The 72,089-nt window shown below is 42.3% G+C and overlaps 1 non-coding gene across 1 annotated transcript; it reads right to left on the bottom strand.

Moving 5' to 3' along the window:
* Positions 1 to 34,396: 34,396 nt before the first annotated feature.
* Positions 34,397 to 34,534, bottom strand: LOC119920655. Its single transcript, XR_005448386.1, has one exon. It is a non-coding gene; the product is annotated as a small nucleolar RNA SNORA7 (small nucleolar RNA).
* Positions 34,535 to 72,089: the final 37,555 nt, after the last annotated feature.

The following is a 72,089-nucleotide window of genomic DNA, read 5'->3' as shown; positions in this document are numbered from 1 at the left end:
AAGCGTGGCTGGCTCATTATATACTGTGTGAAAATAATGTAAAATTCCAGGGGTGAGAGGCAGAAGAAATAACTGAATGGAAGATAACACTATCTGGAAAGGGAATTTATTACATTAGGCAGACTGTGATTTTACAATGTACTAAGGTTTTATCATCTGTGGTGAGATTGCCACCTCTGAACGAAACTTCCCATTGAATACTGCATTCTCATTTTGTAAGAAAAATTTTATTAAAGTAATGATGCTAAATGATTTGGTAGAGTTCTTTTTCCATCCCCAAATTAAAAAAAAAAACCATGAAAGATTTTTCAAAACTTCATGCAGTGTTTACATTTCATTGATATTCAATGCCTTTGAACTTTGTCTTGAAATGATAGGCAAGCAGGGGGCATGTTCCTACCAGAGTACTTGGAATGTCCTTTATACTTTGGTACCAGGAAGCAGTATGGCTCTGTAGAAAGATCTTGGTCCTGGGAATCAGAGGAACTGGGTTGTAATCCCACTCTGCCATCTGCCTGCTGTGAGACCTAGGACAAGTCACATGATTTTTCTGTGCCTCAGTTTCCTCGTCTCTAAAATGGGAATTCAATACCTGTTCTCCCTCCTACTTAGACTGTGGAACAAGGGTGAGTGTCGGACCTGAAAAACATGTATCTACCCCAGCACTTAGAAGAGAGCTTGACACATAGTAAGCACTTCATTGTTATTATTACCATAATTAATCATTTCATAGATAAATAAATTGAGACTGTAACCATCATTTAAAACAATACATTATTTCATGGAGAAGATGAAAGTGTCCTATCATTTTTTCAGTATGATGGCACATCATTTTAACCATGCCTCTCTCCTTACCACATTTTTAGTGGTTTTCAGTCCTACTAAAACAGGAATAACTGAAAACTTAAATCTTCATATTATCTTAATACTTTCAAAACCCTGACAGACCTACCCTTTGGAAGATAGTAAAATAATCTGAATAGAATATGTGACCAACTAAAATGAATATGATTTCATTATTCATGACTACTTTAACCTGAATGCTTTAATGCCTGCTTATCTTTATTACATTAAATTATGGTGAAATATAAAACTGTCAGAGTAGGGCTCGTAGATTGATATTCCCAAAGGAGTTCCCTTATGTTTTCCTTTTCATTTTTCACTCTAGTGCTAATAAATCTAATTTCCCTTCATATCTTTTCTTCCTGTTTTTCTACTGCCTAGCTCTAATCACTTTCTACTCTAATATGAAGGTTAGGCACCTTTAGCTTACTTGGAATTAACACAAAATCTCATGCCTCTACATATAAAATAATTAGGTATGTTTCCCATAGTTCTTCATATATCATGACACTCAATGATTTTTATATAACCTCGACATTCACAGATAATGACGAAGAAAAGGACTATTCATATAAGGATCTGGGTACACTCGTTGCAGTGATATCAAAAGCGGACAAGCTGATCATCATTTCAATTGCATGGGTGAGTTGCAATCTCAAAATGAAGGGGGAAAAAAAATCATCAGAACACGTGAAATTGGAAAGCAAAACTGCACAGGCCCACTTCCCCTGTTCAGCAAGTGTGCCAAAACAAAAAATACACCCTACAATTACCAATTCTCGTCTGCCTTCCAAACAAGACCAGTGGAATTGACACATCTCTGAAACACCAACAATCAGCCATCAAAGCTATGGGCATGGCTAGGGAACACTTTCAAGAGCAGTTTGATAGAGACAAGCACCTCTGAGCTTCAAAGTGATTACTTTCATTAAATGAAGAAATGCATCCTCAGTGTCTTGCAGTTCTTCATTTAGAGAATTAAAGGAGAGTCTGCAGGTCAAGCTGGGAAACTGGCATGACCAGGGCTGGAATGTCAAGGCCAAGGCCAGAGAGATCCACAACTATGCTGACATCCATCAAACCATAGCTGTTCAATGTAAGGAAAGTATTTCGCCCCTTACATAGTGTCTATCAGTTTGTAAAGTCCTCAAGAACAGGGACCATGTGTTTCCAAGTATGTGGTACAGTGATCTGCACACTGTGCTCAATAAATATGACTGTTAATGACTACCACAGAGAGAAGAGACTCCATGTTTGCCACTGACGAGGATGAAGTGATATAGAGATGGTAACAGCACTCCATGATTTTCTAGGCAGACCTTCTACCACTGAGGAGGCAGTCTTCTGGAACATAGAAGCTTTCTAAAATATAAAGAATGGCTTTACCTCCAACTTCTGGTGAAGTTATTACCACAGTCTAATCAATCAATCAATTATATTTATTGAGCGCTTACTATGTGCAGATCACTGTACTAAGCGCTTGGGAAGTACAAGTTGGCAACATATAGAGATGGTCCCTACCCAACAGTGGTCTCACAGTCTAGAAGGGGGAGACAGAGAACAAAACCAAACATATTAACAAAATAAAATAAATAGAATAGATATGTACAAGTAAAATAGAGTAATAACTATGTACAAACATATATACATATATACAGGTGCTGTGGGGAAGGGAAGGAGGTAAGATGGGGGGATGGAGAGGAGGATCTGTCTAGATCTGTAAACATCATCATCATCCTCAGAATTTACTGAGAACTTACTGTGGGCGAAGAACTGTACTAGTTGAGTAGAATCATACAGTGAAAGCAGAAGATTGTGAGATATGCACTCAGTATAAAAGGCAGTTTAGGGAACCCCATCACCAAGGCAGCACTGAAAGCACTGGATAAAATCCAGATAAATCAAACTTTACAGTAAGTCACAGTACACAACTCTACTGAAAAGATGAATGACAACAGGGTCCTCAGGGTCACTCAGAAGCATTGATGCCAACTTGACATACCTGAAAAAAAGAAATCTTGCCTGATGTCTCAACAATAGGTGAAAGCATCATTTGCATTAGCTCATACCATGGGATTCTGTGATAAAACCTTCAAAATAATAATAATAATAATAAACACTTACAAGTGCCAAGTGCTGTTCTAAGCGCTGAAGTAGTTACAAGGTAACCAGGTTGCCCCACATGAGGCCCACAGCCTTAATCCCTATTTTACAGATGAGATAATTGAGGCACAGAGAAGTTACATGACTTGCCCAACGACACACGACAGACAAGGGGCAGAGCCGGGATTAGAACCCACCTCCTGTGACTCCCAAGCCCGTGCTCTTTCCACTAAGACACGCTGCTCTCTTCCCAAGAGGTCTAAATAAAAAAGAACTCAGAAACCAAGATCGAAGGGCCAATTTAGCAAGGAAATATTTGCTGGGGAGCTATGGACATTATGGAGAGCAGTAGCATAGCCAAGTGGATAGAACACAGATCAGGGAGTGAAAAGGACCTGGGTTATAAAACCAGCTCTGCCACTCATCTGCTGTGTAACACTGGCCACGTCACTTCACTTCTCTTGGTCTCAGTTACCTCAACAGTAAGGATTTAGACTGTGAGCCCCAGCAGGAAATGGACTGTGTCCAACCTGATAACTTTGTATCTACCCCAGCTCTTAGAACAGTGCCTGGTACCGAGTAAGCACTTAAAAAATACCATAAAAAAACTTCGAATAGAAAGTCTCCTGGGAACTTGACAATGATGATGCATTCCTTACACAATGACTTGTCAGCAAATAAGACAAAAGAGAAAACAATGCCAAAAAATCCATGAGGGATCGAGGAGGCGATGCTAAAAATGATAGTATGGAACTATGGCTATTCCATAATTTCCATATGGATTGGATATTAGCTAATTTAAGATGATGACACATACAGGACACTTTCCCAACACATAAGGAAGATTATTTTACAAGATGAGGAAGCATCTGGAGAGAAGATGTTGAGAGTGACTCCAGAGATTAAGGGGAACTTGAATAGAGTCAAGAGAAATATATGACTGAAATGAAACCCTGGTGGCCCTGAAAGATGAACATGGAGAGAAGACAACAAACAGAATCAAGATGGATGAAGTATGAAAAAATTCTGCTCCAAACTGGATCCATCTGAAGTCAGAGCAAATTGCACTCAGCGAAGAGAGAACTTGGAATCAGTCCCAGAAGCAATTTAGGAAGAAGTTGAATTCACTGTTCACGACGTGAAAAGACAAAAATGGCCGGGAAGGGATAACATCTCAAAGTAGGAGGTATGCCTTTATTTAAGGCACTGGCAGAATGGTTCAGCATACAAATCATGAGCCAGCACCTTCCAAAGATACTACTGTTGTTGAAGAATGAGAATATAAAAACCTTCAAACCTATCTCTCAATAACAAAGTCTTCACCAAAGCTACACTAAACTCTGTCAAGAATGACCTCAAGCTGCCTGCAGAGTAGAAATCAAATTCCACTCAGGATATTCAACTTCACAAACCTCTATCCACTAACCAAAGAAGATTGAGAGTATCAAATCCCAAATAGCTTTGTTTTTGATTACAAGAAAGGGAACTAAAGCTGTTTTCAATGTGCTTAAAAAAAAAGAAAACCTGGAGTCAGCTCAACAGCTATAGATATACTGGATGATTGAGTTGCAATTATAAAATGGATATCACAATATTTGCCAGCCTATGCTTCAAAATCTACACACATGACAAGGTGACAATATCATCTAGTAGTTTACATAACACTGGAGATCAGTATCTACATTAAGCACTGATATACCTTTTGCTCAATGGCCGTGTAATTGGCAAATAATATAGCAGAATTTGAAAGAAAAATGCAAAAATTGTAGATACCCTTGCAATGAGTTAGCTTACAAAGGAATCTCTCAAAGACCAAATGGATGCACAATGAATACTGTCCAAAAGGATTCATTCATGTAGGGGAAGAAATCAAAGTGGATGGAAAGCAACATCTATCTTGGCAGAAAAATGAATAAGTGGCAAAAATGGGCAAAATGTGGCAAAAATGGGAAAGCAATGTGAATCCATTTGAATAACATGAGATTACTGGATGATAAGGTGCACCCCCGGAGGAGATTCCACTGTGTTTCCATCAGTTATTTATAGATGAGAATGTTGGCTTGCACCATGTGTCGAAAAGAAAAATACGATGGCACTTCAAAAACCCATGGAGAGACACATGTGTATAGTTTTACTCTGAGAGCATGTTCCAAATGAGGAAATTAGGAAGATATCAGTGGTGTGGTACGAGGTTTAAGCAATGAAAAATGGAACCCACAGGCAGAAATGGAGATGGACTTCTAGTTTAAAACAGAATCTAGTGTAAAGGAGAAAATATCTATGTGGAAGAGCCGGAATGCTCTGGGCTGATCCAATGACAAGACATTTTGCCAAAGATGGATGTAGAGTACTAGAGATAGAAGAAAATGCTATATCAATGAATTGTGTTCCTGGAAGAATAAAAGAGGATGAGTCAAAAAAAAGATAAATGAATGACAGCTTATCATCTAGGTATAAATTGACAATTGAAGAATTCTTTGTAATTTGCTTTAGCAGTAGATTACCAGGTTGATGTCTACTGTAGAAGGATTACTCTTAAATTATAGAAATAAGAGAAACTAAAATGAAACCAACACCAAATCTGAACTGGAAATAAAGAAATGACAGTTCAACAAAAAATGAAATATTAAATTCAGTAAATGGTGTGGCTACATGAAGCTCCAAAGAGGAATTTTAAAGACAAGATGTCCGTTGCCGAAGTGAGTTGGATAATGATAATGTGGTGGCCTACAGTCCATTAGGGAGATATGCATTTTCATGCAGGTTACTGCACTTCATGTGGTATTTCTAGGAAATATAATTAGAACATGCAGATATTACACATATATAATCCATCATTTTATTCTGCTGCTTTTGTTGCCTTTTTATGTAATGTATGCTCCTGTTTAACTTTTTCAAGCATTATACGATAAGGTTGGATTGAACCATTAATGCAAAATACAACCAGATAGATATTTATGTCTCTGAATTTGACAAATGTTTTTGTTTACCGCTGTGCTCTCTAGCTGGAAAATAGAGAAAACTCCTAAAGTTGATTTAATAGTAATATATTGTTGTCTTAAGTCACAGACTGGGTTAGCATCCCGGAGCTAGCCAACCGGCTGATGCTGGTCCATATTGCCAATGATCATGGGAGTTTGAGTTCAAATTTCCTTGTCTAACCTCTTACCCCAATCCCAACTAGTTTCTACTTAGTTTTGTATCTCAGTGGCTACAGTAGCCATCAACCCAGTATTCACCACCTATCGCTCTCCTGAATCAACCATTGCTAATAGGTGGGGCTATTCACTGGAGCTTGTGGGTTAGGGATGGGGAAAGCCAAAGTGTCACCTACAGCCAACAGTGAGGGGCATTGCCCTTCTGTACTCAGGCTTACCCCTCAAAGCCGATCCTCTACTCTTTAGCGGGAACACTTTGAACAACAGCTCTGTCAGCTTCACATCTTTGGACAGGAGATGGACACCTCTACTTGGATGTACCGCTGAGACCTCAAAGGATGTCGAAAACGGAACTCCTTATCTTCCCACCCAAACCCTGTCCTCCCCCGACATTCTTGTCACTGTAGACAGCATCCTTCCTGTCTCACATGCCCTAACCTTGGCATTATCCTTGACTCATCCCTTTCATTCCACCCACGTATTCAATCTGTCACTAAATCCTGATGGTTCAACAGGGATGTCTCATCCCTCTTAAGCCAAATAAACAAGCCCAGAAAAAAGTTTGAGAAAGAATCCCCCGCTGCCTAGATCTGAGTCTGCTAACCGTTCCGCACTAGTGATTCTCCAATCTCTGACCCGCTGCTCACACCTTTCCCCCTGGACAGAACTCCCTTTCCCCTCAATTCAGGAAACCACATTCTTCCCCACCTTCAAAGTTCTCCTAACAATAACAACAATATTAATTGTGGTAATTAAGTAATGACAACCACAACTGCGGTATTTGTTAAGCACTAACTCTGTGCCAGTCACTGTACTAAGCTCTGGGATAGATAGAAGATCATCAGGTTAGACACAGTCACTGTTCCCCGTGGGATTCACATCCTCATAGTGGGCAGGGAATGTCAATTGTTATACTGTACTCTCCCAATCACTTAATATAGTGCTCTGCACACCGTAAGTGCTCAATAAATACGATTGACTGACTAAGGTGGAGAGGGAACAGATACTGAATCTCTATTTCAATATGAGGAAATTGGGTCACAAAAAAGTGAAGTGACTTGCTCAAGGTCACACAATAGACAAAGGTCAGAGCCACAATTAAAAACCAGGTCTCCTGACTTTCAGGTCTGAGCTCTTTCCACTAGGCAAGATTGAAAAGCAACAGCACGGCCCTGGGAGTCAGAAGGACCTGGGTTCTAATCCCGGCTCCACCACTTGTCTGCTCTCTGACCTTGGACAAGTCACTGTACTTCTCTATGCCTCAGTTACCTCATCTGTAAAACGAGGATTAAGACTCTGAGCTCCATATGGGACAAGGACTGTGTCCAATCTGCTTTAGCTTGTATCTACCCCAGTGTTTAGAACTGTGCCTGGACGTAGTAAGCACTTAAAGTCGACTTCCTTCCAGAGGCAATTCTTGATTACTTCATACTTTCCTGGTCATTCTATCCATCAGCCACTTGAACACTCTTGCAGATAGCTGTATGTGATTTTTTTTAGGGCCTCCTTTTTATCAGTTGCATTTATTGACAATTAGTGTCCACTGGGCTCCCCAATTAGATTGTAAACTGCTCAATAAATTAATGAAGAGGATTTATTGAGAGCTTACTTTATGCAGAGCACTGTGCTGAGTTCTTGGGAAAGTACAATATCACGAAGTTGTTAGATACGTCCCCTGCCCCAAATGAGCTTACAGTCTAGAGGGCGAGACAATAAATTACGAATATGAACATAAGTGCAGTAGGGCTGAGGGAGGGGTGAAAAAAGGTTTGAAAGAGAGGAGTGGGAGAAGAATAAATGAGGGTTTAGTCAGGGACGAGGGATTAGTCAGTCACCCCTCTTACCTCACCTCCCTTCTCTCTTTCTACATCCGAGGCCACACACTCCACTCTTCTGTAGCTAACCTCCTCACTGCCTTGTTCTCGCCAGTCCCGCCGTCGACCCCAGCCCATGTCCTACCTCTGGCCTGGAATGCCTTCCCTCCTTACATCCGTCAAATTAGCACACTTCCCCCCTTCAAAGCCCTAATGAAAGCTCACCTCCTCCAAGAGAACTTCCCAGTCTGCGCCCTCCTTTTTCTCTGCTCCTCCTCCCCTCCCCATTGTGCCTACTCCCTCTCTCTGCTCTATCCCCCGCCTCCACCCGCCCCACAGCACTTGTGTATATATGTACAGAGAAGCAGCGTGTCTCAGTGGAAAGAGCAGGGGCTTGGGAGTCAGAGGTCCTGGGTTCTAATCTCAGCTCTGTCACTTGTCAGCTGTGTGACTTTGGGCAAGTCACTTAGCTTCTCTCTGCCTCAGTTCCCTCATCTGGAAAATGGGGATTAAGACTGTGAGCCCCACGTGGGACAATCTGATCACCTTGTATTCCCCCCACCCCACCAGGGCTTAAGATAGTGCTTCGCACATAGTAAGTGCTTAACAAATATAATAAAAACCCCAAACATAAGTATTATCCTATTTATGTAATGATGTGTACATATCTATAACTCTATTTATATTGATGCTATTGATGCCTGTCTACCTGTTTTGTTTTGTTGTCTGTCTCCCCCCTTCTGGACTGTGATCCCATTGTTTGGCTGGGATTGTCTCTATTTTTTGCTGAATTGTACTTTCCAAGCACTTAGTACAGTGCTCTGCACACAGTAAGCGCTCAATAAATACAATTGGATGAATGGATGGATGGCCTCTTGGAGGAGATGTGCCTTCTATAAGGCTTTGAACGGGGGGAAAGTTACCATTTCTCTGGAGAAGCAGTGTGGCTCAGTGGAAAGAGCATGGGCTTGGGAGACAGAGGTCATGGGTTCTAATCCTGACTCCACCACATGTCTGCTGTGTGACCTTGGGCAAGTCACTTAACTTCTCTGAGCCTTAGTTACCCCATCTGTAAAATGGGGATTAAGACTGTGAGCCCCACGTGGGACAACCCGATTACCTTGTATCTCCCCCAGTGCTTAAAACAGTGCTTCACACATAGTAAGCACTTAAAAAATACCATCATCATCATTTGTCAGATATGAAGACGGAAGTGTTCTATGCCAGAGGCAGGGTGTGGGGGAGAGGCCGGGGGCAAGATTGACAAGATCAAGGTACAGTGCCATTTAAAGAGCAAAGTGTGTGGGCTGGGTTGTAGTAGCAGCAAGGTGAGGTAGGAGAGGACAGGTGATTGAGTGACAAAGCACATGATAAGGAGTTTCTGATTCATATGGAGGAGGTGGTACTTGGGGAGTGGGGAAACATGGACCGAACGTTTTTGTAAAAAAAAAAAAATTAATAATGATCCAGGCAGAAGAGTGATGTATGGACAGCTGTTTCCCTCCCTCTCACCCACCAAGACCGCTCCCCCTCAACCCCTACCAAGGATTCCTCTGTACCAGCGCAGGTCCTCTGCTTCTCCCTCCCGACCCCCCTCCTCCCCTTCTCCCCGCCCCCACCCCATCCCAGTTCTCCTTTCCCATCGCCACCCCGCTTCCCACTCTCCCCGCCCAGGCCCCCGCCAACTCATCCCAATCCAAACCCTCCCCACCCCTCGCACCCTTCCCCCTCCCTCCCCACCCTCGACAGCTGATGCCAAGTGTGGCCTCTGGAACCCCCGCTCCGTTTTAAGTAAGATTCCTTTCATCCTGGACCTTTTCCTTTCCAGTTCTCTACTCCTCCTCGCCCTAACTGAAACATGGCTGTCGTCGGACGACACGGTCTCTTCTGCTGCTCTCTGCAGTGCAGGCCTCTTCTTCTCCCACTCCCCCAGACTCACTGGAAAAGGAGGAGGTGTCGGTTTCCTTCTCGCCCCCCAATGTCGCTTTCGCACTATCCCTCCTCCCCCGTCCCTTTCCTTCCCCTCCTTTGAAGCCCACATTATTCGCCTCTACCACCCCCTCCAGATTCTTGTAGCCGTCATCTACCGCCCTCCGGGCCCCACTTCCAACTTCTTTAACGACTTTGACCCCTTCCTCACATTCCTTCTCTCCTTCTCCATGCCCACTCTGATCCTCGGAGACTTCAATATCCACATGGATATCCCTAACGACTCCTCTGCCGCCCGCCTTCTATCTCTCCTTGATGCTGCCAACCTCTTCCTCCACCCCACCTCACCCACTCACCAACTTGGTCATACCCTCGACCTCATCATCTCCTACCGCTGCACTGTGTCCACCCTCACCAACTCTGTGATCCCTCTCTCTGATCATAATCTTCTCACCTGCCTCCTCACTCACACTCCTTTCCCCTGTAAATCCGTATTACTCCCTCACAGAGATCTCCGCTCTCTGGACCCCACCCATCTTTCGGAACGCCTCACACCCCACCTCGCCGCCCTCTCTTCTCTACCCAGTCTTGATGATCAGATTACTGCTCTCAACTCTACCCTTTCTACTCAGCTAGACTCGCTCGCTCCCCTTTCCCTTCGCCGCTCTCGCACCACTAACCCACAGCCCTGGATCACTGCCACTGTCCGCCTCCTTCGCTCTTATGCTCGAGCTGCCGAACGCTGCTGGCGAAAGTCTAAACACCATGCCAACCTCGTTCACTTCAAGTTTATCCTTTCCTGCCTTAACTCAGCCCTCTCTTCTGCCAGACAAAACTATTTCTCCTCCCTTATTGACACCCATGCCCATCACCCCCGCCAGCTCTTCCGTACATTCAACTCCCTTCTCAAGCCCCCGGTTCCTCCCCCTCCTCCTTCCCTCACCCCCAACGATCTGGCCTCCTACTTCATTAACAAAATTAAATCCATCAGGTCCGACCTCCCCAAAGTCTCTTCCCCCCTTTCTCCAACCCCCCGGCTCTCAACATTCTCTGCTACTCTCCCATCCTTCCCAGTGGTATCCTCAGAGGAACTCTCCTCCCTCCTCTCAAGTGCTACTCCGGCCACCTGTGCTTCTGACCCCATTCCCTCTCATCTTATGAAATCTCTCGCTCCCTCCCTTCTCCCCTCCTTAACTTCCATCTTCAACCGCTCACTCTCCACTGGTTCCTTCCCCTCTGCCTTCAAACATGCCCATGTCTCTCCCATCCTAAAAAAACCCTCTCTTGACCCCACCTCACCTTCTAGTTATCGTCCCATATCCCTCCTACCATTCCTTTCCAAACTCCTTGAACGAGTTGTCTACACGCGCTGCCTAGAATTCCTCAACAACAACTCTCTCCTCGACCCCCTCCAGTCTGGCTTCCGTCCCCTTCATTCCACGGAAACTGCGCTCTCAAAGGTCACCAATGACCTCCTGCTTGCCAAATCCAACGGCTCATACTCTGTCCTAATCCTCCTCGACCTCTCAGCTGCCTTTGACACTGTGGACCACCCCCTTCTCCTCAACACGTTATCTGACCTTGGCTTCACAGACTCCGTCCTCTCCTGGTTCTCCTCTTATCTCTCCGGTCGTTCTTTCTCAGTCTCTTTTGCAGGCTCCTCCTCCCCCTCCCATCCTCTTACTGTGGGAGTTCCCCAAGGTTCAGTGCTTGGTCCCCTTCTGTTCTCAATCTACACTCACTCCCTTGGTGACCTCATTCGCTCCCACGGCTTCAACTATCACCTCTACGCTGATGACACCCAGATCTACATCTCTGCCCCTGCTCTCTCCCCCCTCCCTCCAGGCTCGCATCTCCTCCTGCCTTCAGGACATCTCCATCTGGATGTCCGCCCGCCACCTAAAGCTCAACATGTCGAAGACTGAGCTCCTTGTCTTCCCTCCCAAACCTTGTCCTCTCCCTGACTTTCCCATCTCTGTTGACGGCACTACCATCCTTCCCGTCTCACAAGCCCGCAACCTTGGTGTCATCCTCGACTCCGCTCTCTCATTCACCCCTCACATCCAAGCCGTCACCAAAACCTGCCGGTCTCAGCTCCGCAACATTGCCAAGATCCGCCCTTTCCTCTCTATCCAAACCGCTACCCTGCTAATTCAAGCTCTCATCCTATCCCGTCTGGACTACTGCACTAGCCTTCTCTCTGATCTCTCATCCTCGTGTCTCTCTCCACTTCAATCCATACTTCATGCTGCTGCCCGGATTATCTTTGTCCAGAAACGCTCTGGACATATCACTCCCCTCCTCAAAAACCTCCAATGGCTACCGATCAATCTGCGCATCAGGCAGAAACTCCTCACCCTGGGCTTCAAGGCTGTCCATCACCTCGCCCCCTCCTACCTCACCTCCCTTCTCTCCTTCTACTGCCCAGCCCGCACCCTCCGCTCCTCCACCGCTAATCTCCTCACTGTACCTCGCTCTCGCCTGTCCCGCCATCGACCCCCGGCCCACGTCATCCCCCGGGCCTGGAATGCCCTCCCTCTGACCATCCGCCAAGCTAGCTCTCTTCCTCCCTTCAAGGCCCTGCTGAGAGCTCACCTCCTCCAGGAGGCCTTCCCAGACTGAGCCCCTTCTTTCCTCTCCCCCTCGTCCCCCTCTCCATCCCCGTCTTACCTCCTTCCCTTCCCCACAGCACCTGTATATATGTATATATGGTTGTACATATTTATTACTCTGTTTATTTATTTATTTATTTTACTTGTACATTTCTATCCTACTTATTTTATTTTGTTGGTATGTTTGGTTCTGTTCTCCTCCAGGAGGCCTTCCCAGACTGAGCCCCTTCTTTCCTCTCCCCCTCGTCCCCCTCTCCATCCCCCCGTCTTACCTCCTTCCCTTCCCCACAGCACCTGTATATATGTATATATGGTTGTACATATTTATTACTCTATTTATTTATTTATTTATTTATTTATTTATTTTACTTGTACATTTCTATCCTACTTATTTTATTTTATTGGTATGTTTGGTTCTGTTGTCTGTCTCCCCCTTTTAGACTGTGAGCCCACTGTTGGGTAGGGAATGTCTCTATGTGATGCCAATTTGTACTTCCCAAGCGCTTAGTACAGTGCTCTGCACATAGTAAGCGCTCAATAAATACGATTGATTGATTGTTCTCTGTCTCCCCCTTTTAGACTGTGAGCCCACTATCGGGTAGGGACTGTCTCTATGTGATGCCAATTTGTACTTCCCAAGCGCTTAGTACAGTGCTCTGCACATAGTAAGCGCTCAATAAATACGATTGATTGATTGATTGATTGACTGGAGTGGGGGAAGACAGGAGGCAAGGAGGTCAGCAAGGAGGCTGATGCACTAATCAAGGAGGGATCGGATAAGAATTGGATTAACATGGCAGCAGTTTGGATGGAGAGGAAGGGGTGGATTTCAGCAATGTTGGGAAGGTTGAATCCTGGTGTTTCAGTGACAGATTGAATATGTGGGTTAAATGAGAGAGATGAGTCAAAGATAATGCCAAGGTTATGGGCTTTTGAGGCAGGAAGGATGGGGGTGCTGTCTACAGTGACAGGAATGTCAGGGGGAGGACAAGGTTTGGTTGGGAAGATACGTTCTGTTTTAGACATGTTAAATTTGAGGTGTCAGGGAATATCCAAATAGAGATGTTCAAAAGGCAGGAGGAAATGTAAGACTGCAGAGAAGAAGAGAGATCAGGGCTGCTGAATGGTGAGACCACATTTTTACTTCTTTATGGCAAATAATGGTGAGACCACATTTTTACTTCTTTATGGCAAATAAACATTTGGCGTGTCAAAGATCAGAGGGCTGACACAAAATCAAATTCACTAAGCCAAGTAGCATTTGACTTCCTATGCATCCATACTAGCTATTACTTTAGCCCAAACGATTTGCATTCAGACGCCCACTGGTCTGGGTTAAATGCTAATTTTAGCCAAAACATACTGTATCCCTTACATTTCCCATTGAGTTCAATTGCAGATTATGGATTCAAGCAAAATGGAGCAGCAAAATCATATTTTCAGCAAAGTAATGATGTGCATTTGAAAACTATTGCCTCACAGATAAAATGACCTAGGGGGTAATTTATATTTCAGGAAATCTGTATCTGTTACTTGAGCCTCAAAATGTCTCTCCATAAATACAGGATGATTAGTCAGGATATTTGGATTTTGTGCCATATAGAAACATTATCAGTTGCTTGGAGAATAATATGATTTTTCTGGCTTCATTTGTATGATTATTAGTTGTGAAATAAATATAAAAAGCTAATGAGTAATCCTTTTAGAAAATACTTTAAACTCTCAATTTCTCAATAAAATGGCTCTCTATTTTGATTGTTGCATTTCTGACATGCACGTAACAACAGAAATAGGGTGGGCTGCAACAACTGTGCAGTAATAAGATCTTTAGCTTAAAAGGAAGTTTTGGATACTTAATCTTACCCTCCAGGAAGGTTTCGGAGAAGAAATCCATAAAAGCAAACACTCCTTTATGTTATGATTCTGGGTTCACATCCCTTGGTTACCGTTCTATGCTAGTATGTTGGAACAAAAATAAAAACCCAGTGCTCCTGCAGCTGCAATATGATCATGGTATTGGGAAATTAAAACTTTTTAGGTCTCCCAGAACTGTTTTCTTACAGATGGCACTGGGGGTTGATTTTTGTTTGTGTGGCATATAATATGGTAGTTTTCTAGCCAGAAGAAAAAGCTCGTAATGCCAGATACATTCTCACTCAATTTTCTGAAGCAAAAATCAAATTAAGATAATGATATTAGTAGGCAACAGCAGTATTTTAAAGATATATTTTTGAATACAAGATTTTAAAGTGATTTTGGTGGGGTTTCTTAAACTTTATGTACACTAGATAAATCATGTAGGCAGTTATTACTGCTGTAAAATAGAGCTTGGGAATTCACTATATTTACTCATAACCTAGCAGTATACATTTGCCAAAATATATAGGCTGGTTTATAATGCAGTGTGTATAAAAATGACAAAAAGAATATAATTTTTAAAAATAATTTTGAAGAATCACATTTGGTATTATATCCTGCCAGTTCATCCACAGTAGGTTTTTTTATTTTATTTCTGTGGAGGGATTATAATATAATGCAGTAAAACACTCTACATACATCTCATTTTACTGAGATATATAGGCCTATAACATTAAAACAACTCCTCCAAAGAAGGTCCCTTTTGCAAATATTTTTATTCTGAGAAAAAAGATTTTAGGTCTCTTGTTTGCTTCACTGGAGAATAAGTAATGCTGGATTATGAAGCCTGTAAATATTTTCCTGCATGTGCCATTTTTAATTTGGTTTGGCCAACACTCTCTATCACATGGTGAACTACTAAAGAAACTTGAGAGCCAAGAATTGATTATGGAACAATGCTGAAAAGATATTGTTTCACAGGGCTGAGGCAAACATCTTTCTAAAATGTCTTTTATTCTGGTAACACACATCTTTGCATTTACACGGATTTGGGGTCTGTATTCCCAAAGCATGTTCCAAACATCTTTTAAACACTGAAATATCCTTTTGAAATTGAAAACAAGAATTGCCATTTTATAGACTGAAAATGAGAGACCTTAAGGGGTAAGTGTGCAGAACTAAAAATAGAATTCAATAGCATTCTTTAGGCTTCCATTTTCACCACTTGATCATACATACTTCCAGAATATCTATGAAACAAAATAATTACCTAGAATCATGGTATGATTTAATGGGATTAATAAACAGTTATTATGACCAAATGGTTTGAAAGAGAATGCTTTTAGCAGAAAAAGATTTCACAAATAGATAGGGTTTGATTAATTATCCTCTGTAAATGCCTGAGCCTTTTAAAACCACTTCACACATTTATACTCCTTTTAAAAAAAAATGCAAGGTCACATTCATGCAATTTCAGGAAATTCATACCACTTTAAAGGCCATATTGAAAGACACACCTTCATTTCCTTTCATATGATTTCCATGTAACATTATTTGAAAGAAAAAACAAGGTTTTTCTTAATATAACATAAAATTTATTTCGATGCTTTATTATTCAGTAACCTTGTCACTTAAATGTCCAAGCTTCACTAATTCTTTTCCATAAAGCATAGGAATGAAAATAAAAGAGATCAAAGATCTACATATCTAACATGAAGTCCAGATTCTATGCTCTGTTGGTTTGGGTCAACCCACTGTCTAGGGTAATGAGAATAAAGATCATTCTACAGCATACAACATATATTACGTATTTCATTCCACAAATGAATGTAGAAAGACTACTCATTCTTAAAAAAACTATAGCAATTTTTATAGCAAATTATAAAATTTGCAAAAATTGAATTCCAGAACCCAAACTGTGACAAAATTGATTTTCTTTTCCACTATTCAGGGAAACAGAGAAAAAGAAGCAAATATGTTCTCTAGCAGGAACAACTGTGTTTTTTATGGTATTTGTTAAGCACTTACTATGTGCCAGGCATTGTACTAAAGCACTGGGGTAGATACAGGATAACTGATTTGGACATAGTTCCTGTCCTATCTATAGTAAGTTCAAAGTCTTAATCCCCATTTTGGAGATGAGGCAACTGAGGCACAAAGAAGTTAAGGTTTCTTCCCCTCTAGACTAGAAGCTCGTTGTGTGGAGGGAACATGCTTACCAACTCTGTTGTGTTGTTCTCTCCCAAGTGCTTAGTACAGTGCTCTGCATAGAGTAAGCACTCAGTAAATACCACTGATTAAGTGACTTGCCTAAGGTCACACAGCAGACAAGTGGCAGAACCAGGAATGGAACCCGTGTTCTTTCCATTAGGCCACGCTACTTCTCAAATTGTACAGAAGTCCTCATCACAGAGCATATATACATATATATATATATATATATATACACATGTGTATGTGTGCGTGTGTGGTGATAAGAGCTCAATCCCTAGTTGTAAATTAGTTACTTGGAAAGGTTGCTAACTCTTTAGTCATTTGCCAGTTCATAGTAAATTAAATTCCTATTATGAAGTGCTTTAGCCACTGAAGAGACCAGTCATGGAAATAGTCAGTCATGTAACATACCCAGCAACCTAGCATCTCATGACAATTTGCCAGAGTATTGCAAGTTTTTTTTTGTTTTTTTTTTTTAAAGCTTGGAGACCTTATATTGCAGGTTTCAGATGGACTCCTGGAATAAACCTAGCTGGTTTAGACAAGATTTACCTGGAAATACTGTCTGCCTGTGTGGATTCAGGCATTTTATTATCAATCAATCAGTGGTATTTATTATTATTATTCATAATAATAATGTTATTTGTTTAGTGCTTACTATGTGCCAAGCACTGTTGAAACACTTGGGAGAGCACAATACAGCAGAATTAGCAGGCATGTTCCCTGCCTGTAATGAGTTTACAGTCTAGAGGGATTATTTGAATCGCGAAGTAGAGCATGGGCCTCGAAGTCGGAAGGTCATGGGTTCTAATATCGGCTCTGCCGCTTGTCTTCTGTGTGACCTTGGGCAAGTCACCTCAACTTTTTGTGCCTCAGTTACCTCATCTGCAAAATGGGAATTGATACAGTGAGCCCCACATGGGACAGAGACTCTATCCAACTCAATTTGCTTGTATTCACCCCAGTGCTTACTAAGCACACAGTAAGCGCTTAACAAATATCATCACCATTATTGTTATTTGAAGGTTTCGTAGTCAGTTTCTGCACCATTTTACCCTTCTCCGTTTTGACTCTAATTTCTCATGCCAGGTACTTGAGGCTTATTTTACACAGGGGCTGTGTCTTCTATTTTTGTTGTGCTCTCCCAAGTGCTTAGTACGGAACACAGTTAGTACGCTGGGGGATACAAGGTGATCAGGTTGTCCCACGTGGGGCTCACAGTCTTAATCACCATTTTACAGATGAGGGAACTGAGGCACAGAGAAGTTAAGTGACTTGCCCAAAGTCACACAGCTGACAAATGGCGGAGTCAGAATTTGAACTCATGACCTCTAACTCCAAAGCCCAGGCTCTTTCGACTGAGCCATGCTGCTTCTCTCTCTCTCTCTCTCTCTCTCTCTCTCTATATATATATATATATATGTGTGTGTGTGTGTGTGTGTGTGTATATATATAAATATATATAGTAGAGAGAGAGAGAGAGAGAGAGAGAGAGGTACTCATCTCTGTCATTCAACTTACATATTCAATCTGTCACCAAATCCTGCTGGTTTTACCTTTATAACATCATTAAAATCCACCGTTTCATCTCCATCCAAACTGCTACTATGCTGCTACAAACACTTGTCCTCTCCCACCTCGATTACTGAATTATAATCCTTGCTAAGCCCCCTGCGACCTGTCTCTCCCTTCTTCAGTCCATGTGTTTTTTTTTTTTAAATGATATTTGTTAATTACTGTCCTGCCTGGACCATTTTTCTACAAACTCATTCAGTCCATGTTTCCCCACTCCTCAAGAACCTTCAGTGGTTGCTCATCATCCACCTCCACATCACACAGAAACTGCTTACTATTGGCTTTAAAGGACTCAATGACTTAACCCCCTTCCTACTTTAGTATTCTGATTTCCAACTACAATCCAGCTGGCATACTTTGCTCCTCTAATGCCAACCTACTGACCGTACCTTGATCTCATCTCTCTTGCCACTGACCCTTTGACCTCATCCTGCCTCTGGCTTGCAACTTCCTCCCCATTCATATCCAACAGACCATCGTTCTTCCACCTTCAAAGCCTAGTTAAAATCAAGTCTTCACCAAGAGACCTTCCCTGACTAAGCCCTCATTTACTCTTCTCCCACTCCATTCTGTGTTTCCCTTGCTCTTGGTTATGTACCCTTTCTTCACCCTCAGCACTACAGCACATATGTACATATATGTAATTTATTTATATAAATATCTATCTTCCCTTCCAGAGTGTACACTCCTTTTGAGCAGAGAACATGTCTACTAGCTCTGTTATATTGTATTCTCCTAAGTGCTTAGTATGGTGCTCTGTACACAGTAAGCACTCATTAAATGCAACTGATTAACCGATATCCATAATTTATTTTAATGCATGTCTCCTCCTATAGACTGTAAGCTCCTTGTGGGCTGGGTACATGTCTACCAACTCTGTAATATCATACTGTCCCAAGTGTTTAGTACAGTGCTCTGTACACAATAAGTGCTCAATGAACATAATCGATTGATTGAGAGAAAATCAGAAATAAGGCAGAGTAAGAACAATGGATAGGGTGCATGCATTTCCTTACAAAGCCCCAAAGGACATGGAAATGATAGAAAAAGTGACTGTAGGCCCCATAGTACAATACGAATTGGCAGTTTGCGCTGGCAATCAAGGTTCCCCAATGCAAGTTTTAATGGTTATGGCATTATGCAAAGAACTAAGGCGATATCAGTCTCTCTTTCTCTGTCTCCCTCCTATATTCAACTCAAGTGTTGAACACTTTAGGAAAAAATAAAATTTGCTTGAGTTCACAAAGAATCTAGAAAAACAGAATCGTCATGCTTTAAGAAGATATATTCATTCATTCAATCGTATTTATTGAGCGCTTACTGTGTGCAGAACACTCCTGTGGGCAGGGAATGTGTCTACCAACTTGGTTGTATTGTACTCTTCCAAGAGCTTAGTACAGTGCTCTGCACACAGTAAGCGCTCAATCAACACCATCGATTGATTGATTAGCAAGGAAGGATGAGTCTACTCCTTTAACGGTAGATCAAGGAAAAACAGTAAAGGTTATATTCACAAATAGATGTATGGTAGAATAATGCTGAATACTGAAACCATCCCCTTTTCAGTGATAACTATTCCATATTTCAATGTGCTCCAGCTGGAGGTTTTGCATATGTCATCTTTCTGGATAGACTGATTGAAATAAGAAATAGAAAACTTATTTCTGTCCATTTATATGCTTTGTTCAAATGGGGGGACTGTGAACCAGTAGGGCAGAAGAAATATTTTAAAGACACAATGAAGCAGAACCTTAAACAATGCAATAGCCCTAAGGACTGCTAGGGAAAAAGAACAGCTGAAGAACTCTCTGGCTTGCAGCAATCAAGGAAAGATGCCTTCTGTAGAGCAGAGACTTTAAGGTGAATGTGATGCCAAGAAGCAAACTGGAAAAGACACTACAGGTAGAAAATGAAAAAGCAAAGAGAAGGTTAACCTTAATGTGGCTACATTATGAGCTGGATTGTCTGTGGCCTGATGAGATTTTCAGTCATACCCATCAATGGTATCAACTTTGAACTTGAATAACAGCTAAATCTACAAATGATTATGGATGGAATTGGCACTAAACTTCACTTTTATTGGGTTTTAATCTTTCATAAAAATGAAACTCCCTTTTATGTAAACATTTGGGAGCTCTGGCCATTATTCAGATGGTCACGGCCATGTGAATGTTCCCTGCCTCCAAGGAAATTGCACCCCAATAGGGAGGCAGGCACAATTACAAACTGTGGAATCAGAATAATCAAATATACAATTATACAATTGAATATACGTATGTAAGTGTGGGGGATTGGTATAAATACACTGTTATAAATAAATAGTAGAAGTGGCTGTTGGGTTGCTATGACTCCTAAGTGTTGAGAATTAATTAGAGAAGCCTTGTTGGAAAAGGTGGGCTTTTCAGAGTGCTTTGGAGATGGGGAGAGGTGTGGCTGGAGAATTTAGTGGAGGCGAGCAAGTCGCTGGCCTGGGAAGCAGCTTGAATATCACAAGAACATATTTTCTCTCAGGATATTGGCTCATCCAACCCTGGTGGTCCCAGATGGCACTGGGGAATGCATATTTGTTCAAAAATCAATAATTTCAGGTTTTCCATTTTTGACCTTGCTTTTTGAGTCAAGATTTGAATTAATTCATATATTACTTCAACCAAATTTTGCTTCTTTCTTAGATAGCAGCACGTATTTTGTTTTCCTTTTAGAGGTCTGTCCAGTTATATTTTAATAGCATCTACACCTTACATATGTTGGCTAAGAAAGTTCATTCCTTAAAAACCAAATTTTAGATTTGAAAAAAAAGGTCTTATTTGGAGAGGACTCTAGTGCTTCCTCGTCCGATTAAATCCTACTACATTTACAGCCATTTTCATGCTGATGAGCTTGCCTTGGTAGGCTTCGTTCTTTCCCCATTGCCATCTTGCTCATTTTCAATATTCAGTATTTGTGTAGTGTACTTAAACACAGCAGTGGCTCCTTCCCTCCCTGCCTTCCCCCTTCCTCTCCTACTGATAAATTATAACAGCATAGTTTATTTACTTCCATCGACCAGTGGTCTGTTCTTCCTTCTCTGCCTTTGGCAGTACATTTCCTTCCCTTTTTTTTTTCACTCACTCCTTCAGGGTAGTAGGACCAAGAGAGGTGGAAAAAAAATGAGATTCAAGTCCCCTTGGGTGTTGCTCCTTCCACAAAGGAAGACTGCTGATTTTAATGATGCTTCTCTTGTTCTCCTCTTCCTCCTGACTCCTGCTTTAATTTCCATTCCCTACTGCTCTACATGTTGAACAACAATGAATGTTTGCCATGTTCCGACTGTTCTCGCACCTATTCTTTCCCAACATTAAGAAAATATCTTTGGAAGCCAAATTGTTTTTGCGTTAAGTCCTGCCAAAGTTTACTCAATTGCATATGGATGTGCAGGGGTGTTTTCACAAATTCGGATGAAACCTAAAGGGTCATTTTTTACAATGTTGTAGAAGATTTTGTGAAAGTGGCTGGGTTAGTCTTGCTCAGTGCCAACCTGTTTGATGGAAAATTTTGACTTGAGTCCATTTTCATGCTTAGTTTGAATTCTTAATGGTTTACTCTTTGACAGTAGCATAAAGAAAATATCCCTAGAAGAGAAATGTCCTTTCTTCTCATTTTCTTGTACTGATTTATGTACACACTCATGCATGCAAACCCTTGGCCTTTTCAATCTTGGCTTTCTTCTTATTTTAATGAGGAAACTACTTTAAATTGCCCACCTTTGCGACTGGATATTATGCATGACGCTGGATTAATACAATCTCAATGGAATAACCCCGTCTTCCATTTTGCGATCCGCAAACGGTAGGAAGGGAGTACTTATACCTAATGCAACAACCAACAGAAATTCACTGGATTCATTACTCTCTTCCATTCCAACAACCTTTGGGTAGTGCTAATATTCACCTATAGATGGAACATAGTTTCCACAAGCTAAACTGTCACGAGTTGCTTTCCTTCCAACCATCTGGGTGCCATTCCAGAAATCTGGCAATGTTCTCCCATCCTGCTGTATGGAAGGAAAATGTACTTGCTTATTCATTCTCCCTCAAGCTTCAGGTCCTTTGCTGTTACCAAATATGATCAGAGGGGGGTGAAAAAAGAGATTTGTTTACCAGTGTTTGCAAAACCTTCCGAGGCTCCTGGTACTCTACGTTGTGTAATTACACTCAGGATATTTCTACTGGCTGCAGTTTTCACCAACAAACTTTTTCAGGGAGGCCTATTAATAGATTCTGGAAACATTTGAATATGTGGGGAGGCAGAAGTGAATTAGAGTTAATATCAACATGGTAGTAGGCTTCCAGTTCTACTCATTTTGGCAGCTCATTGCTTGGCAAGGGATGACAAAGTTAGAAAGGGTTGATGACGCTGCCCAAATCATTTGGTTTGAACCCAAACTTGCTGATACCTACCTGCATTACCGATGGAGTTTAAAGAGATGGTCTATTAACATCGTCCGTGAAGTATCCTAGAAGGATATGCTCTCTTTCCTCTCTGGGTTCGTTATCTCTTGCCTCTTCTCTCTTTTTCTAGTCCAGGTCTGAATCTGACAGTAGTCTCTGTGGCTCTTCGGCTGTTGTCTCTGGCTCTGGGAACATTTCTGGCTGTGCTTGTAGCTCTAGGTACCATCTCTGGGTATATCTCTCTGGGTTGACTGTGTTTCCTGCTTTATTTTTGAACCTGTGCATTCCTAGGCTCCAGGTGAAAAGTTGCCTTCTATGCCTCCACCTACAAATTCCAATTAGTAAATGATTTAGAAAGGAACAGAAGCAATTTCATCTGAAACATTTATGCCTTTTGTATGAAGATTGAATGGGGAAAAAATTCACATTTTTTATTCAATATTTTGAGTAGAAAGGAACCTATATTCCCTTTCAAACTAGGATCACCTTACCTGTTGAACTAAAACCCACCCCAGCTATGCCCACGTGTCAGAGTCAGCTCCATTCCACCCCACTCTGTCAAAATATGCCCCACTCCCTCTCCCTGTCCCAAAACAATCCAATGCTTGGGGTATGGCCTAGTGGAAAGAGCATGGGCCCAGGAGTCAGAGGACCTGATTTCCAATCCTGGCTCTGCCAACTGCCTGCTGTGTGACCTTGGGCAAGTCACTTAACATCTCTGTGCCTCAGTTTCCTCATCTTTAAAATGAAATTAAATCCCACTCCCTGCTATTTACACTGTGAGTCCCAGATTTTGAAAGGCACCAGAAGATCTCCTCTTGAGATACTTCTGGGAAAGATGGTAGAGTTGACGAAGGGGCAGGAGGAGAGAAGGACTGGAGAGGCCCAGGGAAGATTTTAGGGAGAGCACATCTGTTAATTTCAATTTTGTCAGTAAAATACAATAACCCATAATTTCATCATCAAATTCAAAGGACAGCTGGATGTAAATATGTTTATACAAAGAGGAGAGAAATGTAGTTTTGTCTTCAGAATTCTGTAATTCTGATTATCACTCCGCTACTACAATTCTAGGAGGAACATTCTTGCTAAACCAAGACATGCCCTTCAATATCTGTTCTTGATTGTTCCCTCTCGTTTAATTAACCTTTGCAACAAAAAGCCCATAGCTCCAATTTAACACATTTTGCATTTTATTTTAACCCTTTCATTCCTAGCATTTCCAGTCTTCTGTAACTAAGGAGTTTGATTTTCAAGTATCTCCATTTATTCTTTAACAAATTCCTGGAACTGAGCATAATCTTCAGTTTTTCTCCTGTCGCTTCACTGGCTGGGTGGTTACTATGGGTGGCTCTTTGGAGACAGTTATCCCGCTCTGTATCCCCAGCTCTTGAAGCTCCATTGTGCTATTTGGGGAAGAGGGAGACCCTCTGATTGTTCTGCTCATTATGGGCAGGGAATGTGTCTACCAACGCTGTTTTATTGTACTCTCCCAAGTGTTTAGTACAGTACTCTGCACACAGTACGCACTTAGTAAATAGCACTGATTGATTCATTGCTTGATTCTGATTCTCCAGTGCTGGGTTCTATGTTTCCTCATTTCTGCCATGTTAAGGAAAGGACACCTATTCTCTTCTGTACTTCTAGTTCTTCAGAAGAGCACCACTTTATCACTGGCTTTTTGTAGGTCTCCTGTTTCCCCGACATCTCTATTTATTCACTCTTTTCTTCCCACAACCTTATCTTCAAGCATGGAAGTCCCCATTATTTCTCTAATGTTTCACTGGAAGATACCCCAGGAATTTCTCCCTTTGGTTTGAGGCAGTCTTTCTGGCTCTTCTAAGAAATGAAACTTTCCTCTCATATCTCTTGGGAGGGCAGCCTTCCCCTCCAGGACATCTGATGATCGCTATCCATGATTCTTTGGGGAGAGATCTGAAGACTCCCTCCCCATGGATTTGACCATTGCCGCATCCAACGGCTTCTACTCTATCCTAATCCTTTTCAACCTCTCAGCTGCTTTCAGCCTTGTCAACCACCCCCTTCTCCTGGAAATATCATCCAACCTTAATTTCTAGACTGTGAGCCCGTTGTTGGGTAGGGACCGTCTCCATATGTTGCCAATTTGTACTTCCCAAGCGCTTAGTCCAGTGCTGTGCACTCAGTAAGCACTCAATAAATGTGACTGAATGAATTTCACTGACACTGTCCTCTCCTGGTTCTCCTCCCATCTCTCTGGCTGCTCATTCTCAGACTCTTTCACGGGCTACTCCTCTACCTCCCACTCCCTAACTGTGTGAGTTCCTCTAGGGTTCTGGATCTCCTTCTATTCTCCATTGAGACCCACACCTTTGGAGAACTCATTCACTCCCATGGCTTCAACTACTATATGTGGATGAACCCCAAATTTCCATCTCCAGCCCTTATCTCTCTCCATCTCTGCAGTCTCATATTTCCTCTTGCCTTCAAGATATCTCTAGTTGGGTATCCTGCTAAAACGTAACTCCTCATCTTCCCATGCAAACTCTGTCCCCCTCTGGCTTTTCCATCACTGTAGACAGTACCACCATCCTTCCTGTCTCACAAGCCTGTAACCTTGGCATCATCCTTGACTCCCCTCTTTCATTCAACCCACATATTAAATGTATCACTAAATCCTGTCAGTTCAACCTTCACAACATCGCTAAAATCCATCTTCTCCTCTCCATCCAAACTGCTACCACATTCATCCAAGCACTTAGCCTATCCCACCTTGATTACTGTATCAGCCTCCTTGCTGACCTCCCTGCCTCCTGTCTCTCCCCACTCCAGTCCATACTTCACTCTGCGCCCAGATAAGTTTTCTACAGAAACGTTCAGTCCATGTTTCCCCACTCCTCAAGAACTTCCAGTGGTTACCTGTCCACCTCTGCATCAAACAGAAGCTCCTCACCATTGCCTTTAAAGCACTCAATCACCTTCCCCCTTCCTACCTCACTTTGCTACTCTCCTACTACAACCCAGCCCACACGCTTCACTCCTCTAAGGCCAACCTACTCACTGTACCTCAATCACATCCTGCTTCTGGCCTGGAATGCCCTCCCTTTTCATATCCAAGTAACAATTATTCTCCCCACCTTCAGCACCTTAGTAAAAACATATTTCCAAGAGGGCTGACCTAAGACAGCCTTTCCTCTTCTCCCACTCCCTTCTGCATCACCCTGATTTGCTTCCTTTATTCACTCCTCCTCCCACCCCTACAGCACTTAGGTACGTATCTGTCATTTTATTTATTTGTATTACTGTCTCCTCCTCTAGACTGTAAGCTAATTGTGAGCAGGAAATGTGCTGGTTATTTTGTTATATTGTACTCTCACAAGCGCTTAATACAGTGCTCTGCACCCAGTAAGCGTTCAATAACTACGGCTGACTGACTGATAGACTTAATCTCTGCTTTCAAGGACCTTAACTCTCTCCCATCTTCCCAGTCCTCAAATTATCCCCAGTGACCCAAGCCCTCCCTGCCTGTGGCTCAGTGGAAAGAGCACGGCCTTGGGAGTCAGAGGACGTGGGTTCTAATTTCGGCTCCACCACTTGTCTGCTGTGTGACCTTGGGCAAGCCACTTAACTTCTCTGTGCCTCAGTTACCTCATCTGTAAAATGGGGATTAAGACTGTGAGTCCCATGTGGGACAACTGGATTATCCTGTATCTACATCAGCACTTAGAACAGTGCTCGGCACAAAGTAACCGCTCAACGAATACCATCATTATTATCATTATTATTTTAGACAACTCCACCGCTGCGGGGTTCCACCTGCAACCTCGCTGATGCGCCACTGCTGCCGCTCTGGCCATGGCTGCAGCATGCGGTCCCCACCTTTCGGGGGCTGCGGTGCGTGTCAGTGGAGCATGACAGAGGAGCGCCGTGTGACCCCGTGCTCCTGATGGGTCTCTCCTCCCCCTTCCCTCTCCACGCTGTGCCCTGTGGCTTATTCTTCTCAGAGAGAAGGTGTCTGCTGGGCAGCTGGGGAGGGGTGGGTTGTGAGGAAGAAGTGTGGCCTAGTGGCTAGAGCATGCGTCTGGGAGTCAGAAGGAGCTGGGTTCTAATCCTGGCTCCGCTACCTGTCTTCTGTGTGACCTTGGGAATCTGTCCAACCTGTTCAGCTTGTATTTACCCCAGTGCTTAATACAGTGCCTGGTACATAGTAAGTGCTTAAAAAAAACATAAAAAAGAGGGATTGCAGTTAGTCCCCCCTCCCCACCACCCAGCCATAGTGACACCCCTGGGAGGGGGGGGAGCAGCACAAAGATCAAGCAAACACACAAGGCCAAGCAAAGACACCAAAAGCATCATTTCTTAACCCCTAAATTTCAAACACCCTTTCCCCCCCTACACCTTTCATGGTATTTGTTAAGTGCTTACTCTGTGTCAAGCACTGCTCTAAACTCTGGAGTAGGTACAAGCAGTGTGGCTCAGTGGAAAGAGCCCGGGCTTTGGAGTCAGAGGTCATGGGTTCAAATCCTGGCTCCGCCAACTGCCAGCTGTGTGACTTTGGACAAGTCACTTAACTTCTCTGTGCCTCAGTTACCTCATCTGAAAAATGGGGATTGACTGTGAGCCCCCCGTGGGACAACCTGATCAGCCTGTATCCCCTCAGTGCTTAAAACAGTGCTTTGCACATAGTAAGCGCTTAATAAATATTATTATTATTATTACAAGCTAAATCAGGTTGGACACAGTCCCTGCACCACTTGGGGCTTACAGTCTAAGTAGGAGGTATTTAACAGTAGTAACAGGCATTTAATCCCTATTTTACAGTTGAGGAAACTGAGGCACAGAGAAGTTAAGTGACTTGCCCAAGGTCACACAGCAGGCAGGTGACAGAGAGGGATTAGTACCTGGGTCAGTCAGTCAATCATATTTATTGAGCGCTTACTGTGTGCAGAGCACTATACTAAGCTCTTTGGAAAAGTACAATTAAACAATACAACAGGTCCTCTTACACACAGGCCCATGCTCTTTCCACTAGGCCATGCTGCTTCTCTTTCTATTCAGGATCAGAATAATAATCTCTCTCAAACAAGCAATCAACAAGATTCTTCAGGGAAAAGAAAGGCTAGGGGTGGGGCAGTGATAAGCACTGGTGATTAATGTCTATTTTGTCAATCACTAACGCCAGGGGTGGGCTAATTTAGGCTGAGGAGGGAGATTTTGAAAGGAATTCCAGATAACAAGTGGGCTCCTCTTTCCTCAATCAATCACTAGTATTTGTTGGGCATTTACTGTGTGCAGAGCACTGTATTAAGCGCTCGGGAGAGTAAAATATAATACAGCAGATATTCCCTTGTCCTCAACAAGCTTACAGTCTAGAGGGGCTTGAGGGGGCTTACAGTCTCCTGCTGCCCTATTTCCCACAATTTAAAGTGTGGTGCCCTACCAAAGGCGAGACAAGATGGAACGGGCTGCCTTGTGGCTCAGGCTATTTAGAGGGAAAACAATACCTGCATAATGCTCCAAGCAGAGGTCACGGGTTCAAATCCCGGCTCTGCCAATTGTCAGCTGCTTGACTTTGGGCAAGTCACTTCACTTCTCTATGCCTCAGTTACCTCATCTGTAAAATGGGGATTAAGACTGTGAGCCCCCTGTGGGACGACCTGATCAGCTTGTAACCTCCCCAGTGCGTAGAACAGTGCTTTGCACATAGTAAGCACTTAATAAATGTCATCGTTATTATATTGAAAAAGTCCGAGAGGGTGCGATTTTGGGGGTGGAATGAGGCCACTGTAAATCCAAGTCCCTGGGTTTAAAGCCTTTCAGCCACTAACGAATCTGGTCCTGAAAGAATCTGGTCCTGCACACCAGGCATGTATGTAAACTGTCTTTTGCTTTTCCACTGTGTTTGTCCTTTGTAGCACCTAGCATTGTTTTTCCTTTTCCCCTTTGTTTCATGATCCTCTTGAAGCTTCTGCTTGAAAAGAATGACTCATTCTTTGAACAGACTAGTTCAGAGTCATATAACCTATGGTCATTCAAATGTTTGATGGTGATGACTACTGGTGTTTTTCAATACACAGGTTCATTAATGTACTGCTAAAAAAAATTCTGGGTTTGTTTCTTCCACTTGGCAAATTTCCATATTTTAAAGGGACATCTCATCATTACGATGCTCGATAAATTGAAATAGGCTGAGAATGCCAACTAAGGGAGCGCTTCTTAGTTGTTCATAATTAACTTGGAAAATCATAATTTATACTCCCTCAAATAGTCTTGACTCTGGTGAAATTGAATTGAGTGGACCACCGGGAGTCAAATATGTGCAAAGTTTTCCAGTTTGGTTAAGGAAAACAATCACACATGCTGTTCAAGTGTTTGATTAATAACACTGAAAATCTTTGAACAGCAAATCATGCTACTGTACAAACAAAATGATGAACAGGTTAACAATGAATACTCAAAGGCATAAATCTGTGTTGAATTAGTTACAGGTGTTCAGAGAAACAATGTGGCCACTTTACAATAATTCGATTACAGGCATAATAAACTTATTATTTAAGAATAAATCCTCCTTTTTCTGAGCACCATTTTCTAGAGCATTTTCTGCACTATTCACTTTGCTATTTTCATTAGTTCTTCTGAAGCAGATGATGAGGTTTAGAAGACAGTCATTCCTTTCAGTACCATTGACCTAAGGTGCAATAATCTTTCTGTAGATGCATACTAATACCACAATTATTATTCATGGAAAAAAAATTACCTAATTCTATTCTAGGAGATTGCAAACTCCCCAATGATCAGTAAACTCCTTGGAGGCAAGGAACGTGTCTATCAACTCTGGCAAGCATTTAGTACAGCACACTGTACCCGGTAAGCACTCAATAGATACCACTGATAGATGGATGTAATATTCACATATGCTGAAAAAATTTGCAATCACTTAAAATAGACTCACACACTGAGACCAAACATGCAAGAGCAAAACAATTGGCCATTTGCAAAAAAATAGAAATCCTAAAATCACATATTTGGCCAAGTGAAAACATTCTCAGACATGTGTATAATACAACTGGGTGATTAACAAAGGCTGTGGGAATCTTTTATACCTAGCAGATAACCAACTCTATTATTCTGTATTCTCCCAACTCTGTTATTCTGTATTCTTCCAACTCTGTTATTCTGTATTCTTCCAAGAGCTTAGTGCTCTGCACACCGTAAACAGAGGTCGTGGGTTCAAATCCCAGCTCCTCCACTTGTCAGCTGTGTGACTTTGGGCAAGTCACTTAACTTCTCTGGGCCTCAGTTCCCTCATCTGTAAAATGAGGATGAAGACTGTGAGCCCCACATGGGACAACCTGATTACCTTGTATCTACCCCAGAGCTTAGAACAGTGCTTTGCACATAGTAAGCGCTTAAAAAATACCGACATTATTATTATTATTATTATTATTATTATTAAGCAGGCAATAAATATGACTGATTGATTGAAGGAGCTTACAGTCCAGAGAAGAGACATCTCTGCTTGGATGTCCCTCCAACTTTAACACGTCCAAAACAGAACTTCACCTTCCCAGCCAAACCATATACTCCCCTCACTTTCCCATCACTGTAGACAGTACTGCTATCCTCTCTCTCACACAAGCCCCTAACCTTGGCATTATTTTAGATTCATCTCTCTCATTTAAGACACACTCAATCTGTCACAAAATCCTGTTGGTTCTACCTTCACATCACTAAAATCCACCCTTCCCTCCCCATCCAAACCCCTATCAGAATAATCCAAGCACTTATTCCATCCCACCTCAATTAATGCATCGGCCTCCTTGCTGACCTCCCCGCCTCCTATCTCTCCCCACTCCAGTCCATCCTTCACTCGGCTGTCCAGATCGTTTTCCTATTTGGGCAAGGAACATATCTACCAACTCAGTTATATCATACCCTTCAAGTTGCTTCATACAATAGATGAAATTGATTGATTTAGTACAAGAAACTAAATAGACATGATCCCTGCCCTCAAGGACCTTATAATCTGGGCACAAATCCCAATGGCATGGGAAGGATTGCCAATGGATTATGATTCAAGATGCTCAACGCTGACCATGGAAAGTTCCCAATAAACAAACTTAAACAATAAAAGAAAAAGTTTATCTATCTGATTGGAATAAAATTCTGCTCAAGGAGATAAGAGAAAGTGTCTGTCCAACCAGGGACCATCATCCAAGTGATCAAGAAACGTCTCCAACCTTTAAGATTTTACATCTATTCAGTCACAGAGGGTCTCTCCTATATTTGGAGGAAGGGGACTGGTACAGGTGGAATTGGAAACTGAAAAAATTGCAGTGTTATCTGGCCATAAGGACGCTGTGCCAGAGTAAGCTATGGAGTTGGTTATGGAGTGGTAACATGTCCATAAGTATTTTCCTTGTACTCAACATTCTCTCCAAGAATGCTTTTAAGGTTTGTTTTGACCCATCCATGCATCGGGCAAAAACAGAGCTGTAATGTGAACATAACAATTAAAAATTATGCTTTCCTGTCAGCGTGGCTCCGTGGAAAGAGCACAGGCTTTGGAGTCAGAGGTCATGGGTTCAAATCCCACTCTGCCAATTGTCAGCTGTGGGACTTCGGGCAAGTTACTTCACTTCTCTATGCCTGAGTGACCTCATCTGTAAAATGGGGATTAAGACTGTGAGCTCCCCACGGGAAAACCTGATCACCCTGTAACCTCCCCAGGGCTTAGAACAGTGCTTTGCACATAGTAAGTGCTTAATAAATGCCATCATCATTATTATTATTAGCTTAATCATAAAGATTTGTATTTTCGGATTTAAGATGCTGCAATGCCCATCTTTTACCATTCTTTGTAATTGGACCTGATGAAGTGCCATAATCATGAAGTCTATACAGTCTTTAAGAAAGAATCAACACAGTAGCACACCACCTTTTCAGCAGCAATTTCCTCAACATCTATATTCCACATTTTGAGAACTCCAATTTGGCTCCCAGTTGCTTCAGATTGACATTTCTGGGAAGGGTAGTGTGCTGTTAGTGTAGTTCAATATGAAAGCCCAGTGGGAGTACTGAGGAGAGGGAAGAAATAAACGCAGTAAAAATTTGTTAAGTCTACTTGGGAAACTAGAAAGCTTAAAATTATAGATATGCTGACCTTCTAGAATATATTTCCTGCTTAAGGTATTTCTTTAGAAAGATCTTATGAAATCAGTCTGTTCCTGCTTTCTGCATAAATTAATCCATTGAGTTAGTAGATGCCATTCCTAGCTTTGGTATTTTTCAAAGTCTCTTCAAAGAGTGCCCTTGTACATCCTACCACATGCTTGCCAAGGGATAATTCATCTTTTATGCATCACTAGTTCTTTGTATGTTAGGTTACCCTCCTTGAGAATTGACCCTCTAGGTACAAGAGTACCAGTACCACGTGACCATCTGTAGACTTACAACTTAGAGATACAAAATGTGCAATTGCCTCTTGGTGGACTAAAAAAATTGCAAATGTAGAGTACAAAGTCCTATTTTAAAACAATTCATTTCCGTTATGAACGTTAACTGGCACAAATGACTGATATCACTCATTGTACTCTCCCAAGTGCTTAGTACAGTGCTCTGCACACATTAAATGCTCAATAAATACCATTGATTGATTTGAGTCTTAAACTATTATTTGCCAGTTGTGGGAGGACTAACTTATTTGAAGTTTCTTCCTTATTCCTCCCTACTAAATATCGGGCCATTTAATGCACTGGAAGAAGTCATGTACTAAATTGTTCACTAGAGCTCTGGATGAATTCATTAATTTCCTGGAAAGATAAGCGCTCGCTAAATAAATAAATCTCCTGTCTCTCCCCACTTCAGTCTATACTTCACTCTGCTGTGCAGATTATCTTTCTACAGAGACGCTCTGGGCGTGTCACCCCCCTCCTCAAAAATCTCCAGAGGTTGCCTATCAACCTTGTTATGAAGCAAAAACTCCTCACTGTTGGCTTCAAAGCTCTCCATCACCTTGCCCCCTCCTACCTCACCTCTCTTCTCTCCTTCTTCAGCCCAGCCCACACACTTCCACTCCTCTGCTGCTAACCTCCTCACTGTGCGTCATTCTCGCCTGTCCCGCCGTCGACCCCTGGCCCGTGTCCCACCTCTGCCCTGGAATGTCCTCTCTCTTCACATCTGCCAAACTAGCTCCCTTCCCCCCTTCAAAGCCCTACTGAAAGCTCAACTCCTCCAGGAGGTCTTCCCAGACTGAGCCCCCCTTTTCCTCTGCTCCTCCTCTCCTCCCCATAGCCCCTACTCCCTTCCTCTGCTCTACCCCCCCCCCCACAGTACTTGTGTATATATGTACATATTAATTATTCTATTTATTTTATTAATGATGTGCACATATCTATACTTCTGTTTATCCATTTTTATGCTATTGATGCCTGTCTACTTGTTTTGTTGTCTGTCTCCCCCCTTCTAGACTGTGAGCCCTTTGTTGGGTAGGGATTGTCTCTATCTGTTGCCGAATTGTACTTTCCAAGCGCTTCGTACAGTGCTCTGCACACAGTAAGCCCTCAAGAAATATGATTGAATGAATGAATGAATGAATGAATAAATAAATAAGATTGACTGGCTAACTGACTAACCGTGATGAACAGAGGGTGCAGGAAAGAGATGAACCAGACCCTCAGAGAGGTATCTGTTATTTGAGGAGTAATAATAATAATAATGATGGCATTTATTAAGCGCTTACTATGTGCAAAGCACTGTTCTAAGCGCTGGGGAGGGTGCAAAGTGATCAGGTTGTCCCATGGGGGGCTCACAGTCTTAAGCCCCATTTTACAGATGAGGTAACTGAGACCCAGAGGAGGTAAGTGACTTGCCCAAAGTCACACAGCTGAAAATTGGCAGAGCCGGAATTTGAACCCATGACCTCTGACTCCAAAGCCCGTGCTCTTTCCACTGAGCCACGCTGCTTATCTGATGCTAATTTTGATTCTGCTTGTTGCTATCATCAGTTTCAGCCAGGCTATTATTATTATTCTTTTCAGCCAGGCTAGTATCATGACATGGATGGCTCAGTGGTAGAATTCACGTTGGTAAGCAGGAGGCCCAGGTTCAATTCCCAGCCAACGCATTAAATGTTTTGAAGCAGTGTGGTCTAGTGGAAAGAGCGTGGGCTTGGGATCCAGAGGACCTAGGTTCTAATCCCGACTCCAACACTTACCTGCTGCGTGACCTTGGCCAAGTCACTTTGCTGCTCTGTGCCTTAGTACCATCATTGGCAAAATGGGGATTCAAAACCTGTTCTCCTCCTACTTAGAATGTGAGCCGCATGTGGGACGTGATTATTTTACATCTTCCCCAGCGCTTAGTACAGTTCTTGTCACATAGTAAGCACTTAAATACCACAATTATTATCATCATTGTTATCATTATTTTTACTGTTGTTATTCTTATGGTATTTGTCAAGCACTGTTCTAGTACTGGTGCACACAAGCTAATCAGGCTGGACCCAATCCCTGTCCCACATGGGACTCCCGGTCTGTTTCATCATTACTCCTTCTCTGTAGTCCTCAACTATATCATTTGAAATTATACTTAACTGCATCCTTAAAATATCCATTTTGGTACCTCCATAGAACAGGTCATCAGAGAACAGCGGCTCATCTTGTCTTATACTATCGAGTCGTCTTTGACCCATAGCGACACCATGGCCGCATCTCTCCCAGAACACCCCACCTCCTTCTGCAATCGTTCTGGTAGCGTATCCATAGAGTTTTCTTGGTAAAAATACAGATGTGGTTTACCATTGCCTCCTTCCATGCAGTAAACTTCCATCTCTGCCCTCGACTCTCTCCCATGTCACTGCTGCCCAGCACAGGGAAGTTTTGACTTGTAGCCAATTGTCTTCCACTAGCTAGCCACTGGCCAAGCTAGGAATGGAATGGATAGGCCTCTGCTTGACTCTCCCTCCTGTAGCAGAGACTGGTGGAGTACTGGAAACTCTCCAGGTGCAACCCTGAGAGAGAACATCTGCATGGATAGGTTATTCAAGCCATTGTCCTTGCATTGTCCTTGCAGTCCTTGTCCCCCATGGGGCTCCCACTCAATCCCCCATTTTACAGATGAGGTAACCGAGGCACAGAGATCTCTGAGCTCGAGATGTGGCACGGGTGATGACGGTTTGCATCGAACCATTCACACTCCTTGACTGGTCCCTCCGTGCAGGAAATAAGCAAATAAAATCGCTTTCAGGGGAACATATTCCCCCATATGTTTCTAGTATATTCCACTTTAGGCAATAATTGTGATATTATTCTAATCCTCACATAATCTAATCTATCCCTTCCCCACAGCACCTGTATATATGTATATATGTTTGTACATATTTATTACTCTATTTATTTATTTATTTTACTTGTACATATCTATCCTATTTATTTTATTTTGTTAGTATGTTTGGTTTTGTTCTCTGTCTCCCCCTTTTAGACTGTGAGCCCACTGTTGGGTAGGGACTGTTTCTATATGTTGCCAATTTGTACTTCCCAAGCGCTTAGTACAGTGCTCTGCACATAGTAAGCGCTCAATAAATACGATTGATGATGATGATGATGATGATGATGTTCTGTCCAACATGCCTGTAGTGCAATCAGCTTTGCTACCAAGCAGGTAGACTACCTACCAGCAGCTCATTGGGATCCTCCCGCCCCCTCCTACCTCACCTCCCTTCTCTCCTTCTACAGCCCACCCCGCACCCTCCACTCCTCTGCCGCTAATCTCCTCACCGTGCCTTGTTCTCACCTGTCCCGCTGTCGACCCCCGGCCCACGTCATCCTCCTGGCCTGGAATGCCCTTCCTCCGCACATCCGCTAGCTCTCTTCCTCCTTTCAAAGCCCAGACTGAGCCCCCTCCTTCCTCTCCCCTCCTTCCCCCCCACCTTACCTCCTTTCCCTCCCCACAGCACCTGTATATATATATATATATATATATGTTTGTACATATTTATTACTCTATTTATTTATTTTACTTGTACATATTTATTCTGTTTATTTTATTTTGTTAATATGTTTTATTTTGTTGTCTGTCTCCCCCTTCTAGACTGTGAGCCCACTGTTGGGTAGGGACCATCTCTATATGTTCCCAGCTTGTACTTCCCAAGCGCTTAGTACAGTGCTCTGCACACAGTAAGCGCTCAATAAATACGATTGAATGAATGAATGAATGAATCCTCTTTGGCCACTGGATGACTGACAAACATGTGGCCCTGAAGCCACTTCGCATACCCAGAAAGTGCTCAATAAATGCTGTTGTCTGTCTGACTGGTGGACAGCATAATCATCACGCATTTCTCTTCCCTCATTTTCCGGCAGGAAAATAATGTACACATGACTGCTGAAATAACGTTAATGGCTCTGTTCCTTAAATGCTCCAAATTGTGTACTTTAATATTCATTGGAATATTTAAATGGTGAGGTCAATCAATCAAATGAAAATTATTTAAGCATCAGAAGTAATTTCAATTCATTCTTATTTATCTGTCTAAAGAAAAGTGTTATATTTTCCTGAAAGAAAAAAACAAAACACTTCTTTTGTGCATGTTCTATATGGCCTAGTAGAAAGACCACAGGGTTGGGAGGAACCTGAGTTTAATTCGAGCTCTGACACTTGCCTGCTGTGAGATTTGGGGGCAAGTCACTTCACTTCTTTGTGCTTCAGTTCTTCATGTAAGAAATGGGGATAAAATACCTGTTCTCCCTCCCCTTAGACTGAGGGCCCAACATGGGACAGAGCCTTAGTCCAATCCACTTATCTGGTATCTACGCTGGTGCTTGGTACATAGTAGTCATTTAACACACATTACAACTGTTATTATCATCATTATTATTATCATTCATTCATTAATTCATTCAATTGTATTTATTGAGCGCTTACTGTGTGGAGAGCACTGTACTAAGCACTTGGGAAGTACAAGTTGGTGACATATAGAGACGGTCCCTACCCAACAATGGGCTCACAGTCTAGAAGGGGGAGACAGACAACAAAACAAAACATGTGGACAGGTGTCAAGTCGTCAGAATAAATAGAATTAAGGCTAAATGCACATCATTAACAAAATAAATAGAATAGTAAATAAATAGTAAATAAATAAATAGTAAATAGTAAAGGAGGCCTTTCCAGACTGAGCTCCCTCCTTCCTCTCCCCCTCCTCCCCCTCCCCATCTCTCCTGCATTACCTCCTTCCCCTCCCCACAGCACCTGTATATATGTATATGTTTGTATACTCTATTTATTTATTTATACATATTTATTCTATTCATTTTATTTTGTTAATATGTTTTGTTGTCTGTCTCCCCCTTCTAGACTGTGAGCCCACTGTTGGGTAGGGACCGTCTCTATATGTTGCCGACTTGTACTTCCCAAGCGCTTAGTCCAGTGATCTGCACACAGTAAGTGCTCAATAAATACTACCGAATGAATGAATGGATAAATATGTACAAGTAAAATAGAGTAATAAATCTGTACATACATATATACAGGTGCTGGGGGGAGGGGAAGGAGGTAGGGTGGGGGGATGGGGAGGAGGAGAGGAGAATCAGCAGCGGCAAGAGTACTTGAGTACCACCTGAGTGTAATAGTAATTGATAATAATAATAATAATGGCATTTGTTAAGCACTTACTATGTGCCAGGCACTGTACTAAGCGTTATGGTGCATACAAGCAAAGTAGGTTGGACACAGTCCCTGTGCCACATGAGGCTCACAGTCGCAATCCCCATTTTGCAGATGAGGTAACTGGGGCCCAGAAAAGTGAAGTGACTCGCCCAAGGTCATACAGCAGACAAGTGGAGGAGCCAGGATTAGAACCCATGACTTTCGGGCTCCCAGGCCCATGCTCTGTCCACTTTGGGCACCTGGACATCTACAGCAGCAGGAAAATAAATACATCCTGCCTACGAGGAGCTTACAATCTAATTGATCAATCAATCAATGGTATTTATTGAGTGCTTAAGAAGGACTCAATTTAATGGTCTGTGATATTTGGTCATGACATGATTTTGCTGAACAGGTCAGTGAAATATTTGGAAGACAGGAAGGCTATTTAAATCAATTATTTAAGGAAATATTTCTTGAGGGTGAATGGGATAAACAAATACTTATTAAAAAGCAAAAAGTGACAAACAAAACCTGACATTGTTATCTAAAGGCCCACGTATTACCACCGATTATACTGACATCCATTTATCTGGCCACCCTTTTCAGAAAATCACATGTGTGCATCCCTTAAACATTTATGCAAATGCAGTTTATTTCATTTCTTTCTTTGAATGTCACTTAATTAGATCCAGATCACACTATTTTGTAGAAGGAGTAAGGTGGGTGGAGGATACAGCATTTTCTTCTTTTTTTGAACAAACTGACTTCTTGTCTTCTGTTCATCACTCAAATTTATTTTCCTCAGTAATTGCTATTATTCTAACATAAACTTCAGTAGATTAATAGATATTATAGTGGTAATTAGTTTTCATGAAATGTGTTAAGCCTAGATTTGTTTAAATCCTTTTTCTTTGAAGGTATTTATACTTTAATTCTGCAAACACTTTGGTAAGGCTGCAATTTGAAAGTAAAAAATTCACTTTGACTAACAATCTTAAAATTAATGGAAAAAAGGAAAAGCATAAAACTTCCCCTGAATGTTATAATCAAAGCACAATACTTCAAGTATAAGGTTGGTGCTAAATTCATTACCAGTGGAATTTAATTGGAGAAACATCATCCATCAATATTGGTGATTCTTTCATTTTGTTCTATTTCACCTAGTTACCCAAATAATTTCTGAAAAATAGCCTCATCGGAATACTAACAACAAAATCATAGAAAACAGAATGGTGTGATTTTAAAATATCACAGATGATTTTTTCTTAAGGGTGGAGATTTGGTTTTAGGATTATAACCGTAATCTCCTCTTTGTAGAGAAGCAGCGTGGCTCAGTGGAAAGAGCACGGGCTGGGGAGCCAGAGGCTGTGGGTTCTAATCCCGGCCCCGCCACTTGTCAGCTGTGTGACCTCGGGCAAGTCACTTAACTTCCCTGGGCTTCAGTTCCCTCGTCTGTCAAATGGGGATGAGGACTGTGAGCCCCACATGGGACACCCTGATTACCTTGTATCTACCCCAGTGCTTAGAACAGTGCTTTGCACATAGTAAGCAGTTAACAAATGCTATTATTATTATTATTACATTCGTGTAATAGATATAGCCATCAGAGAAGAAGTAGGGGGATATAATAATTGTGGTATTTATCACTTATTATGTGCCAAGCCCTATACTAAGTGCTGGTGTAGATACAAGATATCCCTGTCCCACATAGGGATAATGTTGACCAATGTAACTGCAAGATTATTTAAGAAATTCCAAGTGATAATGTTAACCAATGCACCTGCAAGGTTATTTAAGAAACTCTCTAACCATTTCCCACACTGCTACTTCACTGATTCAAGAACTTTATCACGTCCCACCTTGACTACTGTATCAGACTCTTTGCTGACCTACCTCCCTCCGGTCTATCCCCTCCCTAATCCATACTTCACTCTACTGCCTTTATTATTTTTCTAAAAATAGTGTAGTCCATGTCTCCCCCCTCTCAAAAACCTCCAATACCTGCCCATTCACCTCCACATCAAACAGAAAACCCTTATCATTAGTTTTACGGCACTTATTCATTTTTTTCCTCCTAACTTACCTCACTGATCTCTTACTACAATCCAATCCACCTACTTTGCTCCTCTAATGCCGACCTACTCACTGTACCTCGATCTCATCTATCTTAATGCCAAACCTTGCTTGCCCTCCCTCAGGCCTAGAAATCCCTTTCTCGTCATATCTGACAGTACATCACTCTTCCCAATTTCAAAACCCTCCTAAAAATCACATCTCAATCAAGAGGTCTTTTCCCAACTAAGCCCTCATTTCCCCTAATCATTCTCCCACTTACATCACCTTTATGCACTTGATATTCACGCTATCCCTAGTACTCGGAGAAGTACTTGGAGAAGCATGGTGGCTTAGTGGATAGAGCATGGGACTGGGAATCAAAAGGTCACGGGTTCTAATCCTGACTCCGCCACATGTCTGCTGTGTGAACTTGGGCAAGTCACTTCACTTCTCTGTCCTCAGTTACCTCATCTGCAAAATGGTGATTAAGAGTGGGCAGGGGTGTTGTCTATCAACTCTATTTTACTGTACTCTGCTAAGCCCTTAGTCTAGTGCCCTCTGACAGTAAGTGCTCAATAAATCATTGTGGGCAGGAAATGTGTCTGGTTATTGTTGTATTGTACTCCCTCAAGTGCCTAGTACAGTGCTCCACACACAGTAAGTGTCCAATAAATGATTGAATGAATGAATGAAATACCATTGATCAATTCACCTGATGTTTGGAGGGTAAGATGGGGAGACTGATCATAGAGCAAAGATAAACAGTAGTAGTGAATCGTAGTAGGTATTGAACAGCTACTTGGTACAATGCACTAGACACTTGGGAAGTACAGAATAAAAAAGTGACATTTTCCCTGAGCACAAGGAATATATCTGCTGTGCTCAAATTTCCTTGGTTTCAGAGCTGGACCAAAGCAATATTGAAGAGAAATGTGTCATCTACATCAAAGTTTCCTCCAGGTTTGATTTTATACCTGCCTTTGGGACTGGCTGTCCTTCTTTGCCCCAGGGGAATAAGAACAATTAGAAGGGGAAAAACTATGGCTAAAACAGGAGCTGGAGGGGTCAGCAAGGGGAGAACATAATGTTTTGGGGCTATGGAGTGTGGGGATGATTTTCTTAAACTAGAGAAGATCAGAGTAGCTCCCTTTTCTTTTGGTTTTACCATTTCTGAATTTGGCTATCTTTGTACAGTCATTTAACTTCTTTATCTTTAAAATGGACTAATTCACTTTGACACCTATTACCTGAGTGGATTAATGAATCTTTTAAAACATCTGGACTGCTCAAATGCTAATGAAACGCAGGATAAAGCCCTTGACGACTACTTCAGATGAAAGTTTTGGAAGCCAAAGTCTGGAACTGGTCTTAATGCTAGCAAACTTTTCTTCTTTTAAATGCAAAAATACTGCCTTAGGAAATGTCTTTATATTCTGTATCTGGTCTAACTGTAGCACTTTCAAGTAATAGAATGGCTTTCATACCTGCAGAAATAATTGAGTCATCTAGGATCTAATCTCACTAAAACAGTTTGCTGGAGGTTGTAGTCAGCATTCCATTGGTATAATGAGCGTCAATACTGTACATAAAGCCTAGTGTCAGATAATATTGTACTATGAGAGCATTACATCATTACACATTGTAAAAAAAAAAAAACAACAGTTGTCTTTTGGTTCACCAAATAAGATCTGAATATGAGCAAACAGTTTAAGAGAATAATGAATGCTTAGTACAGTGCTCTGCACACAGTAAGCACTCAATAAATATGATTGAATGATTATGTTTGAAACCCCCCCCCCCCCCCGCCAAAAAAAATACCAGTTATTAGAACTGTGAATAAAGAAGAAGAAATCAGGAAGCTCGCCCAAGGAACGTTTCATCTATTTTCCCCTCTACTTGCTATTACCTTTTTCAATTTTCATGTTTTCTAGCACATCACCATGTTTCGGTCAGAACCAACTGGAGCTTAGCCGCTCAACCTTGGTCTAATAGTAGCAGCAGCAGCAGAATTTCCTGAGACCAACCATGGTGTGGGGCATTGTATGAGACATTTGGGAAGTACAGAATAAAAAAGCGACATGATCCCTTCCCACAAGGAGCTTACACTCAAACAGGAGAGATAACTGAAATGGTCAAAATAAATACGTGAGTACAAATACATACATGAATGCTAAGTGTGTGGGGGGGTGATAAATGACCCCATAAGTACTGGAGTTGGCTGAAGGGTTGAGGTGGCTAGAAACCACCCTCCCTTGTGTAGGAAATTCTGGCTGGGAGGCAGAGCCCCTCCACGGTCTAGAGGGGCAGTCATTTATTGGGGAAACCCTGGTGAGGATGGAGAGGCCCCCCGGGACAGGAGCAGTGGCCTTAGGCAATACTGGTGTCACTCCAGCACTGCTCTCTCAGAAGTCAGTTTATGCTACTGCAGTCCACCAGTTATGACTCCAGCGAACCTCAAGCCCATTGTCCAAGGTTCAAAGAGGTACGGAGACAATGGCAGGACTATTCTAGAGCCCAGAAAGTCTCCTTGCCTCCACAGCCTCCTCAGTCCGTAGAGGTCCCTTAGGGAAGAGTTCCCTCTTTCACCCCACAGCCTTTCTGCAGCCCAGGTTTGTGGAAAGCTCACGGCACTTCCAATAGGCAATCTCAAGTTAAGGGGAGCAGAAGCAGCAGCAAATGACTAGAAACACTGGTCAAGGTTGGCCTATTAATGCAAATTTTTTGGTTCAAATATAATTTATGCGACCCCCTCTAGATTGTAAGCTTTCCCAATTCCATTGTATTGTACTCTCCCAAGCGCTTAGTACAGTGCTCTGCACATAGTAAGCACTCAATAAATACCACTGATGGATTGATTTTAAAACATTATTTGCAAGAGTGAGTCCAGTTATGGGAAGACTAACTTATTTGAAGTTATTCCTTCCTCCTCCCCGTTAAATATTGGGCCATTTAATACACTGGGAAAAGTCATTTGCTAAATGGCTCACTAGAGCTCTGGATGAATTCATTAACTTACTGGAAAAGAATAAGCAACTTACTCTGCCTTCATACTTGGATGGGGAAATCTAGGAGTATCTGTGCTTGAGCCTCCTTCTGATTCTCCCACTATTTATCATTTGACAAGATATTACAGTCTAAAATTGTGGTGAAACCAGGAAAGATAGGGCTTTCTGCCCCATTCAAATTTTGAAGACCAGTCTTGTTCACAAGCAAAGACAAACCTCAAATCCAGAATAGAGTCCTGACTCCTGGGCCTATTTTGTTTTTTTCAGGCCCCACTCGTGAGTCATCTTGGGTTTTTTTATTTCTACTAAAAAAAGAGGGATTTTTAATGCACTTGTGTTAAAAATTGAAAAGGTTGCCCTCATAACATTCTGAAATTTTGCTTTGTATAGTGGCATGTGCACTAGTTAGAAACAGGGTATTTGTTAAGCACTCACTATGTGCCAGGCACTGTACTAAGCACTGGGGCAGATATTTGTAATTTATAGTAGGACTAATCAGTCGTGGCCTTTTGAATAATAATAATAATGATGGCATCTATTAAGCACTTACTATGTGCAAAGTACTGTTCTAAGCACTGGGGAGGTTACAAGGTGATCAGGTTGTCCCACGTGGGGCTCACAGTCTTAATCCCCATTTTACAGATGAGATAACTGAGGCCCAGGTAAGTGAAGTGACTTGCCCAAAGTCACACAGCTGACAAGTGGCGGAGCCAGGATTTGAACCCATGACCTCTGGCTCCAAAGCCCGTGCTCTTTCCACTGAGCCACGCTGCTTCTCCAAGAAGACATTCAACATGGGTTCTGGAGTGGTGTCAGGCATTTTAAATGGCAAGAGATAATCAGTCCATTCAGACTGTATGGTCCCAAGCTGAGATCACTGTACTTGTACAGACATGGGCTGGCCAAGTGGAAATAGGCCAGGACTGGCAGATGGGAAACCCTTCTACAGCCCAGCCTGAACACTTTACTCCCCTATTGCTCACTGAATCACTATACCTCGATCTCGTCTGTCTCGGCACTGACCCACGTCCTCCCTCCGGCCTGGAACTCCCTCCCCTATCATATTTGTCAGTCCACCACTCTCCCCACCTTCAAAGTCCTCCTAAACTCACATCTCCGCCAGAAGGCCTTCCCCAAACAATTAAGCCCTCATTTTCCCTATTCGCCCTCCTTTCTACACCACCTATACATGTGGATCTGTACTCCTTAAGTGCTTGACATTCACCCCACCCTCAACCCACAGCACTTTGGTACATATCCTTCTAATAATAATAATGATAATTATTATTATTATGGTATTTGTTAAGCACTTACTATGTGCCAAGCACTGTTCTAAGCGCTGGGGTAGATACAAGGTAATCAGGTTGTCCCATGGGGGGCTCACAGTCTTAATCCCCATTTTGCAGATGAGATAACTGAGGCACAGAGAAATGAAGTGACTTACCCAAGGTCACACACCAGACAAGTGGGGGAGCTGGGATTAGAACCCACAACCTCTGACTCCCAAGCCTGGGCTCTTTCCACTGAGACATGCTGCTTCTCTTATACTCTGCCGTTTCCCCTATCTGTACTTTATTTGAATTTGTGTCTCCCCCTCTAGAGCTGTGAGCTTCTTGTCAGCAAATATTGTGTCTACCAATTCTATTGCACTGTGGTCTCTCAAGCACTTAGTAAAATGCCCCTGCACACAGTAAGCACTCGATAAATATCACTGATGGACGGAAACATTGAAACATGCCCAGGCTGCATGCCCTTGCTGAGCTATTCATTCATTTATTCAGTCACATTTATTGGGCGCTTACTGTGTGCAGAGCACTGTACTAAGAGCTTGAGAGAGTACAATACAACAATAAACAGACACATCCCCTATGAGCTTATCATCTAGAGTGGGGAGACAGACATTAATACAGACAAGTTACAGATATGTACATAAGTTCTGTGGGGCTGGGATGAAGGGAGAACAAAGGAAGCAAGTCAGGGAGATGAAGAAGGGAGTGGGAGAAAAGGAAAGTGGGGCTTAGGGAAGGCCTCTTGGAGCAGCTGTGCCTTCTGTAAGGCTTTGAAGCTGGGGGACGGTAACTGTCTGTCAGATTTGAGGATGGAGGGTGTTCCAGGCCAGAGGCAGGAAGTGGGCGAGGGATCAGCAGTGAGATAGACAAGATCAGGGCACAGTGAGAAGGTTAACATTGGAGGAGCAAAGTGTGCAGCCTGAATTGTAATAGGAGAGTAGTGAGGTGAGGTAGGAGGGGGCAAGGTGACTGACCCTGTGGCAAATTCCTGAGAACCTCTGAATCCCCCACTACCTGTCAAATTGTCCATCTGTGAAAGGAAAGGCAAAAATGCCCATATCATCTATGAGTGATGGAAGAAAGGTTTGACCGAGGGAGGGGACTAAGGATTAGCCACAGAGAAGAGAGGCAGTGACAACAGCCTCAAAGGAGAGATAACAGAAATAAGTATTTCACATTTCCTTCTCTTGTTCTGCATCTTTGCTGTTTTCATCCCAATGTCATCTCTTCAGCTCTAAGGTGACTCTTTCAAAATATAATTGAGGAAACAAACTATGAAAATAATTCTTGAGAGAAGACTTGAAATTGGAGGATTAGAGGATAGTAAGAAAAAATACCAATCATTCCTCAAGTGTGTGTAGTATTATATATACTATGTGTATAGAATAATATATACGCATCTCTCTCTCTCTTGCTATATATAGATATAGATATATAGATATGTATATATATATATATATATATATATATATATATATATAAACATAGGCATGCATGTATATTTGTATAGTACCACACTTGAGAAATGTCAACTTTTGGTGCCTTCTGTCTCTCTCACTAGTCATTCACAGATGGTGACACTCTCTATATGCAGAAATAGAGTGTCACCATCTGTGACTGACTGGGAGGTAACCCCAAGATGGCAATTATACCTGGTACATACTGATGGATCCACTCAGCAACATTCTTCTACCATTACAATCACCAAAGTTACTCTCCATCTCTGAAGGCCACAAGCCTGATCTTATGTTTACTCCCCTGTCAACTTTTATAATCAGATTGTGGATGGAATAATCTTGCCAGTTTTTCCTCCACAGTATGTCTGGGATATACCCCTTGCCCTCCATTCAAACAGCCAACCTGCTGGTCCAGGCACTGTCAAATCCCAACTTGACTACTGACTCACCCATCTCACTAGACTCAGCCTCCAATATCACCCCTCTCGTCCACACTTCACTCTGCTTCCTAGATCATTTTTCTAAAAGGTCATTTGATACACATCTGCCAACTCATCTAAACCTCCAGTGGTTACCCATTGCTCTTTGCATGGAGCAGAAATTCCTCACCATTGGCTTTAAGACACTCAAATCTCTCCTTCCACACTCTTCTCCCACTACACCCCACTGGCTCTTTATTCCTCTCAACCTAACCCTAATAAGTGTGCCTTATTTTCAACTCTCCTACCTCCAAACACTTCCTCATGATCTTCCAGCCTTCCCGGTATGCTCTCCCTGTTCCAATCCTCCAGACCACTGCGTTCCCCATCTGCAAAACCCCCTTGAAATCCCACTCCTCCAGGATACCTTCCCCGATTGATTTCTCCTCTCTACTGGTTATATCTTACAACTATCACCTCAGCACGTCTTCACCAGCTATGCACCTCTGTACTCAGGACCCATAGCCCTTAATATGTACTAACTGAAATACATTCTTAAATGCTATTTAAGAACTCAGCAGCATGGCATAGTAGGTAGAACGTGGGCCCGGGAGTCAGAAGGTCATGGGTTCTAATCCCCACCCCGCCACTTGTCTGCTGTGACCTCAGGCAAGTCATTTTACCTTTCTGTGCCTCAGTTACCTCATCTGTAAAATGGGGATTGAGACAGTGAGCCCCATGTGGGAGAGGGACTGTGTCCAACATGATTTACTTTTATCCACCCCAGCGTTAAGTACAGTGTCTGGCACATAAGCAGCACTTATCTAATACCATAATCATCATTATTATCCTATCTATATCCACTTCTCCTTTACTCTATCTGTAAATTATTTCAGTGTCTATATCCCCTGCTAGACTGTAAGCTTCTTGAGGGAAGGGATTGTGTCTACTCATTCTATTACATTCTCCCAAGGATTTATTACAGGGCAAAGTAGATAACTCAGTAAACACTACTGATTGATAGAACACATTTTTCCTTTCTCACATTTTCACCATTCTTCCAGGCATGGCTGGGCCCAAGGGTCAGCTCATTCATGGGATCTGGGTTTCCTTCCAACTCCTGCTCTTACCTTCCAGTCAAGGATCCCAATTCCTGACTATCCCAATCGGGGTCAGTGATGGTCAGCGGCACTCCTGGGTTCAGCAGTAAAGGAGTTCCTTGGGTTATTGGCTGGCTGAGCTGCTATACCTGCATCCTCCCAATAACACTGTGGGGCAAGGGAAATATGAAGCCTCTGTCTGTCTCTATTAATAGTCAAAGAAACCTATGCAAGTGTGTGTGCTTGTTTCCAAGGTAATGCTACTGATGATGAATGCTAAACACGTGCAGATGTGGCTGAAGACAGATGTGTGACTGACAGCCCCTTCCACACTGGGAACACTTAAAGGTTGCCCTTTACTGTGCTGTGCATTTACTATTGTTATTTCAAGCTTTTGATTAGTCTTAATATGTGGATGGCAACAGTTTCATGGTGGAGGGATAAGTGGGAAGAAAGTCGATTAGAACTGAGTTGTCCACTGCTAGTCTTACTCCTCTTAATAAGAAATCATTATTTTGCTATGCCCTCTCCCCACACCTACTGGTATGTGTTCACATATATCAAAGGGGCATAACTTTAGAAAACAAATGTGAGATGCCAAAGGTATCCTGCAATTACAGTGCCAGAATGGAAAACATTTCCACTTACCACAAAAAAAAAATCTTCAAAGTGCAATGCCCAGAGGCTGGCGGAGTCTTTGTGGAATACTAACTGTAACAGCATCCTGCGGTGAATAGAGCCATTGCAAGGAAAATATAACTTCATCAAAAGTAGCAAAGATGAAATGAGATATGTGTGGGATAACAATAAATTTCTTTCCTGTTTCATTATGAAAAAGACACTGATTTCATGAAAGTTAAAGCCTGAAAACTCACATTTCACCCAGAAATATTTTTTTCCATTTACCTGCTCTGCAATGACTTGACATTTGAACCATATGCTATAAAGACCATGCATGGCCCATAGGTATCATCACTAGCAAAACAGCCTACTCAATGGCACATGGCAGACAGAATTGGAAACATGCCTATTATGTGAGCCATATAAGATGGACTTGAAATTGAACAATCTGATTGGTTCACACTTGTTCAGGAAACTAAGGGGAAAGAAGGACCAGCTGGGGTTATTTATTTTCGGTTATGTTTGGAACTAAATAGCTGCCACCGAAGTTTTCTAAATACCTCTATACCTTGATGAAAACATCAGTACTCACAAGTTGCTTATGAAAATATGAGGAAGTAAAGGTCTGCACATTTCTTCTCCTAAATAGATTGAATCTGACAATTGAGTGGGGCTGAGATTTCCTGGGAAGAAAAGGGGAACTTCAGAATAGAAACAATACCCCAGATGCAGAGAGGATACAGAATAGATAGCAAAATTTGGCTCTCCTATTGTCTGAGATTTTGTTTAATCATGTCTTTAAAGAATTTCTATCTCCGTTCTGATTTCCCCACTTCAGTTCATCATTCAGCTGTTTGGGAATCTTGTTTCCATCCTTTTTTGACTCATGCCTCTCACAGAGAAAGCATGCCACCACAACATGCTTCAGTGCTAATGAACTGGTGTCATTTGGTATTAAATATGACCTGTACTTGAGCTCAAGATGGCACATCAATAAGTGGTATTTACTGAGTGTTTACTGTGTGCAGATCACTGTATTAAGTGCTTAAGTACTAAGATGTTACATGCAGCATCTGTGGAAAGTCCAGGTCTCTATACCTTCCATTTGATTTTTTTTATTGGTATTTGTTAAGCACTCCTTATATTCCTGGCACTGTACTAAGGGCTAGGGTAGGTACAAATTAATCAGGTTGGACACATTCCCTGTGCCGCATGGGGCTCATGGTCTTAATCCCCATTTTACAGATGAGGTCACCGAGGCATAATAATGATAAATATAATAATGGTATTTGATAAGCACTTACTATGTGTCAGGCATTGTTCTAAGCACTGGGGTGGATACAAGCAAATTGGGTTGGACACAGTCCCTGTCCCACGTGGAGCTCATAGTCTCAATCCCCATTTTACAGATGAAGTAACAGACACAGAGAAGTGAAGTGACTTGCCCAAGGTCACACAGCAGGCGAGTGGCAGAGCCAGGATTAGAACCCAGGTCCTCTGACACCCAGCCCCATGTTCTTTCCATTTGCCCACAATGCTTTTCTATACCTACGTACCATATTACCACTCCCTCTGTCAGTCTTCCCAGCAAGAATCTGGCTTTTCTGATTCCGTTTTCTACTGATTTTCTGAGCTATGCAACAATGGATATTGAAGTCCTTCCAAGGTGTCAAAATCTAGTGACAGTGTTCAAAGTGGTGTCACCAATGGAAATCCTTGATTGTGTGTAAGGCTTACTTAATGGAAACTGATATAGAACTTCAATTACAGGTGCAAACATTTTGTTTGCAGGGGTAAAAAAAAATTGGCTATGGATTTTAGGAAGGATGGGGTCTGGGAGGTGAAAGACGTCAAAGAGTTAACAATCCTGACTCTAAACTCATTATGTGCAGTGAACGTGTCTACCAACTCCGTTACACTGTACTCTCCCAAGCATTTAGTACAGTGCACTACACTCATTAATCACTCAGTAAATACAATTGATGGACTGATTGACCTGACCAACATCCATTTTGTGTCTTTTCAGCCCTGCTTGAAAACTCTCAAGTCTTGTTAGAGAACTGACATGGGCAAGGCTGGGAACCCAGTTTAATGATCTGTGGGGGAAATCACTCCATCATACCCCCATGGAGTTGGCATCTGTGACCTCAATCTTCTTTAAGCTATAATTGTCAGTCCATGGCATTTTTCCGCTTAGAGAAAGCAGTTCCTAATCATCTGAATGTTTTCTTGTGCTTGCTTCGTGATTACCATCATTAACAAGTAACAGTCCCTGTAAGACTGACTCAGGGACTGTTGAATATATTCCTTAGCCTATTATTTTTCAATTTAATGGTATTTTTAAGTGCTTACTATGTGCCAGGCACTGTACTAAGTGCTAGGGCAGATATAAGTTAATCAGTTTGGACACAGTCCCTGTCCCATAACACTGAGTTTCAAGAATTTCCTTGAAGATTAGCATTTTATCATAACATCAGCTTCCATGTTTCTTGGTGTCCTCAAAATAGCTTTAAAAATATGTAAAAGAAAATTGGACCCTGTTCCACTGGTGATGGAGAAGAGGTCAGACAAGCCCCTCCGATTCTGTTAAGACTGGCCATCTCACTGGGGAATTGCCTTAGGACTTTGACCAACTTCTCAAGGAAGCCAGAGTTGTTGACAAATGCCTCAGTCCAACTTTGCTGATATGGTCAAGATGTTCTTAAGGTCTATGAGCACCATATATAGGTTTTCACTCTTTCCCCACACATTTCAATCAATCGTATTTATCGAGTGCTTATTATGTGCAGAGCACTGTACTAAGCACTTGGAAGAGTACAATACAACAGAATTAGCAGACATGTTTCCTGCCCATAATGAGCTTACAGTCTCAAGGGGGAGACAGACTTCAATATGAATTAATCTCCTCAATCTTTTCCGCTCTGACCAGGTAGAGAGTATCACATAGGGCAGGGTTGAGTGAAAAATGGCCAGATCTACCTCTCTAAGTGATTTAGTCAAGTCCATAGGCAGGAGTCCCTTCCGGGCACTGGGTAAGCACTCTGCTTCAGTGATAACAGTAGTGGAGACATCCTTCAGGTCTTGGCATCAAACAATTATACAGTCATCAAGGTGCTAGTGCTTAGATCTTGGTTCTATCCAAGATAGATGTCTCTGCCTCTTTTGGTAAGATTATATTTGGGCTAATTAAGTGATGTGTTTACACTCACCGTGCAGAAGTAGAAAAGAGCACTATTAGCTTTCCAAACCCATGAGTCCAATTAATTTTGCAATTTACCAATTTGCTCTGTTCAACAAAGTGACAACCTATTTCATGGTGCCCCTGTATTTCATTAGGTTCTTAGCATGGAATTATTTAAGCAGGAAAGACCCTAATAATATTTAGGGTTGAAAAGATATTGCAATCGGCAATGCCATAAGCAGCAGGTGAAGGCCGAGGATCATCTGGTGTTGCAGTGGGCTCAGAGAATAAACTGGTCCACGGCCACAGATACTCCTCCTGGCCATGGCCAATCATGCCTCTATGCATGGGTGTAGATGGCGCGACACAATCTATCACTTCTCCAGGAAGTGGTATATCTTTAAATGGAAATCCTAAGCAATGCAAATGGCCCAGGACATTGCTCACTTGGTTGCTGAAGAGACAAAAACACCATTCCTTAGCACTTTTAAGGAACACACTGCTCACCATAAGCCGTTACTTATGCACTGTTCCTTCTTCCTCCTATCAGTAAATCATTTTAATGTCTGTCTCCCCCACGAGAATGTAAGCTCCTTGAGGGCAGACAGCAGGTGTACTAATTCTACTGAACTCTCCCAAGAGCTTAGTATGATGGTCTACACACATTAGGTGCTTTATAAGAGCCATATACAAAGGGAAGGAGGTTAGATAAGGTATTTGTAAATTGGCTTCTTTACCAGGCTTATCCTTGGACTGGGATTGGCAGACCTGAACCTTGCTGTGAAAAACCTGACATAAAACTACCAAACACAAAGAAAATCACAACCATGTAGTGGGTCATCAACAGATTTGGCCATGAAGAGACTTTCAGTCTTCTAGAAAAAAGAATGACAACAGGCCTTCCCAGACTGAGCCCCCTTTTTCCTCTCCTCCTCCCCACCACCCCTGGCCTTACCTCCTTCCCCTCCCCACAGCATCTGTATATATTTGTACAGATTTATTACTCTATTTCTTTTACTTGTACATATTTACTATTCTATTTATTTTGTTAATGATGTGCATACAGCTATAATTCTATTTGTTCTGACGATTTTGACATCTGTCTACGTGTTTTTTGTTTCGTTGTCCATCTCCCCCTTCTAGACTGTGAGCCCATTGTTGGGTAGGGACCGTCTCTATATGTTGCCGACTTGTACTTCCCAAGAGCTTAGTACAGTGCTCTGCACACAGTAAGCACTCAATAAATACGATTGAATGAATATGGGCTAGTCAGACATGGATCAATATCCCAATAATGAGTGAAATAAGTCTTTCTTAAGTAGGTCAATTCATGGAAAGGGGTGCTGACTGTACCACTTTCTGGACATTGTGTCCCTTTTCTGAGTTAAGTTTAGCAAGTAAGATTTGCAAGCGCTTAGGACAGTGCTCTGCACACAGTAAGCGCTCAATAAATACGACTGAGTGAATGAATGAATGCCTGTTGCTTGTTTTGATGTCTGTCTCTCCCCTTCTAGACTGTGAGCCCATTGTGGACAGGGATTATCTCTATTTGTTGCTGAATTGTACTTCCCACGTGCTTAGTACAGTGCTCTGCACACAGTAAGCACTCAATAAATACAACCAAATGAATGAATGAATTTGCAATTATGCACTTGCTGGTTTGAAGTCTTCCAAAGCTAACCAGCAACCTTACTTACTGACTAAAAGAATCACTCTGATCAGTCAATTGTATTTACTAAGCGCTTACTGTGTGCAGAACACTAGACTAAGCGCTTGGGAGAGTACAATTTAACAATATAACAGACACATTCCTTGCCCCCAATGAGTTTACAGTCTAGAAAGGGAGACAGATAATATAAATAAATGAAATTACAGATATGTACATAAGTGTTGAGAAGCAGCATGGCTTGGTGGAAAGAGCAGAGGCTTGGGAGTCAGAGGATGTGGGTTCTAATCCTGACTTGGCCATTAGTCTGCTGTGTGACCTTGGGCAAGCCACTTAACTTCTCTGCGCTTCAATTACCTCATCTGTAAAATGGGGATTAAGACTGTTGAGCCCCATGTGGGACAACCTGCTTACCTTGTATCTACCCCAGTGTTTAGAACAGTGCTTGGCACATAGTAAGTGCTTAATAGATACCAATTATTGAGAAGCAGCATGGCTTGGTGCAAAGAGTCCTGGCTTGGGAGTCAGAGGTCATGGGTTCTAATCCCAGCTCCACCACTTTTCAGCTGGGTGATTTTGGGCAAGTTACTTCACTTCTCTGTGCCACAGTTACCTCATCTGTAAAATAGGGACTGAGACTGTGAGCCCCACCTGGGACAACCCGATTACCTTGTATCTACCCCAGCGCTTAGAACAGTGCTTGGCACATAGTAAGTGCTTAACAAATACCATCATTATTATTATCATCATTATTATTATAAGTGCTGTGGGGCTGGGAGGGAGATGAATAAAGGGAGCATGTCAAGTTGGCACAGAAGGGAGTGGGAGTAGAGTAAAGGAGGGCTTAGAGAAGGTCTCTTGGAGGAGATGTGCCTTCAATAAGGCTTTGAAGTGGGGGAGAGTAATTATCTGTCGGAAGTAAAGAGGGAAGGCATTCCAGGCCAGGGGTAGGACGTGGGTGAGAGGTCGGCAGCGAGGTGGATGAGATCGAGGCACAGTGAGAAGGTTAGCATTAGAGGAGCAAAGTGTGTGAGCTGGGTTGTAGTAAGAGAGTAGCGAGGTAAGGCGGAGGGGGCATGGGAGGGGGAAAGGTGATTAAGTGCTCTGATACAATTATCTTTCAGAAACTTGACAGACTCTTTGCAACCACACCAATATTGGATGGATTGGCAGGGGATAGTGGACAGATCACAGGACTCACAGTCAGGAGAGCCCAGGTCTAGTTCCGGCCCTGGTACCTGCCTACAGTGTGACCTTGGAAAGTGTCTGTGCCTCAGTTTCCTATGTTAGAAAAATGGGATGAAATACCTACAAGTTCTCCCTCCCTCAAACTGTGAGCCCCATGAGAGACAGGGACTGTGCCCATCTGCTTGTCTTTTTAAAATCGATTTGTATTTATTGAGTGCTACTGAATACATAGCACTGTATGAAGCATTTGGGAAAGTACAGTAGGGTTGGTAGACACAATCTTTGTCTTGCAGTCTACAAGGTGAAAAAGCCATTACAGATGGGGAAATAATAGAGGGTAAGGATATTTACATAAATGCAGTAGGGCTGGGGTGAGTGTCAAAGTGCTTTAGGGGTACACAACCCAGGGTATAGCACAGTGCTTGGTACTTAACAAATATCACAGCTATCATTAGCAAGCTCGTTGCAGGCAGGGATTGTGTCTATTGATTGTTACATTGTACTCTCCCAAGTGCTTAGTACAGTGCTCTGCACACAGTAAGTGCTCAGTAAATATGACTGAATCAATGAATGAGTAGTTGTAGTAGGATCAGCATTATCAAGCCCAGCGTTAGATACAAGATAACTAGGTCAGACACAGTCCCCATCCTACATGGAGCTCACAGTCTAAGTAGGAGGGAGAACAGGCATTGAATCCCCATTTTACAGATGAGGAAACTGAGGCACATATAAATTAGAGAAGCCCCAGGTCACACAGCAGGCAACCAGTAGAGCTGGGATTAGAAGCGAAGTCCTCTGACGCCCAGACATGTTTTCTTCTCAAAGCTTTTACCTTAGCAAGGAGTTTAGGTAAAGAGTTTAGCAAAGTGTTTGGCACATACAAAGTGCATAATAAATAAGACTATTATCATTATCATCATGTAACACATGTAAGAAACAATGTTGAAATTACGGGGAGGGGAATGTTGTTGTACTTTATAGATGGAGATTTTTCTCATTTCTTTATTTAGAAGCCTAGAGTATACTTTTTAGAAGATGCATATGCTACTATAGGGACATTGAAGGACAAATAAACTAGGTGGCAGTAAATAATGAATCATCAAGGATTTCACATAGCCTAAAAATGCAAGAACATAAAATGAATTATACTCTATAATACCCAATTTATTAGATATGTGCTTAATTTAATACTGGATAATAGGAAATTCTTTGTATCTGATCTAAATGGTGATTTTTTTTAATTCACCTAATTTACTTCAGATGATTGGAATCTTTTATAATTAAATATGCTTTCAAATCACTTTTTCAATATGCAAAGATAAAATTAAAATAGTTTGATAAAAAGCCAGGATTCTAGTGGGTTCATACATTACTGTAATTACAACTATTTATGTTGCCTTGTGTTTCAGAAATCTTTATAGTCATTACATACCTAGATATCTCCTTTATTTAGTAACAGATTAAGCAATAAACACTAAAAACAACGTTGAACATTTTAATAATAATTATGGTATTTATTAAGCGCTTACTATGTGCCAGGCATTGTAGTCACTCCGCCACCATTAATAGCTCTAAACAATACAAATATTAGGATCTCCATGTTAAGGCTGCCGTGTCAGTTTGCTACAACTATTTCCTGTTAGACTCAACAATAATAATAATAACAATAGTAATCATAATGGACTTTGTTAAGCACTTACTATTTACCAAGTACAGGGGTAGATACAAGAGAATCAGTTGGGAAAAAGTTCCAGTCCCACATGGGACTCACAGTCGGAGGGTGAACAGGTATTGTTCACCTGTTTTACAGAAGAAACTGAGGAACAGAGAAGTTAAGTGATTTGCCCACAGTCACACAGCAGGCAAGTGGCAGAGCCAGGAATAGAACTTGGGTCTGTGCTCTATGCACTAGCCCAGGACATGTTTATCGACCACTTAGTGAGTACAGAGTTACTGCACTAAGCACTTTAGAGGATATAATAGAGGTAGTAAATATGGTTCCTGTTCTCAAGGAGCTTATATTCTACTGAGGGAGACAACCACTGAGACAATTTAAAGACAGAAGGAAAGAGAAAAATGTGATATGGATATGAGTTAATGCTTAAGTAATATGGCATGAAAGATATGTATTTAAGTGCTAGGTTGTGAATCAACAGGTACATTGTTGGATTGCCCCCTCAGAATTGTTGCGGCAGTAAGCCTTCCCCAAGCTGTATCAGTCTGGCAGACACCTCTACAAATCATCTATTTTGCCCTTCTTTATCATCATCAATCGTATTTATTGAGCGCTTACTATGTGCAGAGCACAGTACTAAGCACTTGGGAAGTACAAATTGGCAACATATAGAGACAGTCCCTACCCAACAGTGGGCTCACAGTCTAAAAGTACAGCAGTTCTTTACTATATACACACACACACACACACACACACACACAGTCGGTTGTGCAGTTAATTCCTTACTGTGATATCATTACTTGTAAATGCTTTTATGTCTGCAGCATCATTTAAATGTAAGCTCCCTATGGACAGGAAACATGTCTTGTGCTTAAGCTTCTTGTGATGATGATGATGATGGTACACAATAAGCACTCAATAAATACCACTGACTGTGTTTGTGCTGCAGTTTAGAAAGCATTTTGTACAGTTGCATTGCCTCTAGTGGCACTTCATAAACACCGTGAATACTGCTAGATTGTAAACTCTTTGTGAACAGAGAGGTATCAGGTTTTCTACCTCTACTGTACTCTCCCAAGTACTTAGTACAGTGCCCTCTCCTCAGTAGGTACTCAATAAATACTACTGATTAATACCCACCAACCTTGGCACACATTCAATCTCATCACATTTAATCACTGTGACATCTCTACTCTCACCGATTCTGAAATTCCCCTATCCAACTACAACCTCCACACCTGCTTTCTCTCCCCCACACTCGTTCCCCACAAATCTGTCCTGTCCCCCAACAGAGACTTCAGATCTTCATTCATTCAGTCATATTTATTGAGCGCTTACTGTGTGCAGCGCACTGTACTAAGTGCTTCAGAAAGTACAATACAGCAATAAAGAGAAGCAATCCCTGCCCACAATGAGCTCACAGCCTAGAGAGGGAGACAGACATCAATACTAATAAACAGACATCAATATAAATAAATAAAATTACAGATATATACATATATGCTGTGGGGCGTGGCAGGGAGAGCAAAGGGAGCAAATCAGGATGATGCAGAAGGGGGTGGGAGATGAGGAAAAGTGGGGCTTAGTCTGGGAAGGCCTCTTGGAGGAGATGTGCCTTCAGTAAGGCTTCGAAGGGTGGGGTGGGGAATAATTGTAAGGTGGATTTGAGGAGGGGTGGTGTTCCAGGCCAGAGGCAAGACGGGCCAGGGGTCAGCAGCAAGACAGGTGAGATCGAGGCACAATGTGAAGGTTAGCACCAGAGGAGTGAAGTGTGCTGGCTGGGTTGTAGGAGAAAAGCGAGGTGAAGTAGGAATGGGTAAGGTGATGGAGAGCTTTAAAGCCAATGGTGAGGAGTTTTTGTTTGATAAATAGGCGAATAGGAAACCACTGGAGATTTTTGAAGAGGGGGTTGACATGCCCTGAACATTTCTGTAGAAACATAATTTGGGCAGCGGAGTGAAGTGTGGACTGGAGTGGGGAGAGACAGGAGGTTGGGAGGTCAGAAAGGAGGCTGATGCAGTAATCTAGGCAGGATAGGATGAGTGACTGTACTAACGCGGTTGCAGTTTGGATGGAGAGGAAAGGCTGGATTTTAGCAATGTTTGTGAATGCGAGACAGATAGGATTTGGTGATGGATTGAATATGTGGAAGAGAGGATTCAAGGATAACGCCAAGGTTATAGGTTTGTGAGGTGGGAAGGATGTTGATGCTGTCTACGGTGTCAGGGAAAGTCCGGGAGAGGACAGGGTTTGGGTGGGAAGATAAGGAGCTCTGTTTTGGACACGTGAAGTTTGAGGTGACGGGAAGACATCCAAGTAGAGATATCTTGAAGGCAGGAGGGGATGTGAGCCTGGAGAGAGGGAGAGAGATTGGGGATGAGACGTAGATTTGGGTAGTTGAAGCCATGGGAGCGAATGAGTTTTCCGAGGGAATGAATGTAGATGGAGATTAGAAAGGGACCGAGAACTGAACCTTGAGGGACCCTTACAGTTAGGGGGTGGGAGGGAGAGGAGGAGCCCATGAAGGAGACTGAGAATGCATGGCCAGAGAGATGAGGAGAACCAGGAGAGGACAAAGTCAGAGAAGCCAAGGTTGTATAACACAGTACAGTGCTCTGCACACAGTAAGTGCTCAATAAATACCATTGAATTAATAACGTATTGAGAACAGGATAGTCCACAGTGTCAAAGGCAGCTGAGAGTTCAAGAAGCATTAGGATGGAGTAGGAGCCATTGGCCTTGCCAAGAAGGAGGTCATTCGTGACCTTTGAGAGGGCGGTTTCAGTGGAGTGAAGGAGATGGAAGCCAGATTGGAGGGCGTCCAGGAGAGAATCGGAAGAGAGGAATTTGAGACCATAGGTGTAGACGACTCATTCAAGGAATTTGGAGAGGAATGGTAGGAGGGAGGTGACCTGGCCACATACTTTACTGATAAAATTGAGAGCATCACACATTATTTCCCTAAAATCTCCCCTGCTCCTTTGCAGTCCTTCCCTCCTCCTGCCCTCTCTTTGACATGCCTGTCTTTTTTTCCAGCAGTGTCTCAAGAGGAGATCTACTGCCACCTTTCAAAATCAACCCCCACTCTATCTGCGCCTCTGACCTCATCCCTTCACACCTAATCAAAACACTTGTCCGCTTCCTTATTCCCTATCTGTCATCTTCTACTGGTAACTTTCCAGTTGCTTCTTCCCCATTACTTTCAAGTATCCCACATCCTAAAAAATCCCTCCCTTGATCCCAAGGCTCCATCTCCCTCCTACCATTCTTCTCGTCTCACTTATCCCACTCCCTCTCCCTTCTGCATCACCCTTGCACTTGGATCTGTATCCTTGAAGCACTTGATATGCACCCCATTATCAGCCCCACAGCACTTAGGAACAGATCCATAATTGATTTCAATGTTTGAATCCCCTTCTAGTTACGTCTCAGGGTCGCACCTGGAGGGTTTCCAGTACTTTACCAGTCTCGACTACGGGAGGGACAGTCAGGCAGAGGCATACCCACTACATTCCTAGCTTGGGCAGTGGCTAGCAAATGGAAGGCATCCTGCTACAAGTCGAAACTCACCTGCCCTGGGCAGCAACAGCATGGGAGAGAGTTGAGGGTGGAGACTCAGGTTTATTGTGAGGAAGGAGGCAACAGAAAACCACTTCCATATTTTTACCAAAAAAGCTCTAAGGATACACTATGAGAACACTTGTAGATGGAGGTGGGGCATTCTGGGAGAGATGTGCCCATGGCGTCTCTATGGGTCGGACACAACTCGACAGCGTAAGACAACAACAATTCCCCTCTAGACTGCAAGCTTCCTGTGGGCAGGGAACATTCCCACCAACTCTGTTGTACCGTACTCTCGCAAGTACTTAGTACTGTGTTCTACTCAAAGTAAGTGCTCAATAAATACCATTGGTTGACTTATTATGTGGATGATTCCCAAATCTGTGTCTTCAGCTCCGACCTCTCTCCCTTTCTGCAATCTTGTATTTCCTTTGGCCTTCAGGACATCTCTAGTAATTATAATAATGATAATAATAATAATTATAACAATAATGATGGTATTTGTTAAGCGCTTACTGCATGCCAAGCACTGTTCTAAGCGCTGGGGTAGATACGAGATAATCAGGTTGCCCCAGGGGGGCTCACAGTCTTAATCCCTATTTTACAGATGAAATAGAGAAATGAAATGAATCTCTGCTTGGATGTCAACTGACACTGCAGACTTTACAGCTATGCTCGTCTTACCCCACCCTCAACCTCTGATGGCCGGGGATATGAGACCATGGTCCCTTTTGCCCTTGATGTAAAGCGCTCTTGCTTGGCAGTGGAGATTGGAGTGGCAGAGGGGATATTAGGGACATGGTGAAATATGCCTGTTGCTATCCTCTGCTTCTGCATTAAAGCAGCCACTGGAACCAACCTCTTTAACCACATCTCGAATAAAAATATCAGCGCTAGAATGAAATTATCCAAACGCACAGGAGGGGTATTAATAGATAATTACACTGTTTTGTTGGTAAGAGAGCAGCTCTGTACAGTCCAAGGAGAATGTTATGGCTATTACCTGAAATAATTCAAACAAATCACCTAAATTGTCTGGACAATTACAACAGGCTTCCAGCTTGATGGAAGAACTTTGCCTCAGCTTGATGTTTCTGTAATTCGGTAAAAAATCTGAAATTTAATGTATGCACACACGTATAGACTTCTTCCTTAATGTATGTTTTCACTACAAGCTTTGGGTAGAATACTATTGGGGAAAAAGGGAATGCTCTTCGGACAATGTGCATTTTTCAATTGTATTTATTGAACACTCACTAGGGATACAGAGCTGTACTAAGTGCTTGGGGGAGTTCAATATGATGGAGTTGGTAGACATATTTCCTGCCCACTAGGAACTTACCCCCCTCTCAGGGTCACACCTGGAGAGTTCCCAGTACTCTACCAGACAAAGACTCAAGTTCACTGCATGGAAGGAGGCAATGGTAAACTACTTCCATATTTTTACCAAGAAAATGCTATGTACACACTACCAGAATGATGGCAGATGAACGTGGGGCATTCTGAGAGAGATGTGTCCATGGCGTCACTATGGGTTGAAGGCGACTCAATGGTGTGAGACAAGACAAGCTTTTCTTGACAAGCTTACAGTCAAGAAGGGGAGACATATGTTAAAATAAATTACAGATATGTACATAAATGCTATGGGGTTAAGGGTAGGATGAATAGAGGGTACAAATCCAACTGCAAGGGCTACACCAAAGGGAAAGGGAATAGGGGAAATGAGGACTTAGGGAAGGCTTCTTGGAGGAGATAGGATTCTAATAATGTTTTTAAGGTGGGGAAAGTGAACATCTATCCGATATGAAGGGTGGGGAGAAAGAGGGAGTTCCAGACCAGAGGATAGTGTCAGCGGCAAGACAGATGAGATCAAGGTACAGTGAGTAGGTTGGGGCTAGAGGAGTGAAGTGAGCATGCTGGGTTGTAATAGAAAATCAGTAAGGTAAAATAGGAGGGGGCAAGGTGATTGAATGCTTTCAAGCCAATGGTAAGGAAATTCTGTTTCATATGGAGGTGGATGGGCAGTTACTGGAGGTTCTTGAGGAGTGGGGAAACATGAACTCAACTTTTTTTAGGAAAATGAATCGGGCAGCAAAGTGAAGTATGGACTGGAATGGGGGGAGACAGGAGGCAGGGAGGTCAGCAAAGAGGCTGATGCAGTAATCAAGGTGGGATAGGTTGAGTTCTTGGATCAAAGTGGTCATAGTTTGAACGGCAAGAAAAGTGTGGATTTTAGCAATGTTGTGAAGGTAGAACTGATAGGATTTGGGAACAGAGTGAATATGCAGGATCATCATCATCGGTGGTATCTATTGAGGACTTACTATGTGCAGAGCACTGTATTAAGCACTTGGGAGAGTACAACACAACAGAGTTAGCAGACATGTTCCCTGCCCACAACGAACCTAAAGTCTAGTGGAATGGAGAGATATAGACTGAATGTTTTTTTCAAAACAAAGTGATCTGGGCAATAGAGAGAAATATGGGCTGGAGAGGGGAGAGAAAGGGTGCGGATTAAAATAATTAAAAAGCTAAATTGAAAAGATCAAAATTTTGGTAATTCCAAAATCATCCCTCTGAAATAGGTGAGAATCCTAGAACTTCAGAAGTGAAAGGGCTCTTAAGTGGTGATCTGGTCCAACCACCTACCTCTGGACAGGTAACGAAATCACTGACAGCATTTCCACTGTTAGCCATAATATAAGGATGGGTAATGCCACAGGTCTCAACGAGTAAGTTGAACTGCTTATGTTGTAATGTTTATAAAAATGCTAAAATATTTTCTTTTTCTGAAATCTTGTTCAACTATTCTTGTTCTTAACCATCATATTCCAACCCTGCCTTGGTTTTCCTTGATTTTTATATCTAAGTGCCCTCTTGACATTTGTGCTTATTGAATTTCAGACAGTTTGTCCTTTCCTACCTTCCCCAGAAAGTATATAGCCCCTCCCCGGGCTCCAATAACATAAGCAAGAAATTTGAGTAGGGTGAAGAGGACATGGGGGGGAATGGATACTGATGGGATGGCAGTGAGACACTTCCCTTTAGATACTGAGTCCAGACCAACTCTCCCATCTACCTAAAGGCTAAAACAACCTTGGGAATGTCTTCTCTTTTGACATACTCTTACAGCAATTAGATGACTTAGAAGATGTACTATTCCAGATGTTTTCACTAGGCAACACTTTTTTTAAAAATTGATAAGCTAAAATGCAGACATTTATACTGCAGATTACATGCAGGTCCTACTACGTGTTAACAATTCATGAAATTTTTTTATGTTACTGAAATTCTGAAATTTAATCCTGAAATAAGAGATGTTGAGGACAATTCCAAGGTTACAGTCTTGTGAGCCACGGAGGATAGTGGTGCTGTCAACAGTGATGAGAAAGTAAGCTGGGAGGACAAGGTTTCAATTTTCTTGCCCAGCTTTTAAAACATGGAAAGAGTAATATTTTAAAACTTCACTGCTCACTCATATAAGCCCAGACATGTCATAGGCCTTGAGGCCTGCCACAAAAAGATGCCTCTCCTAGAACTGGGTGAATCTATGGAGAAGCTCAATTAATGAGACTGATTATTTGCAGGTTGTTAAAACCTCAGATTACTGTTGGGTTTTAAGCACTGTATAGTTCTAAGTGCTCAGGGAAATTATCATAGAAGCAAGACACAGTCCCTGCTCTTAAGATGCTTACAATCTCATGGGAGAGACAGACAAAAAATATATACAGAGTGGGCAGGAAAAAGACCAAGGATAAAATAGGTGGGAGTACAAATGTCAGGAGGAAATAACTAAATAATGAACTGAATATATAAATGAATATTTACAAGTACCTAGATGCTGAGGATAAGGAAGCAGTGTGGCCTGGTGGAAAGAGCACCTGGGTTCTAATCCTGGCCCTGCCACCTGTCTGCTGTGTGACCTTGGGCGAACATCAAATTCTCTGGGCCTCAATCAATCAATCATATTTATTGAGCGCTTACTGTGTGCAGAGCACTGTACTAAGCGCTTGGGAAGTACAAGTTGGCAACATATAGAGACAGTCCCTACCCAACAGTGGGCTCACAGTCTAAAAAGGGGGAGACAGAGAACAAAACCAAAACATAATAACAAAATGAAATAAATAGAATAGATATGTACAAGTAAAATAAATAAATAAATAGAGTAATAGATATGTACAAACATATATACATATATACAGGTGCTGTGGGGAAGGGAACGAGGTAAGATGGGGGGATGGAGAGGGGGAGAGGAAGAAAGGGGCTCAGTCTGGGAAGGCCTCCTGGAGTAGGTGAGCTCTCAGTAGGGCCTTGAAGGGAGGAAGAGAGCTAGCTTGGCGGATGGGCAGAGGGAGGGCATTCCAGGCCCGGGGGATGACGTGGGCCGAGGGTCAATGGCGGGACAGGCGAGAATGAGGTACGGTGAGGAAATTAGCAGCAGAGGAGCGGAGGGTGCGGGGTGGGCTGTAGAAGGAGAGAAGGGAGGTGAGGTAGGAGGGGGCGAGGTGATGGACAGCCTTGAAGCCCAGGGTGAGGAGTTTCTGCCTGATGCGCAGATTGACTGGTAGCCACTGGAGAATTTTGAGGAGGGGAGTAACATGCCCAGAGCGTCTCTGGACAAAGACAATCCGGGCAGCAGCATGAAGTATGGATTGAAGTGGGGAGAGACACGAGGATGGGAGATCAGAGAGAAGGCTAATGCAGTAGTCCAGACGGGATAGGATGAGAGCTTGAACGAGCAGGGTAGTGGTATGGATGGAGAGGAAAGGGCGGATCTTGGCAATGTTGCGGAGCTGAGACCGGCAGGTTTTGGTGACGGCTTGGATGTGAGGGGTGAATGAGAGAGCGGAGTCGAGGATGACACTAAGGTTGCAGGCTTGTGAGACGGGAAGGATGGTAGTGCCATCAACGGAGATGGGAAAGTCAGGGAGAGGGCAGGGTTTGGGACGGAAGACAAGGAGTTCAGTCTTGGACATGTTGAGTTTTAGGTGGCGGGCAGACATCCAGATAGAGATGTCCTGAAGGCAGGAGGAGATGCGAGCCTGGAGGGAGGGGGAGAGAGCAGGGGCAGAGATGTAGATCTGGGTGTCATCAGCGTAGAGATGATAGTTGAAGCCGTGGGAGCGAATGAGGTCACCAAGGGAGTGCGTGTAGATCGAGAACAGAAGGGGACCAAGCACTGAACCTTGGGGAACCTCCAAAGTGAGAGGATGGGAGGGGGAGGAGGAGCCTGCAAAAGAGACTGAGAATGAACGACCGGAGAGATAAGAGGAGAACCAGGAGAGGACGGAGTCTGTGAAGCCAAGGTCAGATAGCGTGTTGAGGTGAAGGGGGTGGTCCACAGCGTCGAAGGCAGTTGAGAGGTCGAGGAGGATTAGGACAGAGTATGAGGCGTTGGATTTGGCAAGCAGGAGGTCATTGGTGACCTTTGAGAGGGCAGTTTCCGTGGAATGTAGGGGACGGAAGCCAGACTGGAGGGGGTCGAGGAGAGAGTTGTTGTTGAGGAATTCGAGGCAGCTGGTGTAGACAACTCGTTCAAGGAATTTGGAAAGGAATGGTAGGAGGGATTTGGGGCGATAACTAGAAGGTGAGGTGGGGTCAAGAGAGGGTTTTTTTAGGATGGGAGAGACATGGGCATGTTTGAAGGCAGAGGGGAAGGAACCAGTGGAGAGTGAGCGGTTGAAGATGGAAGTTAAGAAGTTAAGGCCTCAGTTCCCTCATCTACAAAGTGAGGATTAAGACTGTGAGCCCCAAGCAGGACCTGAATTGCATCCAACCTGATTAGCTGGTATCTACCACAGTACTTAACAATATCATTAAAAAATTAAAGGATAAGCTGCCTAAGTGCTCCTTAGGTTGGCTGTTGGGTTGGTGTATCAAGCGCTTAGTACAGTGCTCTGCACACAGAAGCGCTCAATAAATACGATTGAATGAACGATTGAATGAGTGTGTCTGTTTATTGCTGTATTGTACTCTCCCAAGTGCTTAGTACAGTGCTCTGCACACAGTAAGTGCTCAATAAATGCAACTGAATGAACGGTGTGACTAGGGTGCTATGAATTGATCATAGAAGTCTTCCAGAAGTTGGTGGGATTTGTTGCAATAAATATTTTTATTTGGAAATCTACAGAAAAGGGGATTATCTGGGAGAAAATATAGTGACTATCTCCAAAATGAAAGTGAAAGATTCTCTCATTCCATTAACTAGATGTAATTCTCAGGGGCAGCTCTCCCATACTGACAAGTCAAACAATTGTCTAGGGTCCTATTAAGCGAGAAGTGGCTTTTTTCTCTTTCTCTTCTTACCTCATAATTCAATCAACTTCCATGTCCTTTCCTTTTCCCTATGGGGACAAAGGTGTCTTGAGCTGGCCCTTCTCCTAAATTCTAGCTGCTAATTCTTCAGATATACTGCTACCCCTGCATTCGTCGTTCACCACCTACGTGATGCCTGCTATCTGGCCTTATGCTTTGGATAGATTTATGCCCCAAACTGAACTCCTTGTCTTCCCATCCAAACCCTGTCTTCCCCCTGACTTTCCCATCACTGTAGATGGCACTTCCGGTCTCACAGGTCCATTACCTTGGCATTATCCTTGACTCCTCTCTGTCATTCAACCCACATATTCAATCCATCAACATCATCGCTAAAATCCGCCCTTTCCTCTCCATTCCGAACTGCCACCTACCATGTTAATACAATCACTCGTCCTACCCCGCCTGGATTACTGCATCAGCATCCTTGCTGACCTCCAAGCCTCCTGTCTCTCCCTACTCCAGTCCATATTGCACTCTGCTGCCCGGATCATTTTTCTACAAGAACGTTCAGGACATGTCACCCCGCTCCTCAAAAAACTCCACTAGTTACCCATCCACCTCCGCATCAAACAAAAATACCTCACCATTGGCTTTAAAGCACTCCACCCCTTTGCCTCCTCCTACCTCACTTCTCTCCTTCTACAACCCAGTTGCACATTTCATTCCCCTAGCTATAACCTTATCACTGTGCCTCAGTCTCACCTGTCTCACCGCCGATCCCTGGCACATGCCCAAGCACTGGCCTGGAATGAGCTCCTTCCTCAAATCTGACAGGCAATTACTCTCCCCCCTTTCAAAACCTTACTGAAAGCACATCTCCTTCAAGAGGACTTCCCAGACTAGGCACCCACTTTCCTCTTCTCCCATTCCCTTCAGCATTGCCCTGAGTTGCTCCCTTTGCTCTTCCCCCTACCTCCCAGCCCAACAGCACTCATGTACATATCTGTAATTTACTTATTTGCATTGATGTCTATCTCCCCCCTCTAGATTGTGAGCTCCTTGTGGGCAGGGAATGTGCCTGTTTATTGTTGTGTTGTACTTTCCCAAATGCTTAGTACAGTGCTCTGAACATGGTAAGTGCTCAATAAATATGACTGAATGAATTTATATTATCCTATTGTTTTGTACTTTGTTGACTGCTATGATTGTTAGCCGAGTTTGTAATACTTCACAGACTTTATGATTTATGTTTTGAACTTTTATATTTAATTCATATTTGTGCATTCTTTATCTTTCAACTTGTTATTAAGAAAGTCCACTTTTCCAGTTCCATGCAAATTGTGTACATAGAGCTTCTTCATTATCTTTGCAAATTAATTTCCTGTAAACTAATCAATAGTAATTATGTCCTAGTACAGTACAGAAGAGCAAGGTTTCACAACATTCATTCTATATAAGAAATCTTATTTGTACTTGAGATTTATGTCAGGGGTCTAGAAGACTTTTTTTTTTTTTTATAAAAGACAGCACCATCTGTCTACCTAAAAGTCTCAGTTTCAGAATCCCTGCTGTGTTCTCATGGCTCAGAATAAACGGAAACTATCTCAAGTGAATATTTGGTAATAGTGTGAGTACAATTGCCCAGACTTAAAGTTAAAACTGATATTCCTTTTGAGGCAGGAGGCCTTTGGAAGACATGAGACACAGTAAAAGAAATACAGATAAATGAAGATGAATAAAATAATAGAGCACCCTTGGGTGGCCGGGCAGTGACATGAATGCTGTTCTAGGGGATAGAACATAGAGAAGCCGAACTGACTTAGCTTCTATTGAGGCCTGACCCGAAGACAGATTGGCATCATGACAGCTTGGGGTGGCAGTGGGAGGAAGGAAGACGGGTTGGAAAGATGCCTTGAGAACAAGCCTTGAGAACCAGCTGGCAAAGCAGAGGGAGACATATTTGTCACTTCCAGTGCCTTTTCTGTTACGGTTGCTGCTCAGCCTCCAGAAACTCCATTCCCTCCTTCACACTCTCCTTTACACTTCACTTAACCTGTGATAAAGGGGTGAACACCTCGATCATTTGTTCTTGGAGTTCACAATCTGACAAAATATGGCCAGGATAGGTAAAGCTAAGTATATGTAGGCTAAGTTTTGAAACTGGCATCCTTTAAGCACCAGGATAAATAGGTGAAGCACATCTTGGAACTAAAGGGACTGAATCTTTTAGTTTTAGTTTCTGTCCCCAAGTAACTACGATGGTCTTCTGTTCAGAGTAGGCACACAACCGGTGCTATCGATATTGAAGATGATCATGATTTCTTAGGTATTTTAGCCCAGTGATCCCACAGGGAGTGTGTTTGAGGTTAGAAGTCAAAACTATAGTATGTAGGTTGTTGAGAATTCCTAGCATCATCAGTGGAAACATTTTGATGAGCACTAATGCCATTTTAATATCCTTGTCGATTACTTAATGCTTATAAAGTCCTTTGAACAGAAAGGGAGTTAGTTACTTATATGGCAGTATTTTTCTTATGGCACATTAGACGTCTATTTCAGATTATTAGCTACCTTTAGTGCTTTTTAATACTCCTCTATGACACGGCATACCCATAAATTTCCATTAGTGCCAACACAAATGCATGCAATCACTGAACTAAGAGAAAAATATCTGCACTTTGTAGGCTTTGTAGCTAAGATGCTGAACTGGTCAAAATTTCAGTGGAAGTGGTTGGACTGCTTGCCTTTGTTTTTTTCTTCTTCCTTCCAGTATATGAGCTATAGAAGAAACCATAAATAAGCAATGGAAGCTAGGCATTAATAGCTCCTTTTCTTTTTGAGATTATTTCAAAACTCTGTACACTGCCACAGATTCTTTTGGGTTTGCAAATTTGTAGGTAAATTACTTAATAGGCAATGACTTTAACTTAAAGTCCTACTCAGCAAACAGTGCATTCTTAAAAGAATACAATTATAACAGAGTTTCCACCCATGATAGATATGGAAATCAGAGAGGATATAAAGTAACCTGAAGATAGTAATGTAATGGAGTAGAATGACACTTGAAATAGCCAGGGCAAATCCAATGGAGAGAGGTTAATGACAACATCAACTACTTTCCCATATCAATGGACAAGAAACATTTATTTTTTCTAGGAATAATATTTTGATTCTGGATGTGTTGATTTTTAAATGCATTTAATCGTGGGAAACTGATGGATTCTAAGTATTAAAATGATTTAGTTCCCAAGGCAATTATCACAAGACTCCTAGATTTCCACAAATTAGTATCATGCCCTGATTTAAATATTAACACTCACCCTAACCTTTGCTACAGCTTTAAAATTCTATAAATTCTAAGAAAATACCGCAAATATCCCTAATTAAGGACCAAAATAGTCTGTATTTTCTTGTTTATCATTTATAATTGTTTTGTAACTCATGCTTTCAAAATACGTTTTCCACATCTAACTTTTTAATGTGTCCATTAATCTTCTCTACTGAAGACTAGAAGTTCGTGGAGGTCAAGGGCTTAACTGGATTAGTTTCAAACCTCTCCACCCTGATCTCTCTCTTTCTCCAAAGTCTCACATTTCTTCAATCAACCAATGGATTTATTTGGTGCTTACTGTTTGGAGAGTACTGTACTAAGCTCTTACAGTCTAGGCAGGGAGGAAGATATTAAAATAAATTATAGAAATGTACAGAGGTGCTGTGGGGCTGAGGGTGGGGTGAAGTGCTTTCAGGGTACAGATCCAGGTTCACAGGTGACACAGAAGGGAGAGGAAGTAAGGGAAATGAGGGACTAGTCGGGGATGGCCCCTCGAAGATGTGATTTTAGGAGGGCTTTGAAGGAGGGGAGAATGGTGGCCCATCAAATATGAAGGGGTGGGACATGGACAAGGGGTAGAACATGGACAAGGGGTCATTGGTGTGATATAGATGAAATATGAAACCAGATTTGAAGCCATGGGAATGACTGAGTTCTCCAAGAGAGTGGGTGTAGATGGAGAATACAGTAGGACCCAAAACTGAGCTTTGAGGAACTTCCACAGTTAGAGGATGGGTGGGGTGGGGAGCCCATGAAAAAGACTGAGAATAAACAGCCAGAGAATATGAAGAGAATCAGGATAGGACAGTGTCAGTGAAACCAAGGTTGGATAATATTTACAGGAGAAGAGGGAGGTAGAGAGCATTGGCCTGGGAATCAAAAGGTCAAGCGTTCTAATCCTAGCTCTACCACTTGTCTGCTATGACCTTTTCTAATCCTAGCTCTACCACTTGTCTGCTATGACCTTGGGCAAGTCATTCAGTCAATCATATTCACTGAACGCTTACTGTGTGCACAGCACTGTACTAAGCACTTGGGAGAGTCCAATACAACAATAAACAGACACATTCCCTGCCCACAACGAGCTTACTGTCTTGTGGGAGTGGGGGTGGACAGAACAATCCAAATAAATACAATTACAATTGTAAATATAATTACAATTATATCAGCAGCGATATAGGCAAGATCGAGGCACTACAAGAGGGTTAGTACTAGAAAAACAAAGTGTGCGAGCTGGGTTGTAGAAGGAGAAGCGAGGTGAGGTAGGAGGGGGAAGGTGGTAGAGTGCTTTAAAGCCAATTGTGAGGAGTTTTTGTTTGAGGTGGCAGTGGATGGACAACCACTGGAGTTTTTTGAGGAGCAAGGTGACATGTCCTGAATATTTCTGTAGAAAAATGTTCTGGGCAGCAGCGTGAAGTATGGACTGGATTGGGGAGAGGTAAGAGGCTGGGAGGTCAGCAAGGAGCCTGATGCAGTAATCCAGGTGGGACAGGATAAGTGATCGTACTGACATACTACATAGCTTCAATTCTCTGTGCCTCAGTTACCGCATCTATAAAATGTGGATTGAAAATGTGGGCCCTGCATAGGACAGGGGCTGTGTCCAACCTGATTTGCTTGTATCCATCCCAGCACTTAGTACAGTGCCTGGCACATAGTAGGTGCTTAACAAATACCATAATTTTTATTATTATTATTATTAAAGGTAGCTGAGAGGTCAAGAAGGATTAGGATGGAGTAGAGGACACTGGATTCGGGAAGGAGATCATTTGTGACCTTTGTTAGGAAAGTGTTGGTGGAGTGAAGGGGACAGAAGCCAGATTTGGGGGGCAGGGGGTGGTCAAGGAGAGAATTGAAGGAGAGGAAGTGAAGGCAGCAGGTGTAGACAAGGAGTTTGGAGAAGAATGAAAGACAGATGGGGCATAAGTGGAGGGAGACAAGGGGTGAAGGGAAGTTTTTTCTTTAGAATGAGGGGACACGATGAGCATTTTTGAAAGCAGTGGGGAAGAAGCTTTTGGAGAATAAACAGTTGAAGACAGTGGTGAGGGAGGAGAAAAGGGAGTGGGCAAACATTTTGATAAGATGCAAAGGGATGGAGTAGGAGGCACTCCTGTATAAATACCCACTTATGTACGAGCTTTTATACTCTGTTGCTTCCCCTACCTGTAATTGATTTTAAATGTCTTCCTACTTCTCTAGATTATAAGGTCCTTGAGGGCAGAGATGGTGTGTACTTATTCTAACTCTCCCAAGTCCTTAGTACAATGCTCTGCACACAATAACATTGATTGACTGATGGACTGATTAACTTTTGAAAGCATCTAACAATACTTCTATGTATTCGGGGAAAAAGGCGAATCAATATTGAGAATAATAATAAATGAGCTTTCAGAAGATAGTCATTTACCCTATCCAAAAACCTTATCTCCAGTTCCCCTGCTGATGGGTTATTGGGTCAATCTATGGGAGGATAATTGAAGTTTTCCATTATGACTACCTGCCTTATTTTTACTGCTTCCTTAATCATATCTAATAATTCCTAATTGCTTTCCTCAACTGGTCAGGAGTGTACGGAAAACTCCTGTGAAAGCTTTGTTTGAAATTTCTACACAGAGAGATTATCTGTTAACCCTCTTCTCACTGGAATTTTTTGTCAATCCATCAGTGGTATTTACTGAGCACTTTCTGGGTACGGAGCACTATATTTAGCACTTGGGAGAATCTAATACAGAGCTGGTAGACACATTCCCTGCCCAAAAGGAGCTTGCAGTCTAGAGGGGACTGACCCAAGCAAGGAACAATTGATATAGTTAATAGGCTAATAAAGCATCTCATGACTGGCTCATCATTGCTTTGATTTAGTGCATTTTGTGGCCAGATTTGGGTTTATGCAACAGTGCAGCTTCCTAATATAAGTGTTGAGCCCATAGAGTGATAAAAGCATTGGCAAAAGAAATTGACACATTCTTAAAAAAAAAAAAAAAAAAAAAAAAAGCAGGCCAATTTCTTGAGAGAAATGCTTTTCATACTTTGGCTTCAGTTTCTGAGGAAAATGACTGAACTGAAAAAGCAGAGCAATTTATCTCAAAATAAAAAGAGATGGATGATGTTTAAATAGGATCTAATATTTTTACAGCTCACAGAGAATCACGTTTTGAAATATCCAGTATTTCTGACTCCTAGGAAGTGATGCATTAATATTTTTAAATACTTTTTAATTTTAAGATTATATAATTTTACATCATTAAAGAATTTTCCTTTGTCTTGAAAAATCAACTAAAAGATCAAGAACTTCTCCCAAAATGTGGAAATATAAATCTTTAGAAAGGGACTTAATTCCATTTCCAATGGGATGCCTTGTTACAGCTTTCTCTTTAAAGATTTTTTTAAATGTTTTCTAGGAAAGTTTAATATATATCTAGATCTACACATCTATCAATCATATTTATTGAGCAATTATTATGTGCAGTGCATTTCATTCGATTATATTTACTGAGCACTTACTGTGTGCAAAGCATTGTATTAAGTGCTTGGGAGAGTACAATTTAACAATGAACAGATACACTGCCTGCTCTCAAGGGTGTGGGACAGTACAGTACAACTGAGTCAGTAGACAAGTATTCTGCCCACAAGGAGCTTACCATCTGAAGGTATACACATGCACAGATATATCCTGATAAAGGAACCTCTCTTTTTTTCTGCAAAGCTCTAAAATAAAGGATTAAAAGTAGAGGCACCCAGTGAGTACTTAATTTTATACAATTGCTTTAATCATTATTAAATATTTTAAATAGAAGATATTTGAATGGATATAAAATTAATATAGACCTGGGGTAGATGTATTATTAAAATGTTCCCACTCTGTAATTCTAAAAGTAGAGAAAAATCAATCACTATTCAGGTGTTTCTTAAATAAGATGCTGTGATCTCTGGAGTAGCAAAGGTGAGAATGGGATTGGCTGAGCATTTTTGGAGGATGGGATCATGTGCACTGTTTTGAAAAGAACAGCTAAGATAAACACAGTGTATACTAATGAAAATGAAAGACATTTATCAGGTGGAACCAGACAAAGATTTAATTTCTAACTGCTTCAATTAGTCAATGAATCAAAGAGCATTACTC

This window comes from Tachyglossus aculeatus, chromosome X1 (assembly GCF_015852505.1).
Source record: "Tachyglossus aculeatus isolate mTacAcu1 chromosome X1, mTacAcu1.pri, whole genome shotgun sequence".
NCBI classification, from domain to species: Eukaryota; Metazoa; Chordata; class Mammalia; order Monotremata; family Tachyglossidae; genus Tachyglossus; species Tachyglossus aculeatus.
Note: the sequence above shows the minus strand (reverse complement) of the source record. Positions and strands in the feature narration are given on the sequence as shown.